This window comes from Gossypium hirsutum, chromosome D08 (genome assembly GCF_007990345.1).
Source record: "Gossypium hirsutum isolate 1008001.06 chromosome D08, Gossypium_hirsutum_v2.1, whole genome shotgun sequence".
Classification (NCBI taxonomy): Eukaryota; Viridiplantae; Streptophyta; class Magnoliopsida; order Malvales; family Malvaceae; genus Gossypium; species Gossypium hirsutum.
Genome location: NC_053444.1, coordinates 29958710 through 30030798, shown reverse-complemented (window position 1 = coordinate 30030798; position 72089 = coordinate 29958710). Strand labels below are relative to the sequence as shown.

Here is a 72089-nt window from a genome sequence, read left to right as displayed (position 1 = left end):
AGACAACTGTTCGGTGGAATAGCTTCCATATTCTTGATCTTCACTTGTCAGCTCATCATCCTCAACATAATTTGGAGTCCTATAAAAACTATTATCTGATAGGAATACAAGTGATTCCCCACCATGAATAATGTCTGCCACCAGGTGGTCACTTCCCATGCAGTTCACCCTATAATTATACCTATCACCACCATATTCTTCTTCCTCCTCCTCCTCTTCCTCGGAAAACTCGTATCCATCATGATCCCTGCAATATTAAGAAAACAATGAACTTTTTCATCAACAAGAAAGGATCGATAAAAAAAGAAAAAGAGGAATTAGGTGTTTATTGAAAGTAGAGCGACCTCTGAATAAGTGGATAACTTCCAATGAAGTAGAAGAACTTGGAAAGCAAAATGGAAGAGCAGTAAAGGAAGAGAAGGAGAAGCAAGGAGGAGCTTGAGAGGTTGTAAAACAACCTAACCACAGCTTCCTTTGAACATTGCATACTTCTCTTCTGCAAATTAAAATCAGCAGCCAACAAATACTCTTACTCAAAAGCAATGCCTTGGGTACTAAACTGCTCACTCTTAGTTTAAAATGTCTAATCTGCCATCCCCTCTTAGTTTTAGCTCATTTTTGTTTTTCAATAATGAACTGCTTTTGGCAGGGCAAATTTGTCATACAAAATTATTAAGGTGGTTAGACGATGAAAGGGATTTGACTAATGTCTACTTTTTTATATTCGAGTTACTGAAGTGACTAAATTAAGGAGTTGATAGCATTAATTTGGTTTTGGTGAGGGAAATGATAAAAATATATTTGGTATTTAAAATAAATTATATCATTCAATAATTAGGTTTTTTACTTAAAAATTTGTTTATGGTAGGATTTGAACTTGTTAATGGGTAGAAATTTAAATTTATTACTCAACCAAAATTTTATTTTATATATTTTAATTTTATTATGCATAATTTATTTACATCCGTCAGTTATATATATTAATAACGTTGTTGATTGAGAATGCGTCATAAATTAACTCGACACCAACTTATGATTGATGACGACATCATGATTAATAATTATTTTAATTTAGTATTCTTAATATGATATATTCATATGTTTAAATCTCGTTTTACTTACAATTTAATTATTTTTTATTTTAATATCGTACATATTTCGTGTGTTATTATTAATTAGCTTCAAACTATACGTTTCATTATTTGTTGTATGTTATTTTGAAATTCAAATATGTGTTGTAGATATATGGTTTCCACACACATACACGTGTGATTGAACTTATTATTTATAATCAGTTTGATAAAAATAATTCAGTCTGATTATATTAAATGCATGTAGCTTCACCTTTTGGTAAGTGATATCATATAATCATTCACATATTTACATCTGCACTTAATAATATATTTAATTTAATATAAAATTACTTTTGATGCACTATCAGAGAGTAATAATATGGCATATTATCATTAAATAAAAATAATAGAAAAATTATAATGTAATACCCCATACCTAACTTAGTCGTCGAGTTTGAGCTATGAAATGTCACATTCATTGTTGGAGCAACTACGATCACATCCGCAAATCCAATAAATTGTTTACGCATGTTATTAAGCTTAATACATAATTACAATACGTTATAAAATTAAATTCGGAACTTGAATGAGATTACGAAAGCTCTTTCGATAAACCGAGATTGGTTGAGGACCATTCAAAACTCTATTAAATAAATGGTTAAGGACTAAATCGAAAAATCTTTCAAAACTCTACTGATACTTTTTAGACAATTCAAAACTAATGTTCTTTTGTGGCAATCTGGTTAACGGAAACGCTATTATTAAGAATCCTTTTAAGAATCGTCGGTAGTATCTCGCTAATCCTAGAAAGCTTCTCACTTTAGTGACATTCTTTGGGGGCTTTTACTCTATAATGGCTGAGATTTTACTTGGATCAACTTGAATACCTTCAGCCAATATCACATGCCCCAGAAATCCCACTTCTTAGAGCCAAAATTCGCATTTGCTAAAATTAGCATACAATTGCTTTTCTTGCATAACCTGAAACACAGTTCTTAGATGCCGATTATGATCTTTTTCGTTCTTTGAATAAATCAAATTATCATTGATAAACACAACCACAAACTGGTCTAAATACGGCTAAAAGATTAAATCCTTAAAGGTGACAAGGGCATTGGTAAGGCCAAATGACATTACTAAAAACTCATAATGTCATAGCGAGTTCGAAAAGCAGTGTTTGACACATCTGACTCTTTAACTCTGAGCTGGTAATACCCCGATCGGAGATCAATCTTTAAAAACAAACTTGCTATTTTGAGTTGGTCGAACAAATTGTAACACCACGAACCCGAGACCGTCACCGGAGTCGAACACGAGTGTTAACAGACTTTAAACCACTTATAAAAAAATTTCCCAGACACTGCCAATCTACGTACTAGTCGCTTTAAAAATCATATCTTGAGTTCGGAAACTCGGAATCCAGTTCCGTAAATTTTCCCTGAAACTAGACTCATATGCCCATCAACATATTTTTTTCTAGAATGTTTGGTTGGGCCAATTAGTACAGTTTATTAGTCAAAGTCTCCCACGTTACAGGGATCGACTACACTGACCTTTGCGCATTACGACTTGAATATCTCCCTGTACAGGCCTTCAATACTGATGTCGTTTGTTTCTATAGAAACTAGACTCAGAGAGGAATCTATACATATATGGCATGAATCCTAATTATCTCTGGTTAATTTATAATGAATTTCCAAAGTCGAAACAGGGAATCCAGAAACCGTTCTGGCCCTGTCTTACGAGACCTGAATATCTCTTAACATACTGTCCATATGATCGTTTCGTTACTTTCCTATGAAAATAGATTCATCAAGGTTAGTTTACATAATTTATTCACTATTTAATTCCATTCCTACCATTTTTAGTGATTTTCCAAATCTACATCACTGCTGCTGTCAGCATCTGCCTTTAAGGTAGACTTTACCTATTTCATAGTTTCCATGATTCAACTAGCCCTTTTAGCATAAATAGCACAATTTATGATAGTGATTAACCATTCCCATGGCCAATCCTTGTTAAGCATATCCACACCTCTCAATAACCATATCCATAACAAATGATTATAACATTATACTCAAACATATATAAGCCATTTTCGCATGGCTATCCAAAATTATACAAGTCCAAAGGGTCCATGACCCACAACAAAAAGGGTAGTCCTATACATGCCATTTCGAAGTTCAACCAAAATTGTACCAAAGGGGGGGGGCTTTGATAGTGTGGGCGACTTCGACTTCGACTTCAAAATCCCGAGTCCGATAGCTGGAGAACCAAAATCTATAAAACAGAGAATCAAGGAGACGGAGTAAGCAATTTTATGCTTAGTAAGTTTTGAGCAAGGGATTCCAGCACAACAAAAGTATAGCATTCATGTAGCTAAACGGATAATTTCATATGCACAATTTTTCAATATCATACTTACTTCACATTACCAACCTTTATTCATACACAAAGATCAACTTAGCCAAAGGCCGGTAGCTCATTTATCAACTGAGCGAATACTTATTTGTAAGGGCTCAACTAATTCAAAGCACATACGAAACATACCTTAATGTTGGGATGTTTCAAGCGTATTAACTGAAATTTTTACAGCAAGATCATTCATTCCCAAATCACGTACCTTCGGAATTTAACCGGATATAGCTACTCGTTCAAATGCCTTCGGGACATAGCCGGTTATAGTAACTCGCACAAATGCCTTCGGGACTTAACCCGGATTTAGTAACTCGCACAAATGCCTTCGGGACTTAACCCGGATTTAGTAACTCGCACAAATGCCTTCGGGACTTAACCCGGATTTAGTAACTCGCACAAATGCCTTTGGGACTTAACCCGGATTTAGTAACTCGCACAAATGCCTTCGGATCTTAGTCCAGATTTAGTAACTCGTACAAATGCCTTCGGATCTTAGTCCGGATATGGTCACCTAGCACAAAGCCTTCGGGACTTAGCCCGGACATCATTCAAATAACCATGCACATTTAACAATAAATCATGACACATTCGTATTTCGTTTTTGTTAGCAAAACTCAAGCACAAGACACTTATCATTCTTGCAATTTTGGCTCAATAGCCACACACAAAGAGCATGATTTTGATTTGCTTAAAACATGATCTAATCAAATCATAATTTAAGCTGTTTTACTCAAGAACTTACCTCGGATGTTGTCGAACGATTCCGATAGCTATTCGACCACTTTTTCCTTCCCTTTATCGGATTTAGTTCCCCTTTGCTCTTGAGCTTAATTAAACAAATAAATTGATTTAATCATTTGAGCATCGAAAAGAGGAACACAAGGCACTTAGCCCATATTTATACATTAGACATTAAAGTCACATATGTACGGAATCATGAATCAAACTCAACATTTTGGCTAATTTTCCCCCTTGGCCGAATTTTCTAAGCCAAGACAAAAGCATCAATATGCTTGCCTCTGACCGAATACATGCAACACCAATCTCCTTCCTATGGCCGAATATGCATGTCTATGTTGGGGCCGATTGCAACACTTAATACATTCTACAAGTATGGTCACTTGTATTGGCTAAACACCATTTTGTTTCAAGTTCAAAACTTGGCTAATACACACATATATACACTAGTAAAGCATCCTCTCCCTTTCCATCAATTTAACACATGCATTACTCATTAATATACAAAAATTATATTCGGCCTTAGCACACAACTTGCTAGCCGATTCTTCTCCATCTAGCAACCAATGCACATATGTGCTCACTCAAAAATGCTAAAAAGAAGATTCAAGAATCATCAATCCACCATCACATGCATCATTAACAAGCTTCATATTTAGCATGCAATGGCATTAATACAAAATCCACCTAGGCCGAATATCATCCCCATGACATAGCAAAGATTTGAACCATGTGCTAAATAGAACTCAAGCTAGCAACTAAAAAAAACATGCATGAATCTCATGGCACAACCTCAAACATACCTTGATCTAGATACCAGTATGGCCAAACCTCCTCCTAATCCTCTTCCAAACCAAACATGAAGCAAGAACTCCTTCCTCATTCCTTAGAATTTTCGGCCAAAAGAAGATGAAAAAGGATGAACAAAATTTTTCTTTTCTTTTCTTTTCTTTAACTCACGGCAAAAGGGGGGGGAAACAACCACACACTTTTTTTTTTGTTTTCATCATATTCCCTTTCATTATTTAATGCCCATGCTCCTTATTTTATCATACTTCCCATGAAACACTAACTCGACATGTTTATGACATGTTCTTGCCCATCACACTTGGTCTACCATGCTTGTCATGGCCGGCCACTACTAATAGAGGGGGGAAATTGACATGCAAGTCCCCCATTTTTCAACATGCACTAATAGGTCCTTATGCTTTGACCTATCACATTTCAAAATTTTCTCACATAAGTCCTATTTACTAAAACTCACATGCAATCGACTAAATCGAAGCTTGAAATTTTCACACATTCATAATTACATATTCTAGACAATAAATATCACATTCGAACATTTCGGTGACTCGGTTTAGCGGTCCCGAAACCACTTCCCGACTAGGGTCAATTTTGGGCTGTCACAACTCTCCCCCACTTAAGAAATTTTTGTCCCCGAAAATTTTACCGGTAAATAAGTTTGGGTATCGTTCTTTCATCGAGCTCTCGGTTTCCCAAGTAGCTTCCTCGATCCCGTGTTTGAGCCATAACACCTTTACTAGCGGAACCCTTTTGTTTCGCAACTCCTTCACTTCACGAGCTAAGATACGCATCGGTTCTTCTTCATAACTCATATCGGCTTGAATTTCAACCTCTGATGGGCTAATTATGTGCGATGGATCAAATCTATAGCGTCGAAGCATCGAAACATGAAAGACATCGTGAATCTTTTCAAGTTCAGGGGGCAAAATCAATCTATACGCAACCGGACCAACTCGTTCGGAGATTTCGTACGGCTCAATGAATCTCGGGCTCAACTTGCCCTTACAGCCAAATCTGAGTACCTTTTTCCAAGGCGAAACTTTAAGAAACACTTTATCTCCCACCTGATATTCAATGTCTTTTCGTTTCAAATCTGCATACGATTTTTGACGATCTGTGGCTGCCTTCAGACTTTCACGGATTACCTTTACTTTCTGTTCGGCATCTTTAATCAAATCAACTCCGAAAATTTTACTTTCACCGAGCTCGGTCCAAAACAATGGTGTACGGCATTTACGACCGTACAAAGCCTCGCAAGGTGCCATCTTAATACTTGATTGAAAACTATTGTTGTAAGCGAATTCAATCAAAGGTAAATACCGTTCCCATGAACTACTGAACTCGAGGATGCAACATCTCAACATATCCTCAAGTATCTGAATTATCCGCTCGGATTGACCATCGGTTTGGGGGTGAAAAGCAGTGCTAAAATGCAGCTTGGTACCCAAAGCTTCTTGCAATTTCTTCCAAAATCGTGAGGTGAATCTCGGATCTCTATCCGACACGATAGAAATAGGTACCCCGTGTAATCTCACAATCTGAGAAACGTACAATTCAGCTAGTTTATCCAATGAAAAATCCGTACGCACGGGGATAAAGTGAGCCGACTTAGTCAGTCTATCGACAACAACCCAAATCGCATCTTTCTTACTTGCTGACAATGGCAGTCCGGACACAAAGTCCATTGTGACTCGATCCCATTTCCACTCAGGTATCATGATCGGCTGAAGTAATCCTGAAGGCACTTGATGTTCTGCTTTCACTTGTTGACATATTAAACATCTCGAAACAAAGTCGGAGATGTCTCGTTTCATACCATGCCACCAAAACCGACGTTTCAAATCGTTGTACATTTTCGTACTCCCCGGGTGAATTGACATTCGGCTACAATGGGCTTCGTTCAGAATCATCGAAATGAGTTCCGAATTCCTTGGAACACACAAACGACTTCTGAACCTCAAACAATCATCATCAATTTGAAACTCCGATTCCTTGTTCGGAACACACTCAGCCCGTTTTGCAACCAATTCATCATCAACTTTCTGGGCTTCACGAATTTGATGAATCAATAATGGTTTGGCTTTTAATTCAGCTACTAACACATTGTCGGGTAGAACAGACAAGTGCACATTCATCGCTCGTAAAGCAAACAATTATTTTCGGCTTAAGGCGTCCGCAACCACATTAGCCTTTCCCGGGTGGTAATCAATGACAAGCTCGTAATCTTTCAACAACTCAAGCCAACGTCTTTGTCGCAGATTTAAGTCTCTTTGAGTCATCAAATATTTGAGACTTTTGTGATCCGAAAATACATGGCACTTTTCACCAAATAAGTAATGTCGCCATATTTTTAAAGCAAATACGATGGCAGCTAGTTCAAGATCATGGGTCGGATAATTTTTCTCATGTGGCTTTAATTGTCTCGACGCATAGGCCACCACTCGACCTTCTTGCATCAATACGCAACCCAACCCAAGTAGGGATGCGTCACTATAAATGACAAACTCTTTGCCTGATTCGGGTTGCACTAAAATTGGAGCTCCAGTCAAATAAGTTTTCAGTTGATCGAAACTTTTCTGACATTTCTCCGTCCATTCGAACTTAACATCCTTTTGAAGTAGCTTCGTCATTGGTGTGGCTATCATCGAGAAACCTTTTACAAATCGTCGGTAATAACCGGCGAGCCCCAGGAAGCTCCGAACTTCGGTAATATTTCTTGGAGGCTTCCAGTTAAGTATGGCTGAAATTTTGCTCGGGTCAACTCGAATGCCCGATGCGGATACCACGTGACCCAAGAAGCTAACCTCTCTTAACCAGAACTCACACTTACTGAACTTAGCATATAACTGCTTATCCCGCAAAATTTGCAACACTAATCTCAGGAGCTCAGCATGTTCGGTCTCATCTCTTGAATAGACCAAGATGTCATCAATGAACACAACTACGAACCGATCCAAATATGGTCTGAAGATCTGATTCATCAAATCCATAAATACCGCAGGGGCATTAGTGAGTCCAAACGGCATCACTAAGAATTCGTAGTGACCATATCTCGTTCTGAAGGCAGTTTTGGGTATGTCCGAATCTCGAATTCGCAACTGATAATAGCCCGATCTCAAATCTATTTTTGAGAACACTGAGGCTCCTTTTAGTTGATCAAACAAATCATGAATACGCGGTAACGGATATTTATTCTTTATCGTCACTTTATTCAGTTGACGATAGTCAATGCACAACCTCATGGTTCCGTCCTTCTTTTTCACGAACAATACTGGTGCACCCCAAGGTGAGAAACTTGGTCGAACGAAACCTCTATCCGTCAATTCTTGCAACTGAGCTTTCAACTCTTTTAACTCGGTTGGTGCCATACGATACGGAGCTATCGAAATCGGCGTAGTCCCAGGTACAAGCTCAATACCAAACTCTATCTCCCGAACAGGTGGTAAACCCGGTAATTCTTCAGGAAAAACATCCGAGTATTCACAAACCACCGGCACAGATTCGGGTTTCTTTTCTAATTCTTTGTCATCAAGTACATACGCAAGGTATGCTTCGCACCCTTTTCTTACATATTTCTGGGCCAACATTGAGGATATTACAGCTGGCAACCCCTTTAAGTCCGTAGACTCAACTCGGATTATCTCGTTATTTGCGCACCTCAAATCAATAGTCTTGCTTTTGCAGTTCACAACTGCATCATGCGCGGTCAACCAATCCAAACCAAGAATAACATCAAATTCATCAAACGGCAAAAGCATCAAGTCCGCCGGAAAACAGGAACCTCGAATTACTATGGGACATTTCTTACACACTTTGTCGACAAGCACGTAACGACCCAAGGGATTTGACACCCGAATTACGAACTCAGTAGACTCAATAGGTAAAGTCTTACTGGATGCTAAGGTTTCACATATGTAAGAATGAGTAGAACCGGGGTCAATCAAAGCAATTACATTAGTATCAAAGAGAGTAAAAGTACCGGTAATAACATCAGGCGAAGAAGCATCCTCGCGGGCACGTATAGCATAAGCTCTAGCAGGCGCACGAGCCTCGGATCTGGTCGTAGCATCTCTAGATCCTCTCTGACCACCGCTAGCATTGCCCGTATTTCTAGATGGTCTACCTCGAGCAGTGGTAGCACCCGGTTTCCCACTCTGATTTACATTCTGTTCAGACAACCTCGGGCAATCTTTAATGAAGTGGTCAACTGATCCGCACTTGTAACAGGAGCGGTCAGGGAATCTACAACTCCCCGAATGCCATTTACCGCAATATCGACATTCCGTTCTATCTCGACGTTCATTCCCAACACTGGCGACCGAAGTGCCTCGTGTACCCACAGGGGGTCGATCACGATCTCGTCTAAAAAGGCCCGAAGTGCCTCTAGACCGGCCCACATCATCTCGAAATTTCTTCGATGCCTGTTGAAGAGACTTTCCCGAGGATCTTTTACGAAACTCTCCAGTTCCCACATCAACTTTTTGTTTTTCTTTTCTAAGCTCTTCGGCTTTACAAGCTCGCTCGACAAGTACTACGAACTCTCGTATTTCAAGAATGCCAACGAACATTTTTATATCTTCATTCAGCCCATCCTCGAAGCGTTTACACATGATAGTCTCGGACGAAACTCATTCCCGAGCGTATCTACTAAGTCTAACAAATTTTCGCTCGTAATCAGTAACTGACATAGAACCTTACTTAAGCTCAAGAAATTCCTTCCGTTTTTGATCAACAAATCTCTGACTGATATACTTTTTTCGAAACTCAGTTTGGAAAAACTCCCAAGTTACTTGCTCTCGGGGCACAACAGAAGTCAGAGTACTTCACCAATAGTAGGCAGAATCGCGTAGCAAGGAGATAGTACACTTTAGGCATTCATCGGGTGTACAAGATAGCTCATCGAGTACCCGGATAGTGTTGTCCAACCAAAATTCAGCTTGCTCGGCATCGTCGCTATCCGTAGCTTTAAATTCAGTAGCCCCATGTTTTCGGATTCTGTCAACTGGGGGCTTATTTGACCTTATTTGGTCAGTTACCGGAGGTATTGTAGGTGCGGGGGTGGTATTTGTCGGGAATGGAGGTTGTGGAACAGCCGTATTAGTTCGAATGTATTGGTTGAACCAATCATTCATCGCGCTATAGAAAGCTTGTCTAGCTTCATCATTCGGGTTACTAGCATTAGGTTGAGAGTCCGCCGGCGCTGTCCCTTGTGCGGGAGCAGGCGCTACACTCTCAAGATCATCAGCTACCGCTCGGTCAGGATCGGGATCCATTACTATAAATAAACACATTTACAATTGTCAGAAATCACCACACTATCAAATAATCACATAAAATGGCATGTATAGCTAGACCCAACGCATTACGGTAGTCCTAGAATCGACTAAACCGTAGCTTTGATACCAATCAAATGTAACACCCCGAACCCGAGACCGTCACCGGAGTCGAACACGAGGTGTTAACAGACTTTAAACCACTTATAAAAAAATTTCCCAGACATTGCCAATCTGCGTACTAGTTGCTTTAAAAATCATATCTTGAGTTCAGAAACTCGGAATCCAGTTCTGTAAATTTTTCCTGAAACTAGACTAATATGCCCATCTACATATTTTTTTCTAGAATTTTTGGTTGGGCCAATTAGTACAGTTTATTAGTCAAAGTCTCCCATGTTACAGGGATCGACTACACTGACCTTTGCGCATTATGACTTGAATATCTCCCTGTACAGGGCTTCAATACTGATGTCGTTTGTTTCTATAGAAACTAGACTCAGAGTGAAATCTATACATATATGGCATGACTCCTAATTATCTCTGGTTAATTTATAATGAATTTCCAAATTCGAAACAGGGAATCCAGAAACCGTTCTGGCCCTGTCTTACGAGAACCTGAATATCTCTTAACATACTGTCCATATGATCGTTTCGTTACTTTCCTATGAAAATAGATTCATCAAGGTTCGTTTACATAATTTATTCACTATTTAATTTCATTCCTACTATTTTTAGTGATTTTCCAAATCTACATCACTGCTGCTGTCAGCATCTGCCTTTAAGGTAGACTTTACCTATTTCATAGTTTCCATGATTCAACTAGCCCTTTTAGCATAAATAGCACAATTTATGATAGTGATTAACCATTCCCATGGCCAATCCTTGTTAAGCATATCCACACCTCTCAATAACCATATCCATAACAAATGATTATAACATTATACTCAAACATATATAAGCCATTTTCGCATGACTATCCAAAATTATACAAGTCCAAAGGGTCCATGACCCACAACAAAAAGGGTAGTCCTATACATGCCATTTCGAAGTTCAACCAAAATTGTACCAAAGGGGGGGGGCTTTGATAGTGTGGGCGACTTCGACTTCAAAATCCCGAGTCCGATAGCTGGAGAACCAAAATCTATAAAACAGAGAATCAAGGAGACGGAGTAAGCAATTTTATGCATAGTAAGTTTTGAGCAAGGGATTCCAACACAACAAAAGTATAGCATTCATGTAGCTAAACGGATAATTTCATATGCACAATTTTTCAATATCATACTTACTTCACATTACCAACCCTTTTATTCATACACAAAGATCAACTTAGCCAAAGGCCGGTAGCTCATTTATCAACTGAGCGAATACTTATTTGTAAGGGCTCAACTAATTCAAAGCACATACGAAACATACCTTAATGTTGGGATGTTTCAAGCGTATTAACTGAAATTTTTACAGCAAGATCATTCATTCCCAAATCACGTACCTTCGGAATTTAACCGGATATAGCTACTCGTTCAAATGCCTTCGGGACATAGCCCGGTTATAGTAACTCGCACAAATGCCTTCGGGACTTAACCCGGATTTAGTAACTCGCACAAATGCCTTCGGGACTTAACCCGGATTTAGTAACTCGCACAAATGCCTTCGGGACTTAACCCGGATTTAGTAACTCGCACAAATGCCTTCGGATCTTAGTCCGGATTTAGTAACTCGTACAAATGCCTTCAGATCTTAGTCCGGATATGGTCACCTAGCACAAAGCCTTCGGGACTTAGCCCGGACATCATTCAAATAACCATGCACATTTAACAATAAATCATGGCACATTCGTATTTCGTTTTCGTTAGCAAAACTCAAACATAAGACACTTATCATTCTTGCAATTTCGGCTCAATAGCCACACACAAAGAGCATGATTTTGATTTGCTTAAAACATGATCTAATCAAATCATAATTTAAGCTGTTTTACTCAAGAACTTACCTCGGATGTTGTCGAACGATTCCGATAGCTATTCGACCACTTTTTCCTTCCCTTTATCGGATTTAGTTCCCCTTTGCTCTTGAGCTTAATTAAACAAATAAATTGATTTAATCATTTGAGCATCGAAAAGAGGAACACAAGGCACTTAGCCCATATTTATACATTAGACATTAAAGTCACATATGTACGGAATCATGAATCAAACTCAACATTTTGGCTAATTTTCCCCCTTGGCCGAATTTTCTAAGCCAAGACAAAAGCATCAATATGCTTGCCTCTGACCGAATACATGCAACACCAATCTCCTTCCTATGGCCGAATATGCATGTCTATGTTGGGGCCGATTGCAACACTTAATACATTCTACAAGTATGGTCACTTGTATTGACTAAACACCATTTTGTTTCAAGTTCAAAACTTGGCTAATACACACATATATACACTAGTAAAGCATCCTCTCCCTTTCCATCAATTTAACACATGCATTACTCATTAATATACAAAAATTATATTCGGCCTTAGCACACAACTTGCTAGCCGATTCTTCTCCATCTAGCAACCAATGCACATATGTGCTCACTCAAAAATGCTAAAAAGAAGATTCAAGAATCATTAATCCACCATCACATGCATCATTAACAAGCTTCATATTTAGCATGCAATGGCATTAATACAAAATCCACCTAGGCCGAATATCATCCCCATGACATAGCAAAGATTTGAACCATGGGCTAAATAGAACTCAAGCTAGCAACTAAAAAAAACATGCATGAATCTCATGGCACAACCTCAAACATACCTTGATCTAGATACAAGTATGGCCAAACCTCCTCCTAATCCTCTTCCAAACCAAACATGAAGCAAGAACTCCTTCCTCCTTCCTTAGAATTTTCGGCCAAAAGAAGATGAAAAAGGATGAACAAAATTTTTCTTTTCTTTTCTTTTCTTTAACTCATGGCAAAAGGGGGGGGGGAACAACCACACACTTTTTTTGTTTTCATCATATTCCCTTTCATTATTTAATGCCCATGCTCCTTATTTTATCATACTTCCCATGAAACACTAACTCAACATGTTTATGACATGTTCTTGCCCATCACACTTGGTCTACCATGCTTGTCATGGCCGGCCACTACTAATAGAGGGGGGAAATTGACATGCAAGTCCCCCCTTTTTCAACATGCACTAATAGGTCCTTATGCTTTGACCTATCACATTTCAAAATTTTCTCACATAAGTCCTATTTACTAAAACTCACATGCAATCGACTAAATCGAAGCTTGAAATTTTCACACATTCATAATTACATATTCTAGACAATAAATATCACATTCGAACATTTCGGTGACTCGGTTTAGCGGTCCCGAAACCACTTTTCGACTAGGGTCAATTTTGGGCTGTCACACAAATTATCAATTCGGGGAAGGGGATATTTGTTCTTTATCATTACCTTATTCAATTGCTAGTAATCAATACACAATCTCAAGGTTCCGTACTTTTTCTTTATAAATAGAACCGAAGCTCCCCATGTAGATACACTCAACCTGATAAATGCTCAATTTAGAAGTTCTAGCAACTAAGCTTTTAACTTTTTAAATTCAACTAGAGTGGTTCTATACGACGTAATAAAAATCGACGCAGTTTTGGGTGCTGCCTCGATATCAAATTCAACCTCCCTTTTAGGTGGCAAGCCTGGCAACACATTGGGAAATACATCTAAGAATTATTGAACTGTAGGAACTTGATCTAATTCGAACCCCGATATTTAGGAATCCATGATATAGGCTAAATATGGCTCATATCCTTTTCTAATCAATTCCCAAGCTAACATTGTAGTAATTATATTGGTTGGGCATTTTGATATACCAACTTCTACATTTATCATCTCATTATTCACATATTTAAGTGAGATTCTTTTCTGCTTACTATTGACCATAACATTATGGTGAGTCAACTAGTCCATACAGAGGATTACATTGAATTCATCAAACAAAAATAGAATCAGATTGACCAAAAATTTACGACCCTGGATTTTCAGTTGACAATTTTTACAAAATTTATTGATGATGACACTCTGGCCTAACGGGTTGGTTACTCGTACATCAAACTCTGTCATTTTTACTAGCATATTTCTCTCCACTACTAATGATGTGCAAGTGTATGAATGAGTCAATCCAAGGTCAACCAATGCATGCACAAATATATCAAACAAAGAAAATGTACCAACAATAACATCAAGAGTAACAACCTCCTCTCTAGCCCGGATAGCATAAGCTCTGGAAAGCACATAAGCCTTAGATCTCAGTGATGTATCCCTAGCTCCTTGGTTGCCACAAACATGCTTTTTTTTTCAACTTACACTCCCTCGAATGGCCTTTTCAACAATGCTCACAAACTGGTCTACTCACATTCCTTACACTACCCGTACTAGTTACTAACGTAGCTTGAGGTCATAGATTACTAGGCCTTGGTACTTCTCTCATCGAGATCCCTATAGGAATGGAGGAATAACTTCAAAAATTCCTCATATTTTTTGCTAGAGATGTCAGGAATGATTTGGCCATACTGCGCTTACCTAAATCCTAGTTCTTAGACTTATCTTGCTTCTTTTCATTCCGCATAACATCCATTTTCTGAGCTTGTTTAGATAAAAAAAATCCTTTCAACTCCAGAGCTCCTACCAACATATGAATATTTTCATTCAATCCCCACTCAAAACAAGTACACATCTCTTCTTTGGTAGACTTAAGCTCTCTAGCATATTTACTCAGACAAACATATTCCTTTTCATATTCCGCCACTGCTATCTCTCCCTATTTTAGCTCCATGAATTCCATTTCTTCTTTTTTAAATACAATCGACTAATATATTTCTTTTTTAAACTCAGTTTTAAAGAACTTCTATTTCACTCGATCTTTCAGGGTGATGGATATCAAAGTCATCCACCACTGATACACTTCTTCTTATAGTAGGGATATGACACATCTCATGTTATCCTCCAAGGTGCACACCAGCTTGTCGAGGACCCTCTAGGTATTTTCCAACCAATACTCGGCTCTTTTTAGGTTATTGTCTTTCTTGCCTTTATACTTTTTTGCCTCGCACTTGCGGAGTTTTTTAACCGAATGATGAACTACGTGTCACTCTTGGTTTTCATTAAAATCCCAAAGATAAGAGAGAGTCAGGAGTTAATTGAATAAAATAGTAAGTCGGCAGACTCTTCTAAAAAACTTGGAAATTTTTGTGGCTAATTGGAAATTAGTTGAGTTTCAATTCGGGTTTAGTTAAATGGGACCGATTGGTTCCTTAGTGGGAGACAAAATGATTGTCGATGAATTTCTTATTTGGAGCTTTGATGACCATGCAAGGTGTTAGAGTATACCTAAAGACCAATCATGAGATGATTGTAATAACATACTTATTTTACCTCATTTATTAATATAAGACATTGCCATTATTATTTCAGTTTCTTTTCTATGTATATAAATAAATTGTTTTATAATAATGTCCTGAGAATAATATGATTATTCTTAAAAGGTCCTTAGTCGAGTATTATTGTGGGCTTGGACAACAATAATGCATTAAGATAAACGTGTAGTTTATTGATGACAAAGTGTTGTCATTGACATGGGATGTCAAAATCAATATATGAGTACGTGTTAGAGAGTAACATATTAGACTGACCCGCTATGAGTATGTTTATTAGATTATTATGTAATAGTCACAACATTACTCATAGTGATTACTACGTATACGATCCTCAAACTTGAGATCATCATTATCCCAACATCGTGAGTCGTATACTTTGAAATAGCCAAATGTGCACCATAACTGATTGTTCTAAAAAGGCTGATGTTGGATATACCACAATCTATGTAGTAGGATATGGTTTATCAATATAGGATTTGTCCTTCATACATAATGAGAGCAATATCTTAGGCCATTTGATTGAGTGAGACTAGAAATACATGGCCATACTTGAATAAGTTGGTATAAGATATCATAATTATTTGTTTATCATAGTCTACTCAGGATATCAAAAAGCATTAGATGGACTATGTGTGACACCCCTAATTTGACCCTTGTCGGAAAGCGGTTTCGGGACCGCTAAACCGAGTAACCAAATTATTTAAACATGATATTTATTGTCTAAAATAAATGTGTGAAAATTTTAAGCTTCGATTTAGTAAATTTCATGTGAATTTAGTCAATAGGGCTTATGTGTGACATTTTTGAAATGTGATAGATCAAAACATAAGGACCTATTAGTGCATGTTGAAAAAGGGGGGACTTGCATGTCAATTTTCCCCCCATCTAGTAGTGGCCGGCCATGACATTAGGACGGACAAAGGGTGATGGGCAAAACATGTCATAGACATGTTGTGTTGGTGCATCATGTGAGGAAACAATGAAATAAAGAGCATGGGCAATAAAATATTAGTGTTAGTAGGATGAGAAAAAAAAAAAAGGATATGTGTGATTGTCCCCCCTTGCAGTGAGTTGAAGGAAAGAAAAACAAAAAAAAAAGTGTTCATCCTTTGGTTCATCCTTGGCCGAAAATTTTAAGGAGGAAGGAAGAAGAAAGATTGAAGAGGTTCGGCCATGCATGTAACTAGGCTAAGGTATGTTTGATGATGTTCCATGAGATGCATGCATGTTTTAGTTGTTAGCTTGAGTTCTACCTAGCCCATGGTCTAAATCTTGCTATGTGATGGAAATGACACTCGGCCATGGATGCATCATTCTTGCTTGGTGTTGATGTTGTGTTGGTGAGATATCAAGTTATTTTTGTGACCAAGTTGAGATTTGAATTTTTGGAATGAGTAAGGTTTTCGGTTATGTTGTTTTGTATGAGTAATGGATTGTTGAGTTCATGCTATTATGAATAAAATTGATTAAGAGAGGCTTGAGATAATTAAATATGCATGTTGGTGGTAAGATGAGCATTCGGTTTTTATCATGGAAGCATAGGAAGCTTGTTAAAGTTGAATTTTAGAAAAGTTAAATGTGTGTGTGCTTGTGCTAGTGCCGAATGTGCCTAGGGTGATTTAGCATTGAGTTTGGTGTTATATGAATTGAGTTTTATGGTTTTGGATTTTTAAGTGCTGTTAAATACTTTGAATAATATATATATGTGGCTTTGAAATGTGAAACTCGGCCAAGTGGTTATAAGCATGATTTTAGAGATTCAATGATATTCGGCCGATTTGAATAATTCATGGCACCCCAAGCAAATTATTTTTAGATGTTAATAAATATTGAAATTATTTAAAAGCATATTACCGAATGTGATTTTAGTCAATGATTCGGTTATGAGTGCTGATTTGTTTTATAATTAGCCGAATGTGTATATGTATACTATGAGGTGGTTTAGCTTAAAGAAAATTAAGGTGCTCGGAAGGTGATTGTCGTGGATAGTTTAAGTAATGAAATTTAATTTCTGTTATGTAAAGTGATGACATTGCTGTTTGCAAATTTGAAGTTAAAAATTGTTGATTGAGCATCAAGAGCTTATGGAAACAAAGTCGGATCGTGGAAAAAGGGAAATTGGTCGAATAGTCGGAATTGACGTACATTAGCGATCGAGGTAAGTTTTAAGTATTAAAGCCTATAATGTGATTGAGTATGATATGTTAAGCACATATTAAAAGAATCATAACTCTATTGTAAATTTTTTATGCATATAGCCTAATGGCTATTATGAAGTATAGGTAAGTTATTGATATGATATGTTGCCAAATGGATATGATATTATGAAGTGCTAAAAGGATATGTCAGAAGAGTAAAATTGTGATAAACCTGCTCAGGACAGCAGCAGTAACATGAATTTAGAAAATCACCATAAATTGTTGGAGTTGAATGGGAGGCTGAATAAATTATGAAATTAAAGCTTAATGAGTCTAGTTTCTTATAAAAGAAACTGTGTAAGAAAATTTATTTCCGATAATGAGATATTTAAAGTTGTGTGAGACAGTGCAGAATGACACTGTAATCCTCTATTCCGTTTTTAGAAAATCATTATAAATTGTAAAAAAATGGTTATAAGATAAAATTTATATGCTTAGACTCCTTAATGAGTCTAGTTTCAAATGAAATCAAATACAACACATTTTGAATTCTGTAAAATGAGAAATTTGATTCGTAGTGAAGAGTGGTCAGATTAGTCAAACAGTGAAACAGGGGAAACTTTAAGAAAAATCTGGTATTGATTGGCCAAACCTAAAATTCTTGAAATTTTATGGATGGAAGATATACGAGTCTATATTCAAGAAAAATTAACGGAAAGTGATTTGGAGTTTTGTGGCTCCAGTTATAAATAATTTAGTGACTATTGCTCAGGAAAAACAGCTTGTGCTGAATTTGAGATTGTGTTGTAAACCTTGATAAACTTGTTTTAGTTGCTCATAAGCTATTGATTAAACCCATACGTGAATTCTAAATTGTGATATTGGAAAATGATAAATGTAGATTCAGCTAAGACAGTATGTATACGTGAAAGTATATGTGGTATGTGAAGTATATTTGGATAATTGTGATGTGAATACATGAAAATCTATATTTTGATTTAGGATTCTATGTGATGGATGTGAACATGCATATATGAGATAAGGCCTAATGGCCGATGTGATGAATGTGAAAGTGTATATACATGTGATAAGGCCTAATGGCCGATGTGATGAATGTGAAAGTGTATATATGTGATAAGGCCTAATGGCCGATGTGATGAATGTGAAAGTGTATATATGTGACAGGGCCGAGTGGCCAACGTGATGGATGTGAAAGTGTATAAATGTGATAAGTCCCGAAGGGCATTTGTGTCAGTACTATATCCGGGTTAAAACCCCGCAGGCTTTATGCGAGAATATTATTACTGATTAATGTCCGTAAGCTTCGTGCTCGTACTATATCCGAGCTCTAAAGACCCGATGACTACGTGTGGGGATTTTGTCCGGGTAAGACCCGATGACTACGTGTGGGGATTTTGTCCGGGTAAGACCCGATGACTACGTGTGGGGATTTTGTCCGGGTAAGACCCGATAACTTCGTGTGGAGATTATGTCCGGGTAAGACTTCGTAATAAGAATTGCTTATAAATATATTCAATGCGAAAGGTTAAACAGGTATGTACTCCAAGTTTATATGTGAGCTTGATTTGCACTAAATCATAAGGTAGTTATGTGATGCATACGAGAGCAATCTATGAGACTATTCCTATGATTATGTGACATCGGATCAGTGTGAGAGGTCATGTGAAATCATACGATATATCTATGTCACATGAGCTCACTTTTATGTGAAAGTTTATCTGCCTATTGTATATGATGAGATGTGCATATTCGGTAAAGGGATGGTATGCCCGAAGGAAGAGTGAAATAAAAATACGAACAACTATGTTATAATTTGATTGTTATCTGTTGACACTGCTTAAAACTTACTAAGCATTGTAATGCTTACTCCGTTTACTCTGTTTCCTCTGTTTTATAGATCTCATTGCGAAGCTACAGGCTCGGGGATCGTCAGCAACTAGTCACACTATCACTATCCACTGTTTGGTACTGCTATGTTTTTGATTATCTTATGGCATGTATAAAATAGACTAGTGGCGAAAGAATATTTTGGTTAATGTATATAGCCATGCGAAAATGGCTTATATATGTTTGAGCATAATGTTATAATCATTTGGTATGGAATGGTTAATCACTATCATAATTTGTGCTATTTATGCTAAAAGGGCTAGTTGAATCATGGAAACTATGAAATAGGTAAAGTCTACCTTAAAGGCAGATGCTGGCAGCAGCAGTGATGTAGATTTGGAAAATCACTAAAAATAGTAGGACTGGAATTAAATAATGAATAAATTATTTAAACGAACCTTGATGAATCTATTTTCATAGGAAAGTAACGAAACGATCATATGGAGAGTATGTTAAGAGATATTCAGGTTCTCGTGAGACAGGGCCAGAACGGTTTCTGGATTTCCTGTTCCGAATTTGGAAATTCATTATAAATTAACCAGAGATAATTAGGAGTCATGCCATATATGTATAGATTCCTCTCTGAGTCTAGTTTCTATAGAAACAAACGGCATCAGTATTGAAGCTCTGTGCAGGGAGATATCCAAGTCGTAATGCGCAAAGGTCAGTGTAGTCGATCCCTGTAACATGGGAGATTTTGACTAATAAACTGTACTAATTGGCCCAACCAAAAATTCTAGAAAAAAATATGTAGATGGGTATATGAGTCTAGTTTCAGGGAAAAATTACGAAACTGATTTTCGAGTTGTGAAACTCAAGATATGATTTTTAAGGTGACAGTGTCGTAGTTAGCCAACTGCCTGGAAAATTTTAAAATGGACTACGATAGTAAGCGAATTTAGTCTGTGAACCCCTCGTGTCCGACTCCGGCAACGGTCTCGGGTACGGGGTGTTACAATTTTATTGGTATCAGAGCTACGGTTTAGTCGATTCTAGGACTAACGTAGCACGCGTGAGTCTATTTATACATGCCATAAAGTGATAAAATGATAGTGTGATGATTTTTGGCTATTAAAATGTGTTTGCTGTATTGTAATGAATCTTGATCCCGATCGAGCTGTAGCAAGCTTCTGACTATGAGAATTTGCAATATAACTTCATTTAGATATGCCTAAATTATTAAGTTGATCAGGTACGTATCATGTACTCGTATTTGAATTTCGATTTGGATTGAATTATAAGGGTATAAGTGATGCAATTTTGAAGGAGTGCTATGACTATAAATGTGATTCTTGTATGTGGCTATGGAACTGGAAGTTGAATGGTCGATAAGCATGTTGTGATTGTATTCAAGTAATGTAAATGATATACTAATGTGTATTGCTATATGTGTATATGTATGTAGAGACGAAATTGTCGAATGTAAAAAGGCAGTGAAGCGTATAGAGTGGTTGGTTTTCAGCACTAAGTGTGCGGGCAATAAGTGTTCACGGTTGTGAGATTGGCACTAAGTGTGCGGGCTTGAAATGCATGGCACTAAGTGTGCGAGTTTAAAGTACATGGCACTAAGTGTGCGTGGTTGATTATTAAGCACTATGTGTGCGAACCCACTATATATATATATTTTCTATCAATTATTTATATTAAGGGTGCGACCTTACCAAGTCGATTTCGGACAGCGGAAAGGGGTAAGTTCTTGAGTAATAGAGCTTAAATTATGATTTGATTAGATCATGTTTTAAGCAAATCAAAATCATGCTCTTTGTGTGTGGCTATTGAGCCGAAATTGCAAGAATGATAAGTGTCTTGTGTTTGAGTTTTGCTAATGAAAATGAAATACGAATGTGTCATGAGTTATTGTTAAATGTGCATGGTTATTCGAATGATGTCCGGGCTAAGTCCCGAAGGCTTTGTGCTAAGTGACCATATCCGGACTAAGATCCGAAGGCATTGGTGCGAGTTACTAAATCCGGGCTAAGTCCCGAAGAGCATTCATGCTAGCGATGTATCCGGGCTAAGTCCCGAAGAGCATTCGTGCTAGTGATATATCCGTGCTAAATCCCGAAGAGCAATCATGCTGGTGACGTGTATTCGGGCCTTCGTGCCGGTAATTTGAGCAAAGTTTAAGTATTCATTACTATACGAATTCAAATTTAAATGAGATGATATGTTTAAAAGTGTACATACATGATGTTTATAGATTTGGTTAAGTCATATCAATGTGTATTAACGAATGAATAAGAGCACTATGTATGTGAATAATTAGAGGCATTGTGTGTGTGCAAATTCCTTTAATCGAGCACTATGAGTGCGAGATCGGTCAGTGGGCACTAAGTGTGTGAAGTGGAATTCATGTAAGACCTCGTTTGGGACGAAGGCATTGATTTGAGATAGTGTGTAAGACCATGTCTGGGACATGGCATCGGCTCGATATGTGAGAATATGTAAGACCATATCTAGGATATGGCATTGTAAGAGCTATATGTGCTATTGCTGAATGGACACTATTTTGTTAATCTTGTTCAAGAAATTATTTTGATTAAGTTTCGACATTCGAAAGTTTGAAAGAATTTTTGATGAATGTTGATAATTTTGGATATACGAGTTATGCGCTAGAATAAATCTCATGCCAGTGTATTATATTAGGCTTTATGCCTATTCGACTGTATACGGGTAACGTTAACTATGATTGAATGTGCTAAATGAACTAAATGTTCAGGTACGTGGAAGTTGACTTTACTTTTGGAAATGAGTTAAGTTGAATATTGAGATGTGATAAAGTTATAAAGGATATTTATTGGGATGTTTGAGTATATGTGTATTTTCGGTTAGGTTACAGCTTATTCATGAATGAAAATGTGGGTTGATGATGTGAATTATACATGTTAATATGTGCTTAATATGAGTTTGAAATGCATTTGTGAATTAAGTTAAGTGATTATTGCTTATGAAATCAAGAAAATGATTTTATAGATCGATGCGAAATCAATAATGAATTACAATTTCCATCGATGAGCTAATGTTTATATGAATATAATTCAATAAGAGGACGTTATCCTAAACTATGCATCGGTGGAAATTTTCGGGGACGAAAATCCCTAAAGGGGGGGAGAGTTGTGACACCCCTAATTTGACCCTAGTCGGAAAGCGGTTTCGGGACCGCTAAACCGAGTAACCAAATTATTTGAACATGATATTTATTGTCTAAAATAAATGTGTGAAAATTTTAAGCTTCGATTTAGTAAATTTCATGTGAATTTAGTCAATAGGGCTTATGTGTGACATTTTTGAAATGTGATAGATCAAAACATAAGGACCTATTAGTGCATGTTGAAAAAGGGGGGACTTGCATGTCAATTTTCCCCCCATCTAGTAGTGGCCGGCCATTACATTAGGACGGACAAAGGGTGATGGGCAAAACATGTCATAGACATGTTGTGTTGGTGCATCATGGGAGGAAACAATGAAATAAAGAGCATGGGCAATAAAATATTAGTGTTAGTAGGATGAGAAACAAAAAAAAAAAAGAAAGGATATGTGTGATTGTCCCCCCTTGCAGTGAGTTGAAGGAAAGAAAAACAAAAAAAAAAGTGTTCATCCTTTGGTTCATCCTTGGCCGAAAATTTTAAGGAGGAAGGAAGAAGAAAGATTGAAGAGGTTCGGCCATGCATGTAACTAGGCTAAGGTATGTTTGATGATGTTCCATGAGATGCATGCATGTTTTAGTTGTTAGCTTGAGTTCTACCTAGCCCATGGTCTAAATCTTGCTATGTGATGGAAATGACACTCGGCCATGGATGCATCATTCTTGCTTGGTGTTGATGTTGTGTTGGTGAGATATCAAGTTATTTTTGTGACCAAGTTGAGATTTGAATTTTTGGAATGAGTAAGGTTTTCGGTTATGTTGTTTTGTATGAGTAATGGATTGTTGAGTTCATGCTATTATGAATAAAATTGATTAAGAGAGGCTTGAGATAATTAAATATGCATGTTGGTGGTAAGATGAGCATTCGGTTTTTATCATGGAAGCATAGGAAGCTTGTTAAAGTTGAATTTTAGAAAAGTTAAATGTGTGTGTGCTTGTGCTAGTGCCGAATGTGCCTAGGGTGATTTAGCATTGAGTTTGGTGTTATATGAATTGAGTTTTATGGTTTTGGATTTTTAAGTGCTGTTAAATACTTTGAATAATATATATATGTGGCTTTGAAATGTGAAACTCGGCCAAGTGGTTATAAGCATGATTTTAGAGATTCAATGATATTCGGCCGATTTGAATAATTCATGGCACCCCAAGCAAATTATTTTTAGATGTTAATAAATATTGAAATTATTTAAAAGCATATTACCGAATGTGATTTTAGTCAATGATTCGGTTATGAGTGCTGATTTGTTTTATAATTAGCCGAATGTGTATATGTATACTATGAGGTGGTTTAGCTTAAAGAAAATTAAGGTGCTCGGAAGGTGATTGTCGTGGATAGTTTAAGTAATGAAATTTAATTTCTGTTATGTAAAGTGATGACATTGCTGTTTGCAAATTTGAAGTTAAAAATTGTTGATTGAGCATCAAGAGCTTATGGAAACAAAGTCGGATCGTGGAAAAAGGGAAATTGGTCGAATAGTCGGAATTGACGTACATTAGCGATCGAGGTAAGTTTTAAGTATTAAAGCCTATAATGTGATTGAGTATGATATGTTAAGCACATATTAAAAGAATCATAACTCTATTGTAAATTTTTTATGCATATAGCCTAATGGCTATTATGAAGTATAGGTAAGTTATTGATATGATATGTTGCCAAATGGATATGATATTATGAAGTGCTAAAAGGATATGTCAGAAGAGTAAAATTGTGATAAACCTGCTCAGGACAGCAGCAGTAACATGAATTTAGAAAATCACCATAAATTGTTGGAGTTGAATGGGAGGCTGAATAAATTATGAAATTAAAGCTTAATGAGTCTAGTTTCTTATAAAAGAAACTGTGTAAGAAAATTTATTTCCGATAATGAGATATTTAAAGTTGTGTGAGACAGTGCAGAATGACACTGTAATCCTCTATTCCGTTTTTAGAAAATCATTATAAATTGTAAAAAAATGGTTATAAGATAAAATTTATATTCTTAGACTCCTTAATGAGTCTAGTTTCAAATGAAATCAAATACAACACATTTTGAATTCTGTAAAATGAGAAATTTGATTCGTAGTGAAGAGTGGTCAGATTAGTCAAACAGTGAAACAGGGGAAACTTTAAGAAAAATCTGGTATTGATTGGCCAAACCTAAAATTCTTGAAATTTTATGGATGGAAGATATACGAGTCTATATTCAGGAAAAATTAACGGAAAGTGATTTGGAGTTTTGTGGCTCCAGTTATAAATAATTTAGTGACTATTGCTCAGGAAAAACAGCTTGTGCTGAATTTGAGATTGTGTTGTAAACCTTGATAAACTTGTTTTAGTTGCTCATAAGCTATTGATTAAACCCATACGTGAATTCTAAATTGTGATATTGGAAAATGATAGATGTAGATTCAGCCAAGACAGTATGTATACGTGAAAGTATATGTGGTATGTGAAGTATATTTGGATAATTGTGATGTGAATACATGAAAATCTATATTTTGATTTAGGATTCTATGTGATGGATGTGAACATGCATATATGAGATAAGGCCTAATGGCCGATGTGATGAATGTGAAAGTGTATATACATGTGATAAGGCCTAATGGCCGATGTGATGAATGTGAAAGTGTATATATGTGATAAGGCCTAATGGCCGATGTGATGAATGTGAAAGTGTATATATGTGACAGGGCCGAGTGGCCAACGTGATGGATGTGAAAGTGTATAAATGTGATAAGTCCCGAAGGGCATTTGTGTCAGTACTATATCCGGGTTAAAACCCCGCAGGCTTTATGCGAGAATATTATCACTGATTAATGTCCGTAAGCTTCGTGCTCGTACTATATCCGAGCTCTAAAGACCCGATGACTACGTGTGGGGATTTTGTCCGGGTAAGACCCGATGACTACGTGTGGGGATTTTGTCCGGGTAAGACCCGATAACTTCGTGTGGAGATTATGTCCGGGTAAGACTTCGTAATAAGAATTGCTTATAAATATATTCAATGCGAAAGGTTAAACAGGTATGTACTCCAAGTTTATATGTGAGCTTGATTTGCACTAAATCATAAGGTAGTTATGTGATGCATACGAGAGCAATCTATGAGACTATTCCTATGATTATGTGACATCGGATCAGTGTGAGAGGTCATGTGAAATCATACGATATATCTATGTCACATGAGCTCACTTTTATGTGAAATTTTATCTGCCTATTGTATATGATGAGATGTGCATATTCGGTAAAGGGATGGTATGCCCGAAGGAAGAGTGAAATAAAAATACGAACAATATGTTATAATTTGATTGTTATCTGTTGACACTGCTTAAAACTTACTAAGCATTGTAATGCTTACTCCGTTTACTCTGTTTCCTCTGTTTTATAGATCTCATTGCGAAGCTACAGGCTCGGGGATCGTCAGCAACTAGTCACACTATCACTATCCACTGTTTGGTACTGCTATGTTTTTGATTATCTTATGGCATGTATAAAATAGACTAGTGGCGAAAGAATATTTTGGTTAATGTATATAGCCATGCGAAAATGGCTTATATATGTTTGAGCATAATGTTATAATCATTTGGTATGGAATGGTTAATCACTATCATAATTTGTGCTATTTATGCTAAAAGGGCTAGTTGAATCATGGAAACTATGAAATAGGTAAAGTCTACCTTATAGGCAGATGCTGGCAGCAGCAGTGATGTAAATTTGGAAAATCACTAAAAATAGTAGGATTGGAATTAAATAATGAATAAATTATGTAAACGAACCTTGATGAATCTATTTTCATAGGAAAGTAACGAAATGATCATATGGACAGTATGTTAAGTGATATTCAGGTTCTCGTGAGACAGGGCCAGAACGGTTTCTGGATTCCCTGTTCCGAATTTGGAAATTCATTATAAATTAACCAGAGATAATTAGGAGTCATACCATATATTTATAGATTCATCTCTGAGTCTAGTTTCTATAGAAACAAACGGCATCAGTATTGAAGCTCTGTGCAGGGAGATATCCAAGTCGTAATGCGCAAAGGTCAGTGTAGTCGATCCCTGTAACATGGGAGACTTTGACTAATAAACTGTACTAATTGGCCCGACCAAAAATTCTAGAAAAAAATATGTATATGGGCATATGAGTCTAGTTTCAGGGAAAAATTACGAAACTGATTTTCGAGTTGTGAAACTCAAGATATGATTTTTAAGGTGACAGTGTCACAGTTAGCCAACTGCCTGGAAAATTTTAAAATGGACTGCGATAGTAAGCGAATTTAGTCTGTGAACCCCTCGTGTCCGACTCCGGCAACGGTCTCGGGTACGGGGTGTTACACTATGCAAGTGTGACTATTCCATGACTTGTGTCCATTCTAGATATAAAGGACAAAATGATTTAATACATGAATGGTTAATCACAGAGAGGTTATATCAAATCATGACTTCTTGCAACTTAGGTAGAAATGATGCATTGTTAGATGTCAGTCATTGTTTGTAATATTAGAATCGCTTTAGTATTGCTGCTAACATTACAAGAACCTATAGGGTCACACTCTATGGTTGAAATGAACAGAATCCAAACATAATTGATATTGTTTTTAACTGCCACATGAATTAAATTAATTATAGAATTAATTTAATTGGGTCGTTAAATATCGAACGAATTATATGTACAAGTATGTTGTACACATAATAAGAACATGGTTAAATTAATATATATATGTGAATTTGATTCGTATAAAATTTAACTAAACATAATTTATCGAAATCCCTGTTATAATTATTGTAATTATAATTTACGATTGAATATTATTATAATTATTGTAATTGTAATTTTTCAATCAAACATTATTATAATTATGGTAATTATAATTATTATATTAAGTTAATTATTATAATGAATTTTGATTCATATTAAAATATCAACTATTCCAGAATTAGGAAATATAGAGTTTTTAAGAAAACGTAATATACCAAAAAAATAAAAAGAGTGAGGTCTAACAGTCGTTATATAGTGAATTCTCTCTGAAAATTTTAAGAGAGTTTTTGCTGTTTGTTGTCACACCGGGTGGATTACATAGAGGCCAAAACTTTTTGTAGCGGCTTGGAATCGACATACAATTGCGTAATCAGTTTCACAACAATTATCTTTGATTTTCCAAACGATTAAAGGTAATCATTCATATCCTTCTAACTCTGATTCGTTCCTCGCACGTGAATCCCTAGATGTGACCTCTAGATTTAATTTTTCTGTTACGCCATGGGGTGTACCAATGTTCAAACACAAGGAGGGTTATATATATGCGTGTGAGAAGCCTTATTCAAGGAGGAAAATTCTTCTTCAAAATGCATATCTATTTTCCTCCCATCTGTATTGTCTTCTTCGATTGCTCTAAGCCCACTTTCACTCGTTTTTGTTCATCGCCCCCCTTTGTTCGACTATACACTACCATTACTGCCACCATTACTATCACCCATTATTATTTCGCTACCTTCCATTCTTCTCATTTTTCTTCTTCCCCTCTCTTGTTGCAACTCTCATTTCCTCTTCCTTTCTTTTGCCACCATCGCACCACTGTCGCATCGTCACTTTGTCGCCACCATGCTGTCGCCATGTCGCCACCACACCACCATCATCATTATTATTTTTTTCTCCCTTTTTTCTTCTTTTGGTTGTAACAAAATTCATATTATTATCCTTTCTTTTTCATTTTGAAAATTTATATATATCTACTCTATTCTTGATCTTCTATAGCTGTTACTCCTTCATCAACTCAAGATCTCTATTGAGTCTCTCATTTCGAACTATTTCGGTAAAGAGTAAGTTGATTAAATTTAGAATATATATTATCTTTTCGGTTCTATTAAGACAACACTAATACATGTGTATTCCTTTATCTAAGGTTCAAATCCGATTAGCTCGTCCTATCATTGATTACTAGACTAATCACATCCTCAATCCTGATTTTTGACATAGCGTAAGTGGTTGAATCTAGTTCTATACAATTGTCCTAATCGACTCTATTTTAGTGGTTAAATCAAAACTAACATAGAGAGACTTTGTGTGTCTTGTTTGTTTAAAGTTCTTATCTTGGCGAAATTTGACCAAACCTGCACCATAGGAGTATTGAGGATCGAGGTTTGTAATTTGGATTTGCAATTGAAGGTGTGGGTTGTAACCAATTAAAGACTGTGAATGTTCTATCCATAAATAATATGTGTATATTTAATAATAATATCCATATAAACTCCTACCGTATTTATGATTAATTGATTGCATAAGTATTCTTGGTGAAGTGATCAATGAGTAATAAATCCTTTATTAGGATTGGCTAAAAGTAAGTACCTCTGATTTACGTAATACGAACCATGTGTGCAATGATATTAAAAGGTGACATCCCCAATGGTGTTTTGTACGTGGTATAATATGCCCACAAAGCTTCATCCAATCTTGTAAACCAATCCCTACGAGTAGGATTCACCACTTTTTCAATTTTTTTTAATTTCTCTGTTAGAAATTTTAGATTGTCCCTTTGTTTGGGGTTGATATGTTGTGACAATATTATGTTTCACCCCATATCGATGCAAAGCATTAGCTACCAACTTGCAGTCAAAATGAGACCCTTCATCACTAATAATGGCTCTAGGTGTACCAAATCTTGTAAAAATGTTAGTGTAAAAATTTCATTACTGACATTGTATCATTAATAGGAAGGGCAATAGCCTCGACCCACATAGAGACAACGTTCACTACTAATAGTATGTACAGTTTTCCCACTAACGGTGAAAATTGACCCATAAAGTCTATTTCCCATACATCAAACAACTCAATTTTTAGTATACTTTGCAATGGCATTTCGTGTCTTTTAGATAGATTTCCCATTCTCTGACAATGGTTGCATGACTGATAGAATTCATAAGCATCCTTGAACAGACTTGGCCAATAAAATCCTAACTGAAGTACTTTGGCAGCAGTTCTCATCCCTCTAAAATTTCCTCCGTACGAAGCTGAATGACAATGCTGCAGAATGTGATGATTTTGTTATCAAGAACACATTTCCTAATTATTTGATCAGCATAATGTTTAAGCAAGAAATGTTCATCCCAATAATAGTGCTTGGCATCATAAAGAAAATTTCATCTTCTTTGACTATTGAGATCGGGTGGCAACACACCACTTACAATAGTTCACTATGTCGGCATACCAAGGTAATGCCGTAGCAACTAACAGATATTCGTCTAGAAATTCTTCTTTAATAAGCGTGTCATGATCACCTTTACTTCCAAATTCTAACCTCGAAAAGTGATCGGCTACTTGATTCTCAGTCCCTTTTTGATCTCTAATTTCCAAGTCAAACTCCTACAGCAAAAGTATCCACCTAATCAACCTTGGCTTAGTATCTTTCTTGCTCATTAGATACTTAACAGCAGAATGATCTATGTAGACTATGACCTTTATACCAACTAGATAAGAACGAAATTTATCAAACACGAACACCACAACTAATAACTCATTTTTCTTAGTGGTGTAATTAAGCTGCGCTTCCGATAAATGTCTACTAACATAATATATTAAACGTAATATTTTGTCTTTCCTTTGCGTTAACATGACTCCCATAGCATAATCACTAGCGTCACACATGAGTTCAAAAGGTAGTGTCTATTCTGGAGCTACTACTATTGGTGCTGATATAAGTTTTTTCTTTAACTCTCCAAAGGCTATCAAACAATTTTCATCAAAATTGAAAGGTCTATATTGCTGCAAGAAAGTGTACAATGGTTTAGATGTCCTTGAAAATCATTTATGAACCTTCTATAAAAACTTGCATGATCTGAAAAATTTCTAATACCCTTGACACCGGTGAGAGGTGATAATTTTTCTATCACTTCACTTTTTGCTCTATCCACTTCAATTCCTCTCTGTGATATCCTATGCCACAGGACAATTCCTTCACGAACCATAAAGTGACATTTTTCCCAATTTAAAACAAGATTCATTTCTTCATGGCAACACAAAACCAGTTCCATATTTTTCAAACAATCCTCAAAATCATTCCCAAACACAAAAAAGTTGTCCATGAAGACTTCAAGAAAAGTTTCCACCATGTCAGAGAATATAACCATAATACAACGTTAAAGCATTGTCGGGGCATTACATAACCCAAATGACATCCGTCTGAATGCCAAAGTACCATATGAACATGTGAAAGTTGTCTTCTCTTGGTCATTGGGAGCTATGGAAATCTGATTATATCTTGAATATCCATCTAAAAAGTAGTATTAAGCTTTTCTCGTTAATCAATCCAACAACATCTGATCTATAAATGGTAAGAGAAAATGGTCCTTCCTAGTTGCCTTGTTAAGCTTGTGGTAATCCATATATATTTTCCATCCCGTGACAATGCGAGTTGGTATGAACTCATTGTTATCATTACTTACCACTGTGACACTTCCTTTCTTGGGTACACATTGTACAGGACTCACCTATGAGCCGTCTAAAATCGGGTAAATAATGCTAGCATCAAGCCACTTAATAATCTCTTTCTTGACAACTTCTTTCATGCTTGGATTCAATCTTCGTTGCTGTTCAATGGAATTGCTAGGGCAATTCCGTTTATATCTACCAGGGTCCATCCCAATGCCTTCTTAAATCGCCGAAGAACTTCTAACAACCTTGCCTCTTGCTCGAATGTCAGCTTCACAAAAATTACTACCGACAAGGTACTATTGTCACCCAAGTAAGCATATTTCAAATGTTGCGGAAAAGGTTTTAACTTCAGTGTAGGGGGTTCCTCCATAGAAGATTTAGGAGGATTAAATAATCGATTTGATAAATCCAATGATTCAAACTTCTTCCCTGGTTTATCCGCTATCTGCCTTGCTTCTATAAATTTATTGAATTTCCCAAAACTTACTATATCACTCTGCTCGAGTGGGTCTTCACTACTGTCGAAATTACTATGGCAAAATCTGGTGAACTCCTCCATTGCTTTTTCTATCGACCCAATGGCATGGCATTCATCATTAGCATTAGCACATTTCAAAGCATTAAATACATTGAAGGTAACCTTCTGATGATTTACCCTCATGGTCATCTCACCTCTCTATACATCAATTAACATCCTGCCAGTAGCATGAAAATGTCTTCCAAAATAATTGGCACATCTTGATTAGCTTAACATTTTAAAATAAGGAAATCAGCAGGAAAGATAAATTTATCTACTCTTACCAGCACATCTTTTCTAGGTTCAATATGTTTTTCAGATGACTCCAGGATCTTTACATGGTTGTTATTCGAGTTAACCTCTTGATAGCACTAGAAAGAACATAGGATTTCCCCCTTACTTATTGGTTAAATTGGTCCCATTTAGTTATCTTTAGCATACATTTTAGCATTTTCAGCTTAGTAAATTGCATTTTACAACTCAGTGAATCCTAGCCTATTTTATCATTAATTTTGCTATCTTATTGCATTAATGTCGCTGCATGAGTTAATCCCAGATTGCGCCCAGAATTGTCGCCGCACTTGATAGCTGTCCGAATAAGAACCAAAACTACGTGAGCTGTCCAGTCTAGTATAACCAACCTGTACATATAAGGACAGAATAATTTTAAGGAAAGGACACCTATACTATTAGAGGAGGACATAAAAGGTGGACGTGAGAAGAAAAATGGGAGTTTTTTTTCTCCATCATCATCTTCATCATCCTACCTTGAAGCTTGCGGCATGGTAGCTTAAGCCGCTCATAGATAAGCCAACGTGAAAATTGGATGCAGACTAGCTCTTGACAAGGAGATCTAAGTGCGGGACAAGAGGGAATAGAGAGATTCAGTCGAGTTGTCTAGGAATAGAATTCTCCACTCGATTCTTTCTTATTTCTTTCTAAATGCTAGTGATTACTCTTTGATTTTTTATTGTATGGAAGTACTGATGAATTCTTGGTGAAATGTTATCTTATGTAATCTTACTTTTATTGTTTAATCTTGAGGTTTGAATTTTTTTTAACACGGAAGTGTTATTACAGTCACTAACACTGGAAAGTACAGTAACAGTTTGAGCCAACAAGCATTTCAACGGAAGTTGAGTGAGGATTAAAGGAATTTAGTCCACTTGTTCTTAATAGTACCGTATTGCCATCATTGAAAGGTGAGGTTAATATGCATGTTTAAGTTTCAGATTAAATAGAGGAGTAACACTGGGTAAGATTTACATTGAATTTTATTGCGTCGACAATCACCTACACTTTTATACCTTGTGAGCATTTAGTATTCTGCTGAAGATTCATGTCGGGGATCCCATTTTATCACTATCATATTTTATTTAATTGTTTTCAAGTTATTGCATCGACAACTATCCTTACAATTTATCTTATTTATATCTAGTTATTGCACCGACATTAATAGACAACAGACTACTATCCCTGTGGGATAGATATCCTACAGACTTACATCTGCTACTATACTTGCAACGACAGTGTACCCTTGCACATTATTGCTATGACGTTAAACAGACGATCAAGTTTTTGGTGTCGTTGCTAGTGATCCAACCCAAGTCGCCCGCGTGACAGGCTAGAATACTCACCACCACAATAATCTCCCAGTTATTGTCTCCACAACACTGGATGTAACTCAAGAAGAGAAATTGATCCATATTCTTAAGCAACATAAATGAGCTATTGCTTGGAGTATTGTCGATATTTAAGGTATTAGTCCTTCTTTCTGCATGTACAAGATCAAGTTGGAAGATAAAGACAACCAATCGATTGAACAACAAAGAAGATTAAATGAGAGGATGAAGGAAGTTGTCAAGAAGGAAATCATGAAATGGCTTGACGCTGGAATTATTTACCTGATTTCTAATAGCAATTGGGTAAGTCCAGTACAACACGTACCTAAAAAGAATGGCATCATTGTGGTTCATAGCAATAATGGCCACAAAGAAGGATAACTTCCCGCTTCCTTTCATTGACCAAATGTTGGATTAGCTTGTTGGAAATACCTATTATTGCTTTTTAGATTACTATTCTGGGTACAATCAAATTGCTATTACATCGGAGGATCAGGAGAAAACAACCTTTATTTGCCTCTTTGGTACTTTCTCTTTTCGCCGTATGCCTTTCGGTCTCTAAAACGTACCAGCCACATTTCAAATGTGCATGATGGCAATATTCTCAGATATGATTGAAGACTCTTTAGAGGTATTTATAGATGATTTCTCAGTCTATGGGAATGATTTTGATCATTACGCTGACAATTTAGATAAAGTACTGAAGTGATGTGAGGACACACATCTTGTTCTGAATTGGGCAAAATGTCATTTTATGGCAACCGAAGGTATTTTTTTAGGACACTGCATCTCTAGTTAAGACATTCAAGTAGACAAAGCTAAGGTAAAAATTATTGAGAAATTACCTCCACCAACAAACCTGAGGGGTGTTCGCAGTTTTCTGGGACATGCAGCGTTTTATCGAAGGTTTATTAGAGATTTTTTGAAAATTGGAAAGCCTTTGTGCTCATTGCTGGAACAGAATTCAAAATTCTTCTTTGACGATTCATGTCTGGATGCCTTAATTCAGTAAAAAAAAGCTCGTAAATGCATCCATTGTCTTGCACCCGATTGGTCTCAACCTTTTGAAGTTATGTGTGATGCAAGCGACTTTACCATGGGTGCGGTTCTAGGACAATGAAAGGGAAAAATATTTCACACCATCTATTATGCTAGCAAAACTCTTATAGAGGATCAACTCAATTATACCACCACCGAGAAAGAATTACTGGCTGTAGTCTTAATTACTTGCTGTAGTCTTTGCTTTCGACAAGTTTCGTTCCTATCTTTTCTGTGCAAAGGTTACGGTATTCACTGACCACTCAACGCTGAGATATCTCTTTGCGAAAAAGGATGCCAAACCAAGACTGATATGCTAGATATTATTGTTGTAAGAATTTGACAATGAGATAAAAGACCGTAACAGTTCAGAGAATCAAGTTGTAAACCATCTGTCTCAATTGGAAGTTGGTAGCGAAGACAGAAACATAATTCAATTTGTCGACACATTCCCAGATGAGAAGTTATTTGTTGTAGATGCAACCCCTTGGTATGGGGATTTTGTGAATTATCTAGTGTGTAGAAAACTCCCATTGGGTGTCACAGGCCATAAAAAAGAAAGATTTCTTCGTGATGTAGTGAAGTATCATTGGAACGAGCCATATTTATTCAAGGTATGCAATGCCAACATTATTCGATGTTGTTTTCCAGAAGAGGCGATGCTTTCAATCCTGAAGCATTGTCATGATGCTCCTTGTGGAGGTCATTTCGGTGGTATGAGAACTGCTGCTAAAGTTCTCCAATCAGGATTGTACTGGTCGACTTTATTCAAAGAAGCCTACAATTTTATGAATCGATGCGATATGTGTCAGCGCACCAGTTCTATATCCCGATGAATGAAATGTTGTAGTAGCCAATTATGGAGGTTGAATTATTCAATGTTTGGGGTAAGGATTTTATTGTACCGTTTTCAAGTTCATCTGGAAATCTTTATACATTAGTAGCTGTTAACTATGTCTCGAACTGGGTTGAAGCTGTTGCAGTCCCAAAGGATGATGCAAAGACAATGCTAAAATTTTTGAGATCAGGCATTGATTAGTGATCAGGGTCCACATTTTCATTGCAACCAAGTGGTGACCGCACTAAAAAGATATAGAGTTAATCATAGAATGACTACTACTTATCATCCGTAAACTAATGGACAAGCCGAAGTTTCGAATCGACAAATTAAGAACATTCTTGAGAAGGTTGTAAACCCTTCGAGGAAAGATTGGTCTTTCCAATTGGATGACACTTTATGGGCATTGCGGGTAGCATACAAAACTCCATTGGGGATGTTGCCGTATCAATTGGTTTTTGGAAAAACATGTCATTTGCCAGTTGAACTGGAACACAAAGCAATGTGGGCAATTAAGCAAGTGAACATGGACTATGAAGCGGCTGGAAAGAAAAGATTGTTGGATATCATTAAACTAGAGGAGATTAAGAGAAATGCTTATGAAAAAGTTTCAATTTACAAGGAAAAAACCAAACGATGGCACGACAAGATTATTTTACAGAGATAATTTATCGCAGGTCAACAGGTTTTATTATTCAACTCTTGACTCAAATGGCACCCAAGTAAATTGCGTTCACGTTGGTCTGGACCATTTGAAGTTGTCGACGTATTTCCTCATGGTGCAGTCACAATTCGAGATTTATGTGATGGACACCATTTCAAAGTGAATGGACAATGGCTGAAACACTATTCTGGCAACAATGATCAAAAGCAGGCAGAGACCATTAAATTGGTCGAAAAGTTTTAATTTTTAATTACTACTCCATAATTTTAATTTGTTTTATTTATGTTTTGTTAAAGTTTAATTTTTTGAAATTTTCTCTAAGATTCAAGTGATTTTTTTTCTTTTTTTTTGCTTTCGTGTGTTTGCCTTTATTCGTTGAATATTATGGCAGTATTGGGGGTTCGTGTGTATTTGTGAATTGTGGCTATTCTCCTTTTGCTATAGGGGAGTTTGCTCGGCGGCGTATGGTGCCCGTGGTTTGACGTGAAAGGTCTCTGTCAAAGACAGTCATTGGATAGTGGTTTTCTTGAAGGGTTTCTTCTTGTTGATGGTGAACTTTGTCTGTTTCTTTACTCTCTTTCTATGTTTCTTGCATTTCTATGACGTCAGTGAATGATCCTGTAAACGTTTCATCATGCATTGTTTTGATTATATTAATGAAAACCCTATTAAGGGGCCCACGGTGGCCATAAATAATTTTTTCGATTTGACCTTTTCACGTTATCTACATGAAATTAAGGTCCTTCCAATAGCTTTTTTTTATTCTTTATAACGTATATCTGCATGCATGGTGGTATTTGTATATTACACGATAAGCCTTTCTTTGGGCTAAACTTAACCTGACATTTTCGTTTCCTTCTTTGAAGGAGTAGCTTCTTCCTTCTTACATTTTTTAGTGGATTGTTATTCTTTTCTCAACTACTAGTTTTTGGTACGCTTTGGAAGATTATTACCTTGCGTTTTTCTTGTACTTGTGTTAATAGTTTTTTTTGCTTTATTGTTCATTTCTTTCCTTCATTATTGTGTTTCATTTTCTGTGATTTCTTTTTATTTTTCTTATGTTTTTTCATTTTCATCTGCTTCTTGGTTTTTGTTTTTTCTGTTTTTCTTTCGTATTCATTAGGTTGTCCTTTGGGACCTGGCTCCAAGTTTGTGCTGTAACACCCTTTAACCCTAAACCCTCGCCAGAATAGGATTACGGAGCATCACCGAATATATCGGATAACTTATAACTAGTTCACAAATAAAAAACAGATATAGCATACTTGTATCAAATATGTCATATTAGTTCCATTTCATACTTATAACCAATTTAAACATCATTCTACAACCACAATCACAAAACTCTTATATTTAACCTATACATCACTTAGGTACATGCCACGTTATCAAAAGAAATGTACATCACTAAAATTTCTCTGAGGTTGAGATTGCTCTGGATGCTGGATCAAACACTGGTTTTCTACTAACCTGCGCACGGAAACAACCGTACGCTGAGTATGGAAATACTCAGTGCTTTTACCATAATTCAAATTTATAACATTTATCGATAAATTATATACATTCAATTTATACCTACAATTATTCATTAATTATCTCATACTATAAATCAACTTGATCATTAATAAAAATAAGCAATATTTCAATCTTATATTTAATTGTATTCATACCTTATTTCACTATCTAAATTTTATTGGATTTTTAAACATCTCATTCTAGTAACTCATTCCAATTCATACAAATTCAATCAATTTATCAACTCATTCATTATCATTTCTATTTATATTCAATTTATACTTTAAATCTTTTAATAATCAAATTAAACATTTAGACCAATATGTTTCAATAATAATAACAAATTTTATAAAATTGTATTCAAATTAACTCATACACTATTTCTTAATTCAATTTATACCATTAATCTTTCAATAAAGATTTAATACATTAAATCAACTTGTTTCAACAACAATAATAATAACTATCTTTTAATTCGATTCGTTCATTTATAATCAATTTACACTTATAATCTTTTAACACTCAATTTATACATTAAATCCATAAATAAATTTCAATAACTTGTATTCAATTAAATTCACATATTATTTCACCATTTCGAATCATATTATTTTCACTTCTCATTTCTCAACAATAGCTATTTCAATTTGCTTTTCTTCACTTAGATTTTTACATCTTCTCATACTACCAAAACCATTTCATGAACTATATCATTATCTATTTCTTGAACCCATGGTTCATACATTTCATTTCCATATCTCAATTTAATATCTTATTTCAATTCATATTCAAGATCATTCAATAAAATTTATATTATCAAAATTATTCATTTACCCCTATTAACTTGACTCGGACTTTGGCAGATACACGGATCCAACCAAACACACCAGAATGGCACCCAGTGCCTCATCGGATAGTTCGAAGCAATAGTTGACACCCAGTGTCTCATCGGCAAAGCCGAAGAAAGTTGGTACCCAGTACCTCATCGAATCTATCCGAAGAAATATAGTGACATCCAGTGTCTCATCGACTCGAGGTCGAAGTATCCCTGAACTCTTCCAATCCTATGGCATGCCAACTATATCCGACTCAGCCCGACTAGTTAATAGGGTATTCAAATCATTTTTCTATTTCAAATTCACTTTCGATTCAATCACAATTCATTTCAAATTCACTTTTCACTTTCTAATCAATATACAATTAAATACCAATACATTTTTCTACTTTCAAATCAATGTACCATCAAATGCTCATATATATTCATACTTCATTTCAATTTCATTCAATTCAAAATTTCTCATGTTCACAATTCAAATCAATTTCTCAATCCAATATGCATTTCAATACCACATTAATTCTTTTAATTCAAATCATATCACTAGTAATTTCCATTCAATTCACATATAATTCAATATCATTTAATTCAATATCGATATTCACCTTATTTTTATTTACTAAACATATTATTCAAAATTCAACAATTGCTATTAATGAATTCAATACCAATATGTATTTTTCATTCAATTCAATCATGATACTTACCTCAATTTGCTTATCATGTATATTAATTTAAAATTTAACAATTAATAATTAAATTCGAATTATGGTAATACTAACCGAAATTTTCTCGAATCACTCATTGTCCACCTTCTCCTTTCCTTTCTCGGACAATGACTCTTGCACGACATTAGCTATGTAATTAAACAATTAAAAATCATTAATACAAAATTTCATCAAAATATTTCCATTTATACCTAAATTTACTTAAATTCTAATTTAATCCCTTATCAATACTAATTTTATTTTCCCAATCTAACTTCATATTCTCTCTAAATTCTTACTATAAACTCATTTTAACTCTTCAATTTCACCATAAACCCCTAATTTCAAAATTTTCTCAATTTAGTCCCTACTATTCAAAACTTATGTTTTATTTTACAAATCAACCCTTTACTAACTTCTAACTTGAAATTCAATCAATTTAACCCCTAATTCATCAATTAATTCAACATAACTCATGTCTAAAAATCTACTATCTTTCAAAATTTCAACACATACTTAATAGTATTTTGTTCTAGTTTCATAAAAACTCAAAAATTGCAAGAAAAGGGGTTAAATTGACTTACCAAATTAACTTTGAACCTAGAAACCCCAAATTTTCCTTCTTTTCTTCCTTTTTATTTTTTTTTCCTTTCTCCCCTGTTTTCGTTTTGCTATTCTGTTTCTATTCTCTTTTTCTATCTTTTATTCTTTTTTATATATATATAATATATAATAATATAATATTATAATATTATAATAATATAATTAATATAATACTTATTTATTAAGTAATAATTATAATATATATTAACTAAAATATCTCAGATATTTCTTTCGTTATGCCACCTCAATTTAGGCTGATGGCATAATTTCCTATTCAGTCCTTTTAACTTTTCTTTAATCTATAATTAAATTTTTATCTCTATTGCAATTTAATCCTTTTTCATAATTAACTTCAATTTAGACAAATTCATTTAATTAAAACCTAATTAACTACACAACTAACTTCGTAAATATTTATGATAAATATTTATGAGTCCAATTTACCGAAATGGAGTCTCAGGAATATATTTTTTTTCAATTTTATCCTTTTTAATCAATTAACCATCGGGACATTAAAATTTCTTAACGAAACTTTAATACTACCCTAATGACACTCCGTAAATATTTATAAAAATATTTACGGCTCAGTTTATAATATCGAGGTCTCGATACCTCGTTTTCAACCCAATTTATCTAATAATTTCTTTTAAATCACAAAATTCACTAATTTTAGAAATATTTCTAAAATCACGCTTAACTTATAATTATTAATTAATAAATTTTCTAAATTTTTCATCGGATTTAGTGATATCAAATCACTGTTCTGACACTACTGAAAATTGAACTGTTACATGTGGCCTTTCTTGAATTTTCTCTCAAGGCGTTCTCATTGTTGTCTACTTGCTGGCCTGTGAGGGAGTGGATCCGAACTGCGACAAGGTTTTACAATGGCTGATGACATAAATACGATGCTCGAAAGATTGAATTTTTTGGAAGAAGAGTTTGTCTAGGTCATTAGCACCAATGCCGAAAACAATTTCCAAGGGTTCAAAACATGGGCGGTGAGTAAAATAATGGTGAAGGAGAAATCGAATAGGGAGGCGATGTATAGGGTTTTCAAGTCATTATGGTTCACAAAAGAGGAGGTAAATTTTGTAGCCCTGAACGATGGGGCAATAATTGTAAAGTTTAGATGCCTGGAAGATAGAAGCAGAATTCTCAACTTCATGCCCTGGCTGCTTGACAATTGCTTATTCGCTATGATGCCTTTCATTAAGGGTAAAGACATAGACACATATGAGTTCAACATGTCTCTTTTCTGGCTAAGGGTTTACAACATACCCTTGGAATACATGGATTGTCAAACTGCGCTGGGTTTTGGAAATGCTATAGGTGAGTTGGTGGTGATTGACTGAGAGGATAGAAATGGGGGCTGGACCAGATTCTTAAGGCTAAAAATAAAAATCAATGTCTCAAACCCTTTGCGTAGGATTGTGAAGCTAGTGGAAAGAGATGCGATTGAAATAATACGTGTGCTTAAGTATGAGAGGTTACCAGCTTTTTGCTACTCTTGTGGATTAATTGGACATACTACAACAAAGTGCAAAAACAAAGATGGAGCTTCTGAGTCAAACGTATTAAATCTCCAATATAGAAGCTGGATGAGGGCTAATACAGTGGTTCTGAATCAAGACAGGGGCATATGGTGAAATAGAGTTGAAATAGTGTCAACAAAAACTCTATCGAATGAGGACAAAGAGGAGAGCAAAACAGACACAAGGGACAATAGTGGGCAACTCCTACAGCAAGAAAAATAAAAGGGATATGAAGAGGACTCAATATCTAATTCTCCAATGGAAATAAGAAATCATAAATCTATGCGTGATGGACTGGGACGTTTTAAAAGCAAAAGAAAGAGACAAAGGGGTCTAAATGGAGATCACACAGATGAGAGCCCATCCAAAATAGTGATGAGAAGACTGTTGGATAATGTTTCACCATGCAAGGCGGCGGCTGGCGACCAGCCCCGCCAAGAGCAATGAAGACCCTTTGCTAGAATTGTCGTGGGATTGGAAGCCATGCGACAGTTCGTGAATGAAAGTAACTCCTCATTGTTAATGACCCTGATATAATTTTCCTTTATGAAACAAAAACTCATGCTAATAAATTTTCTTCTATTCGTAGTAAGTGCAAGATGGATGGGTGTTTGACTATTAACGCTAATGGGAAAAGCGGGGGCCTCGTTATGATATGGAAGGAAGGCACTGAGGTCAAAATAATAAACTATTCTAGCAACCATATTGACTCTTTGATTCACCTGGAGAATGACAACCCCATCCGCTTCATGGGTTTCTATGGAAAAGTCGATCCTAATAAAAGACATAGTTCGTGGAATATGCTAAGGAGGGTTGGCAAGTCTGTTAAGGAAAAGTGGATCATTCGGGGAGATTTCAATGCGATTCTTGAAAATGCAAAAAAAGAGGGGGTAGGAGGAAGCCAAATGCCCTTATGAAGGATTTTCGTGAGGTTGTAGATGAGCTTTCGATGGTTGACTTGAAAACGAACAATAGGTGGTTTACTTGGGTCAATAACAGGGAGGGTACAACAATGGCCAAGGAGAGACTTGATCATTTTTTGATGTCTTCAAATGGTGTTGCTAGCTTTCTATTTATGGAGACCAAGGTGATCTGCCAGTCCACTTCTAACCATGCTGCTATAGTTTTAGATACTGAGGGTCATAAGCCTAGAGATGGGATAAGAGACCCTAGACTAAATTTTAGATATGATGTCTGCTGGGATAAAGAGTATGAAGCAAACAAAAATTATTAAGGATGCTTGGCAGAAGGGCTCTACAGATATTATGGGAAAGATTGAGAAGGTGGGTAAAGATCTTGGAGCGTGACAATATAACAAGTATAAAAAAATGCGCAATTAGATTGGTGCTTTATAGGAAAATATTAATAAAATCATTGACAGACAAGGAAGTACGTACGAGGGTAATAGACTTAGGGCTATGAGATTAAAACTTGGAAATCTTTTGGATAAAGAGGAGAAGTATTGGGCACAACGTTCGAGGGTCAACTTTCACACCAGGTGTGGCCATTACTTCTGGTAAATCCTCAATTCCTTCTTCTGAGGAATTATTGGCTTCTCCAATTGATTCTGAATCATAAGGATTTGCTGATCTTTTTGATTCCCCTGAAGAAGATACTGAATCATCTTTTTCTGTAACTGGGGTTGTTTCTGATTCATGTCTTTCGCCTACAGATATCTTTGGTAGTATCTTCTGGCTGTAATCCTTTAAAAACCCTGTTAAGGGATTAGAAGGATTTTTCTCATTTTGTACCATGAGAGACTTTGACATTAGCTTTGGTGGTGGAGATGTTGGTGGTGAAGAGAATTGGCTTTCTTCATCTTCCTATTTCTCCACTGGTCTTTTGCCTTTAGCCTTTTCTCTTTTTCTTTTTTCTTTTGCAGCTTTTCTTTTTTCTTCCTCCTTTTGTGCCTTGATCTGTTGACACAATTCATAGACTGTGGCCTTCTTCTTTGGCTCTGGTGGAGGAAAAATGATTGGCTGTGTTCCTCCTTGTCGAGGACTATCTGTCTGTCTTATGGATGGGAAAAGCTCAATTCCATTTTTCTCCGGTTGTCGCGGTGGCAGGTTCCCGTTTTCTTTCAGATACTTTATGTGTTCTTTAAGGTTCTGGATTTCCTTTTCTCTTTGTGCCAGATGAGAAAATAAATCATGTCCTGGGGCTGCTGGCTCATGAGCAACTTCCTTAAGCCTTTTTTTGAAAAATCTTTATAAGATTCTTGATCATTTCTAAATTTTCGTCTGTCGTTTTCTCGATCTTTGAGACTTTGTTATCAATCTGACATAAAAAAAACTAATGATAGAAAATCTAGAATTACAGGCTCTGATACTAATGAAGGCAATTACGGTAATAGGTTTACTGTATTTGCTCATATATATTAAATATATACTGTATTTAATATTAATTATTTAAACGTGCTTGATCATTTCTAATAGGTTTACTGTAATATGAATTTACTCAAATCATAATATATGATACTATAAAATGAAATTTTAAATAATTAATATTAAATATATTTTAATTTAAATATATGATTTAATAAAATTTAAAATAATTATAACTAATAAATTATATTTTATGAATTTGTATAATTTAAAATAATAATTATTACATATAATTTAATAATAATATAAAATTTCATAAAATTCTTAATAATAAATTTTCTTATATGAATTTATACAATTTAAAATAATTAATATTAAATATAATTTAATAGTGATATATAATTTCATGAAATTGTTAATAATAAAATGTTCTTATATGAATTTACTAAAATCAATATATAACTTGAACATAATTAACTTATATTAAGAAAAGGTTAGATGAAAATGAAATTGTACATTATAATCCATATGTTATATAGTTTTACAACATCAAAAAGTTTGAACATTGATATTTAATGGTAAGAAAGAAATCTTCTAACCCATTCCAATCGGGCAACTGAAGGTAAACTAAAGAAAACGATCATTTGAGTTGGATGGTTGGGAATTTTACTCAATGCATCATACCGCTAATCGTCGGTTAAACCTTCAATTGACCATAAGGCTGAATATAAGTTTGAAGCTCTCTCTTCCATATTTTGATGTTCTTCTGACCGCTGCTGAACTACCACCTCGGAGGCAATACTCCTACTGATTTGCTCGCCAACGGCCTGGATTTTGTCCCCCAACAAAGTGGCAGCTTCATTAAATGAAGAAAACACATTATCACGAGCATGCTGCATCTTCTTTCTCTTGTTTGAAGATGAGGAACCCCCTTGGTCTCGATCTCCTCGCAGATCCGTACCAGATACATCCATGTCGTCTAAAAAGACGTCAGCTTCGCAGTCATAGAATGTGTTCCTCTCTTCATTCATATCTGAAGTTCGTACATCATCAGCATGTATTTCTTCAAGAACATCAGCAGCTGTTTGAGCATCTCTCCCAGTTGCTCGATCTCTTGCGTATATGGTAGTAAGCTGGTCATAGTAAGGGAAAGTACGAAATCTGAATTGGGCGGCTTCTTTGTGACTCTAAAAAAATGAGGAAATCATATTAGTCGTAAGTTTGGTAAAAATAATATAATAAAGACTTGAAATAATCTTACCTTTAAATATGACTCCCAAACCGCATCTTCGGCAACAACGAGCTGCCTATGCTCTTCCCAACCAAAACCGCTATTGTTTTGGCCATTAAGCATGTCGTAGACGATTGACCACTCCCTTTTAAGTAACCTAATCCTTGATTCAATATTAGGTTTCGCCTTCAACATTGCATTTGGTAAAACCGTTTGTAGCATTCTTTCTAACTCGTTCAAATAACCGGCTTTGAACCCGGTATCAGCATTAAATGTTCCAACATTGTGCAGGTCCACCATCCAGGAAACTAATGCTGCATCTTCCTCGGGAACCCATTTTCTCTTGCCTGCTCGTGAAGCTTGAGAAGAATCATTTGATTCTGGAACACCTGACATAATGATCTTAAGAACAAAAAAAAATAAATTATATTAATTACTATTTGAACATCATGATTCAAAAGGTCAACAATTTATAAAATCTAAGGAATTAAGTTGAATATCATGAATCAAAAGCTCCATACCACAAAAAATTGAAAATTATAACACATGCTGAATTAGAAGAAATTTTATTATAATTCAACAAGTTTAGTACAATACAAAAATCAATACAAAAGTTTCACAAACTAATTTCTAGATGCTTGCCATTCATCGAACATTTGGTTGGCTAGTTCCATCCTCCAAGTAGCCCAAGCATCGGATGGATGAATATTTGTGATATTCGGTTCATCGTCATCCACCACATTAATTGTAGGTAATCCTTCTCCCACCTCCACTTCAATGGGATCAATACTCATATGGGTTCGAATAAAATTATGGAGCAAACAACATCAATAATAATTCTATTGTGCACCCTTACAGGATAGAACGATGGACTCCTAAGTATTCCCCATCTAAGTTTTAATAAGCCAAAGCATCTTTCAATAACATTACGTGCTGAGGCATGTTTCATATTAAAAAACTCTTGCGGTGAACTTGGCTGATAACCTTGACGCCACTCGTTCAAATGATATCGCTGTCCTCTAAATGGTGCAAGAAATCCCTCACAGTTTGTGTATCTAGCATCAACTAGATAATAACAACCTATAAAATAATTATTTTTAAAAAAATGATTAATTCAACACACAAAGTTTGATCTTAATGCTACGAATTCAAAGTCCTCTAACTATACACTTTACCATGAGGAACTTTTAATCCATGTCTTCTACTAATGGCATCTCGAAGAACCCGTCCATCCGCAACTGAACCTTCCCAACCAGGAAGAACATAAACAAATTGCATCTCAGGTGTACAAACACCTAGCATATTTGTTGCTATGTCACCTTTTCGCGTTCGATATCTAGGTTTATCAACTGTTGGAACCCTAATCTTGATGTGGGTTCCATCAAGAGCACCTAAGCAATTCTATATCACATGATATAAAACCTTGAGTTAGAATACTAATTTAAATCTAAATCAAGTTAATGTTGTTGAAGCTATATATAAAACTCAGTCTAATACCTTAAACCATTTCCACCTTGTGTCAGAAGAATCGGCTGTAATTGGCTCCGGTTTTTTAAATAACAAATCTTGCAAGCGTATGACAGCATTTAAAACACTATGAAATGCTCTGCTAACTGTTTCCCCGGACCTTCTAAAGTGATGCTTGATAACTCGATTTTTCAGGTGATGGGAGATGATATGTAAAAACATTGCTACTTACTCGTCAACAAGCATGAACCTTGTCGACTTCAATCCCCCTATCGATTCTAACATCTCACATAGTTTAAAAAAGGCAGCTCTATTCATCCTAACTTGTTCAATACAGGTCTCGTCACTAGCATATACAAGCCTCTTCACATAATCCTGTTTTGCATAAAAATCTACGGTATAGGACCTAATCCTTGGTCTATGTAAGCTAAGGATGGCACCCATTCTAAATAAGAACCAAATCGCGATTCTATAGATTTCCAACCATATTGTCACAGCAACACTAATTCTTTTACGCCTCACAGTTTGTGCAATTAAAGGCAGACGAGCCATTACTGCAACAATTTAAATTTAGAACACACTATCAAAGAATTGAATTTGCAATTACACATTATAAAAAAAAACAGCACAAATTTAGAACACACGAAGAAAAAAAAATATAACTTTAAACTAATTCATAGTTAATATTAAAATCTTTTTCACCGGCTTGTACTTATTCCATTTAATTCAAAGGCTTCACACTCATGTATCCACAAGAAATTAACTTGGTTTTTCTTATTTGTTGTAGCTCACATTCATGTTACATGTATTAAAAGGAAATCATATTATGAATGAGAAAAGCTTTATGTATGATGTAATCAACTTAAAATTTAAGATAGAATTAGGTAATAAATTTCAGCCTAATTAATCTTTTATAATTTAGACAACATTATTTTCATTATATGGAAAAAAACATATTAACCATAATATTAAAATGATATACAAGATTTGTTTTATAATTAAGATAACCTTATTTCTATTATAGGGGAAAAGTCATGTTTTGAATCAATTAACATTTGTTTTAAATAACATGTATTGTGTGCATAAAATCTTAATTATAACAATTTAAATTTTATTTTAATAAAACTTATATTAAAATTTAATATATTATGTATAATTGACGTAAATATATTGATTAGTTAATTAAAATCACCCAAATTAATTGACCTAAAATGATATCGTATAAATATATTGATTAGTTACTTAAAGCATGTTCAATGTTTGAACATTATAGTTTGGACATTTAAATTTAAATTTAAATACAATTTCGTATAATGAAATTTAAGATCTAATAAAGCATGTTTGATACGGGGTTGCGCGCGGACCAAGATCGAGTTGCCAAGTCACGAGAAACTCCTACGAAAACCCTAAACAATTAGATCTGAAACGAAACAGAAAAATTAAAAGATTAGAACTTTGAATTTCCAGATCTGAAATAAAATCCCCAAATCAGCAAAGAATCAAATTGAGAATAGAAATAAGTGTTAAGGTTCTTGAAACCCTCAAGGAGATTGTGATTCTGCCCAATTGAACACCAAGATAGTTTTTCCCAAATTTCGACAATCTAATTTCACCCAAAAAGAGTATGGAAAAACCCTAGAAATTGGGGATTTTTGGGCTGACTCCTTAAGATAGAAAAAGGCTGAAAACACAATAAGAACAGAAAATAGATTAGATAATGATTCAGCACAAGTAGAAATAAAGAAAGAATTGACAGTAAGAAATTGAAAGATAAGTCCTAAGAAGCCTTGAAATCTCGAAAGATCTCACAACTCCCTTCAAACGGCTCTAATCTCCCCTCCAAAGAATATCAATGGCAAGAAGAAGGTTGAAGATGGCTCCCACAATTAAAAAGATTGTTAAAACAACTTCTAAAGAAAACTCAAGAGAAAATCCTTGAAGAACTCAAAGAAAATTCTGCTCTCAACAAATCTGAAATTTTAATAATAATGATAAGTGTTTAACAAGGTGGATAGCCATGCCTTTAAATAGGCCTTATAACTAGTCCTAATCTAATTAGAAAACTAAAATAAAAAAAACTCCTAATTATTTTAATATGGAAATTCGGTCAAAGGTCATTTTATCTGGGACTCTTGGACTGAATATTGACATAAAAATTTAAACTAAGTAAATAAATAAATAAATAAATAAAAATAAAAATAAAACTTTACAACTTGGGCCACTTTGACAATTTGGCCTGATTTTCAACTAAGTATGGATGGATTTCTTGATTGGGCTGGGAATTTGCTTATTGGGCCTCGCCTTCAAGAATTTGGGCTTTTGTGACTCATATCATTCCCCCCTTCCTCAAAAAGATTCGTCCTCGAATCTGAAAAATCAAATGAACTCGACTTTCCTCTATCGAACGGGACTAATGGCAATTGAGTCCACTGAGAAGAATAGCCATGAGATAGTAAATAGTAACGGAAATAAGCTTGTAGTCCAATCATAAGCATAATAGAACAGGTATAACGCATGTGAATGGACAGATTCAGATTACCATGCAAACAATCTAATTTACTCACCACTGCCTCGTCAAATATTTGAAACAAAGATGGACATGTTTTAAGGCATTCAGTCGTCTCATATTGTTCCCACAAACCATGAATAAATTGCGAGTAATAAATCAAATGGTAAACATAATCGTCACAAGTAGGTATTTGAAAAGATTCACATGGTTCACAGAGTTGCATAATCATACCATGCATTAATCGACGGTCTATAGATTCACTCACACATGCATTATCAAAAACAAGAATCTTTTTATCAACCATCAAAACAGATAGATCATCAATAAATAAAATAGGACAGTCAAGCACGTTTCGATCTAAGTGTTCATCAACACGATCTTTATCACTATCCGAGGAGTACAAAAGTGTTTCAAAGGTTTCAAGCATCTTACCTCGATAAGCAGAAGAATAAGGGTCGATTTTACCTTTTTCATTTAAAACAAACCTTCGCTCATCGGGGGCATAGTGTAGTCGAATCTCCGTTGTTGAGTTAACCTTTGTCAAATGGAACTCAAACTTCATGTACAACCACATAAACTGTTTAAGGCACGAATATGAATTGAAAACAAATTTGGAAAATTTCGTTACTTTATTCTCCAAAACAGATTTGGACAAATTCAAGGATTTTACACAAGGTAAATCAAGAGAATAACAAATCACGCTTCTTTTCGTAATGACTTTATCAACCACAATCGAAGAGTAACAATTAATCGGATCAAAATGAGGGGATCTTTTAAGAACTAAGTCACCAAAAGTTTTATCAATAGTTTTCAAATCTGCACTGGACTCGGTTTCTAAAATTTCCTTACCTCGCTTACCTTCGGGATCATGTAGTGTGATTTCATCTTTGCCTAAGTTGATCGTATGAAAGCGTCTTTCATTTGAGAGGTATTGAAGTTGAAAGTTATCTTTCGATCTTTCGGGAACCTGAAAAGTAGCAACACAAGAAAAATTCATATCTTGGTTAGTGGAAACATTCCTCACTACCCTTTCCACGTCTTTTTCTTTTGTTTCTTTTTCTAATTCATTTTCTCTTCTTTCTTCAATTTCTTTTTCACTCTCAATCTCTTTTTGCTCTTTTTCATTCTCTTTTTCTTTTTCCTCACTTGTTTTAACAGAATTTTTCAGTTTGATTTGGTCCTCATGGACTTTTTCCGGAGTGAGCGGCACTAAGGTGAGTTTCTTTCCTTGATGCTTGAAAGAATACCTATTGGTACGACCATCGTGAGTGACTTTTCGATCCAGTTGCCATGGTTCTCCTAGCAACAAACGGCAGGCTTGAAGAGGCATTACGTCGCACACAACTTCGTCTTGATACTTACCGATAGAAAAGGAGATGTGCACTTGTTGAGTGACCCTAAATTGGCCTTCGTTGCTAAGCCCTTGTAGTTGATAAGGTTGTGGATGCTTGGTAGTGGTTAAGCAAAGCTTTTCCACCATCGTCGTGCTGGCTATGTTTGAGCAACTTTCACCATCAATAATAACTCTACAAAGCTTACCTTGTACATGGCAGCGAGTATGAAAGAGATGTTCTCGTTGCTGCTCGCTCTTTGGTTTTGCCAAAGATGATTGTCCACGATCATGAAAATCATCATCCATTCTAGGGACACGTTGAGGGCTGCACCTATGGGGCTGGTTATCCCTATCTTCCTTAATTGGATCTCGATATTGATGTTTTTGATTTACTCGTACCTCATTCAAAGTAGTATTCAATGCTTGAAGTGTAGCATTTATTTGTGTGATTGCAGCAGTATGTCCGTCTAACTGTTGTTGGACTTTCATAAGTGCATCATTATTATCACCTTTAGACATCTTCAAAACTGTAAAAAATAAACACTCAACACTCAAAAATAAAAGTTAGCAAACCTCACCATTAATCACTCAAAAAGAAAAATCAAATTCTCAATGAAGTCGAATTCAATCTTGTGAGTTCTTTATCAGAGTTTATATCAACCAATTAGAGAGTGTGAACCAAACTACCAAAGAATCCTAATTTGCACTAGGATGCCAAAAACTGACGAGACACCAAGTGATTCGTGTTGCACCGAGGAAGGATTATGCACACGTTTAAATCCTACTAACACAAGAAACAAGAAGGTGTTAGATATTGTAAAAGGAGATTAAAAAGCAAACAAATGAAAACCTACAGCTAAGAATCAATAAAAATTGCTGAAAACAGAAAACCCGAAAAACTGCGGAGTAACTTGACAACTTCGTTTGAGGTGTTCCCGATCTCCAAAAATCACGAAATTAAATCTGGAGTGTCCTTATATATTGAATTTTCGATCTGGAAATTTTGGGCACCAAATTCAACCCGCTGAATCTGTTTTTAAATTTTTATTGAATTTCGTATTTTTTGATTTTTTTGACTGATTTTTTTGCGGGAATAATTTTTTTATATTCAAGCACAGTGCCAAAAACATGTATGTAAAATTTCAGATCAATAGGACAACGTTTACCCACTCAAATGAATTTTTTTTGAACAATTTTTCTGGGTAAAACTGTTGTTTATGCTTTAAAAAATAGAGATCAGTTTAGAAATCAACCAAGAACACCCAAAACGCCCAAAATCTGATACCAAATGATACGGGGTTGCGCGCGGACCAAGATCGAGTTGCCAAGTCACGAGAAACTCCTACGAAAACCCTAAACAATTAGATCTGAAACGAAACAGAAAAATTAAAAGATTAGAACTTTGAATTTCCAGATCTGAAATAAAATCCCCAAATCAGCAAAGAATCAAATTGAGAATAGAAATAAGTGTTAGGGTTCTTGAAACCCTCAAGGAGATTGTGATTCTGCCCAATTGAACACCAAGATAGTTTTTCCCAAATTTCGACAATCTAATTTCACCCAAAAAGAGTATGGAAAAACCCTAGAAATTGGGGATTTTTGGGCTGACTCCTTAAGATAGAAAAAGGTTGAAAACACAATAAGAACAGAAAATAGATTAGATAATGATTCAGCACAAGTAGAAATAAAGAAAGAATTGACAGTAAGAAATTGAAAGATAAGTCCTAAGAAGCCTTGAAATCTCGAAAGATTTCACAACTCCCTTCAAACGGCTCTAATCTTTCCTCCAAAGAATATCAATGGCAAGAAGAAGGTTGAAGATGGCTCCCATAATCAAAAAGATTGTTAAAACAACTTCTAAAGAAAACTCAAGAGAAAATCCTTGAAGAACTCAAAGAAAATTCTGCTCTCAACAAATCTGAAATTTTAATAATAATGATAAGTGTTTAACAAGGTGGATAGCCATGCCTTTAAATAGGCCTTATAACTAGTCCTAATCTAATTAGAAAACTAAAATAAAAAAACTCCTAATTATTTTAATATGGAAATTCGGTCAAAGGTCATTTTATCTGGGACTCTTGGACTGAATATTGACATAAAAATTTAAACTAAGTAAATAAATAAATAAATAAATAAAAATAAAAATAAAACTTTACAACTTGGGCCACTTTGACAATTTGGCCTGATTTTCAACTAAGTATGGATGGATTTCTTGATTGGGCTGGGAATTTGCTTATTGGGCCTCGCCTTCAAGAATTTGGGCTTTTGTGACTCGTATCAATGTTCTAAGTTTGATCATTGATTAAATTTTTAATTTATGATTAGTTTAGTTAAGGTTTTCTAATTTCAAAATAAATAAAATGAAGATTGAAGATTTAAGTTTAATAAACTTTTATACCATTTTAAATGGTAATTTCATTTTGTAAAAAAATATATAACTTTAATCTCATTTACATGTACAAATTTATTATTAACAGTATTGTATTTACATGTACAAATAACTGTGATTTGAAGCCCATTATTTGTAGGCATAATGCTATTTAAAAACATATAACCTAATTTAAATTCAAAAAAGAACAATAAAATTATGCAGCAATAACCATAACCATAAAAAAAAGGCTTTAATGAGCATTACAAACATACAAAAAACAGAAGCTGCTACAGAAGCTGCTACAGCAATAACCAAAACCATATTCATTTGGGAAACAACAGAAGCTGCTACAGCAATACAGACATGGAATCAGGGAAAACATACAAGCAAAACCATGAATACCAACGGAAAACTAACCTGTAATGAGCAAATCAGGGACGACTGCGATGTGGAAGAGTTGGAACAAAGAACCTGTAATGGGAAAACTGCTCGGATCAACCTTTTTAAAAAAATAATAATAATTATGCTATAGCTAAATGATGTATATCAAAGCACATCACAACCATACACCAATCATCATCCATGAGCCATATCAAACCTCTCACTATTCCCTCAAAAAACATAAACACCAAATCCCAAGAGTACAACACACAGAACACTCAACAAGCAATCCATCAATTAACAACTTTCAAATTTAATTGTAGCAGTATAATTTAAAAGCAAAGCAGCAATTAAGAACGCAAAAAAAGTTATAAACCAGCAAGTGTCCTCTTTTCATTACAATCTGCCTAAGCTTAAACCCTTTTTCTTTTGTTTTTCAATAATGCTAGAAGCAGTCATGGCACATCCATAAAACCAACCATATTAAGTAAATTCAGTGCCTAACATCATACATGTAGTAAGTTGCAATCAGTTAATACATAACAAACCACTGGCCTCTATTTCTCCTTCAATTCATCCCCATTAGCAAACAACACAATCCAGTCATATGTATCATCAGAAAATCATAGGCATGCACTCAATTTCTTAATTTTATGAAGCAAATAATGCAAAGGCAAAGACCGTTCGAACAAAGAGCTTGTTGGACAAATGATGAAACTTGAGATCATAAATAACAAAAATGGAATACGGAAAAAACCAAGCCCCTATACTGTACAGAAAAAGAAAAGCAAAATCTGCAAACAATTTCCTGTTTATTCTTTCTCCAACTCATACCAAAGATCAATAAAAAATGGAAAGGGAGTGTCTTTTGTAAGTTTTCTTATAAATATTCATGTGAGTCCGCAAGGCAAAAAATATATATTATTCATATTTATATGAATTTTGAAAATTTTATACATGGTGTTGATTTGATTGACTTTGATTACCTATTGACAGAATATTTCTAGCAATGAAATTGATTGATATTAAGAATGCTTCACACTTTAATGTGAGCACATAAATCCTCACATAAACCGCTTCACAGAATATTTCCAGCAATGAAATTGATTGAGATTAAGATTAATGTTTTGGGTTCAACGAGACAGCTAACTAGCTACCTATCGTTCAAAATACCTATATATTATATCAACTCTTAATTTGATCTAGCTATGAAATATATAACCTAATTTTCAGCTCTTCCCCTTCTTTTTACTCGTTGCCAACCAAGCTAGTTGTTAATTTGGAGCAGCTATAATTTAAAGAAAAAATGAAAATGAATGGAAACAAGAACTTTTAAGTGCTTCTACGCGCATGCATTGCATGGACTACTGATGATGAAACTAACCAATTTTCTTATATGATTGTTCTTGGTTATCGATCCACTCAAGCAGATAAATTCAAGCATCTCTGTTTTAGTTGTGCATCCATATACACAATAATCTGGATGAAATAAGCAACAATGAATAAAATAAAATAGCAATTTCAACAGAAATTAATCGGTCACAACCCCGTACCAACAATCCAACAGTAAATACTTCCAAGCAAAATCAATCATTAAGAGCTCTAAATTGAACTATCCCAAGCATAATTATCAACACGGCAACTAGAACATGGGCGCTCAATGCCTTGCTAACACAACCAAGGTCTCATTCCCTTCTAAAACAGAAACTACTGCTACCAAAAAGGCTTAAAAACAACAACGCAACCAGCTTCACATGATGTAGTCTAATAGAGTTCCCAATACTACCCCAGAGTCAGTAGTTCGAAATTTACACAAGATTTCCCTTGCATAACATCATCAAATTAATGCCAAAGCCAGAGAGGATTCATGATTTGATATTATATACATGGAAAGCATAACCAATACATAAATAACTTGTAGGAACTAAAATAGGTGACGATTAGGCTTAAAAAAGTAAAGAGAAAAGCATGCAGAGGGGTTATTTACAATTGGGAAAAACATTGGCAGATTAATTTAGGTCAGAATTGGCAGATTAATTTAGGTCAGAATTTAAAACTCACCCGATATTGGATCCTACGTGATGACCCGAAAAACGCTTCACTCTTTCTTCAATGGATTAAGCTAGAATTTCCAATTTTGTGAATATATTGAAGAGAAAAAGAGAGGGTTTTGGTGTGCGGAGCAGATAGTGTTGGGAGGAAATGGGGAAGGGAAATTTGATGCCGAGACGAGAAGAAACGATGACGACAGATTAATCAACGGAATCAGTGGGAAATGGGAGGAGAAAATGATTAGGACGGAAGAGGAGAGGGTCGGGTAGGGAGGGAGGGTAAAACAGAGAGATGGGGAGGGAGGCCGGGCGTAATGGCTAATACAACGATTTGGGAACGGATTGTAAAACACGGGAATTTGGGGATTAGGGGCGTAATGTAATACGCGCGTAATGGCTAATACAGCGAACCAAATACCGGATTAGGGGCGTAATGTAATACGCGCGTAATCGGGGCGTAATGGATTGGGTAATACGATGAACCAAACACGTTGTAATGATAGAAAATCTGGAATTACAGGCTCTGATACCAATGAAGGCAATTACGGTAATAGGTTTACTGTATTTGCTCATATATATAGAAACTGGAATGTGAGGAGCTATAATCTCTGTGGAGGCAATATCTTGAGGGATGTCGGAGAGGGTGTAACAACTCCTTGATGGCTGTATCATCAATGATGAATCTGATGAGGAGAATTCTGAGTCTTCTGAATCACTGGATGCAAAGCTTTGAATAGCACATATTGACTGATCATTTGGCTCGTCATCAATAGAAAATAAAGACTCTATATCATCTTCATCAGTTATTTTGATTCCCGATCTTTGCTGGATTTGTCTGATCATCTTTGCTCCTTTCTTGTTCTTTGGACAGTCTTTCGCAAAGTGACCTTTTTTGTTGCAGATGTAGCATCTTGTGGATTTGGCTTTCTTGGAGAACTTCTTCTTTTTCTTGAGATATCTCCATCTGAATTTCTTTTGAGATTTCAGTTTTCTGGCTCCTTTTTCTCTTCTGAAGTGCTTTTTCTTCTTTGTTGGACAATAACATGACTTGTATTCTTTGCCGTATTTAATTTTAAGATGCGAGTCTGTACAGGCTTTGTCTATCCTTCTATCACCATGAAGATAATCCTTGAAGACTTTTCTTCTGTTGCAAATGTCTTCAAGAGCAATAAATGTCTCTTGCTGGATTTCTCCCATGGTCAAATTGAGGATATTTTTATTTTACCTGTAGAGGTTCTGATTAATCGCAACTTGAATAGGATCTGGAAGAGATGCAACAACAGCTTAATTCAAACTTGGTTCTGATCCAAGAGCATAGTGAAGCTTCATCATAGCATAAAAATGCTTAGACAAATCTTTTTTCTGATAGGAACAACATTTCCTTTTAAAGAATTCTCGCCTTTTGAGTGTCAGCAGATCATCAGGATTACCAATAAAATAACTATGGATAATCCTTATGGCTTGAGAAAAATCTGTTAACACCAAAAATTGTAATTGATCCGCTTGAGTAACTGAGTTCCACCAATCTTTCAACATTCCTGTGAATCTTGAAACAAATTCAGACAGGATGTTATACTGGCTTTCTTCTGTTAGCCTTCTCGTGTCAAGCCATGCATGGAACTCTTATAATCTTTCAGGCCCTTTGTTGATTGGAATATCATCCAATGTGAAGATCGTCTTTGTTGTAGAGACATGCGGTGCTGATCTTGCATTTGATGGTTCTCCAGCTTCAGTCATCTCTTCATCTAATGGTTCTTCAACTTTCACACCAGGTGTGGCCATTACTTCTGGCAAATCCTCAATTCCTTCTTCTGAGGAATTATTGGCTTCTCCAATTGATTCTGAATCATAAGGATTTGATGATATTTCTGATTCCCCTGAAGAAGATACTGAATCATCTTCTTCTGTAACTGGGTTGTTTCTGATTCATGTCGTTCGGCTACAGATATCTTTGGTAGTATCTACTGGCTGTAATCCTTTAAAAACCCTATTAAGGGATTAGAAGGATTTTTCTCATTTTGTACCATGAGAGACTTTGACATTAGCTTTGGTGGTGGAGATGTTGGTGGTGAAGAGAATTGGCTTTCTTCATCTTCCTGTTTCTCCACTGGTCTTTTGCTCCTAGACTTTTCTCTTTTTCTTTTTTCTTCTGCAGTTTTTCTTTTTTATTCCTCCTTTTATGCCTTGATCTGTTGACACAATTCATAGACTGTGGCCTTCTTCTTTGGCTTTGGTGGAGGAAAAATGATTGGCTGTGTTCCTCCTTGTCGAGGACTATCTGTCTGTCTTATGGATGGGAAAAGCTCAATTCCATTTTTCTCCGGTTGTCGCGGTGGCAGCTTCCCGTTTTCTTTCAGATACTTTATCTGTTCTTTAAGGTTCTGGATTTCCTTTTCTCTTTGTGCCAGATGAGAAAATAAATCTTGTCTTGGGGCTGCTGGCTCATGAGCAACTTCCTTAAGCCTTTTTTGAAAAATCTTTATAAGATTCTTGATCATTTCTAAATTTTCGTCCGTCGTTTTCTCGATCTTTGAGACTTTGTTATCAATCTGACATAAAAAAAACTAATGATAGAAAATCTGGAATTACAGGCTCTGATACCAATGAAGGCAATTACGGTAATAGGTTTACTGTATTTGCTCATATATATAGAAACTGGAATGTGAGGAGCTATAATCTCTGTGGAGGCAATATCTTGAGGGATGTCGGAGAGGGTGTAACAACTCCTTGATGGCTGTATCATCAATGATGAATCTGATGAGGAGAATTCTGAGTCTTCCGAATCACTGGATGCAAAGCTTTGAATAGCACATATTGACTGATCATTTGGCTTGTCATCAATAGAAAATAAAGACTCTATATCATCTTCATCAGTTATTTTGATTCCCGATCTTTGCTGGATTTGTCTGATCATCTTTGCTCCTTTCTTTTTCTTTGGACAGTCTTTCGCAAAGTGACCTTTTTTGTTGCAGATGTAGCATCTTGTGGATTTGGCTTTCTTGGAGAACTTCTTCTTTTTCTTGAGATATCTCCATCTGAATTTCTTTTGAGATTTCAGTTTTCTGGCTCCTTTTTCTCTTCTGAAGTGCTTCTTCTTCTTTGTTGGACAATAACATGACTTGTCTTCTTTACCGCATTTAATTTTAAGATGCGAGTCTGTACAGGCTTTGTCTATCCTTCTATCACCATGAAGATAATCCTTGAAGACTTTTCTTCTGTTGCAAATGTCTTCAAGAGCAATAAACGTCTCTTGCTAGATTTCTCCCATGGTCAAATTGAGGATATTTTTATTTTGCCTGTAGAGGTTCTGATTAATCGCAACTTGAATAGGATCTGGAAGAGATGCAACAACAGCTTGCTTCAAACTTGGTTCTGATCCAAGAGCATAGTGAAGCTTTATCATAGCATAAAAATGCTTAGACAAATCTTTTTTCTGATAGGAGCAACATTTCCTTTTAAAGAATTCTCGCCTTTTGAGTGTCAGCAGATCATCAGGATTACCAATAAAATAACTATGGATAATCCTTATGGCTTGAGAAAAATCTGTTAACACCAAAAATTGTAATTGATCCGCTTGAGTAACTGAGTTCCACCAATCTTTCAACATTCCTGTGAATCTTGAAACAAATTCAGACAGGATGTTATACTGGCTTTCTTCTGTTAGCCTTCTCGTGTCAAGCCATGCATGGACCTCTTGTAATCTTTCAGGCCCTTTGTTGATTGGAATATCATCCAATGTGAAGACCGTCTTTGTTGTAGAGACATGCGGTGCTGATCTTGCATTTGATGGTTCTCCAGCTTCAGTCATCTCTTCATCTGATGGTTCTTCAACTTTCACACCAGGTGTGGCCATTACTTCTGGCAAATCCTCAATTCCTTCTTCTGAGGAATTATTGGTTTCTCCAATTGATTCTGAATCATAAGGATTTGCTGATCTTTCTGATTCCCCTGAAGAAGATACTGAATCATCTTCTTCTGTAACTGGGGTTGTTTCTGATTCATGTCGTTCGGCTACAGATATCTTTGGTAGTATCTTCTGGCTGTAATCCTTTAAAAACCCTGTTAAGGGATTAGAAGGATTTTTCTCATTTTGTACCATGAGAGACTTTGACATTAGCTTTGGTGGTGAAGATGTTGGTGGTGAAGAGAATTGGCTTTCTTCATCTTCCTGTTTCTCCACTGGTCTTTTGCCTCTAGCCTTTTCTCTTTTTTTTTCTTCTGCAGCTTTTCTTTTTTCTTCCTCCTTTTGTGCCTTGATCTGTTGACATAATTCATAGACTGTGGGCTTCTTCTTTGGCTCTGGTGGAGGAAAAATGATTGGCTGTGTTCCTCCTTGTCGAGGACTATCTGTCTGTCTTATGGATGGGAAAAGCTCAATTCTATTTTTCGCCGGTTGTCGTGGTGGCAGCTTCCCGTTTTCTTTCAGATACTTTATCTGTTCTTTAAGGTTATGGATTTCCTTTTCTCTTTGTGCCAGATGAGAAAATAAATCTTGTCCTGGGGCTGCTGGCTCATGAGCAACTTCCTTAAGCCTTTTTTGAAAAATCTTTATAAGATTCTTGATCATTTCTGAATTTTCGTCTGTCGTTTTCTCGATCTTTGAGACTTTGTTATCAATCTGATAGATTTTGTGATCAATCTTTTTGATTGCAGCATTCTGGGCTACAGCATTTTTTGATTGCCAATTCAGGGTGGCTTCTGCTGCTGCTATCTTGATTTGTTTTCCTTTCGCATCCGTCTGGAGTTTTGAAGAGGTTTTTGGCACATGAAGATATTCATTTTTTGTGAATTCTTCAAGCGGAGGAAATTCTTGATCATAAGAAGAAGTTGCTGTGTACATATGGACTTCTGAAGATGCCTGAACGGGGACTGGAACTTTTATCTCTTGTTCTTGGCTGCATGTCATAAACTGGCTATTTTTCTGGACCCATTTGTTGATTTGTTTGTAACATGGTTGCTTTAGAGGCTTAGCTAACCATTTTTGATCAGGGTCTACTTTTGGAGGAGATGGTGGAGATGTTTGAGATAGATTTTGGACTTTAGGGGATTGTGGTCTTTTCGAAGAACAGTCCACAAGGTAAACGAATTTACCATTATCTTCCCCTAATGGACCAATATCTGGATCTCCATTCATCCATCTTTCATAAAAGCTTGACTGTGTTGATTTTTTACCAAACTTCTTTTTCCTGGTGCGTCTGATATCTTCATCAAGTTCTTCAAAGACATCATCTCTGCACCCTTGATAGGAACAATTGATATCCCATGGACAATGTCCTAAGGGATCCTTGAAATAATATAAAGGTCTTCCATCAGCCTGAAAACTCTGGATTAACTCTGCTTCCGGTCCTAGTACTGTTTCTTCAAGGGCTACAGGCTGTAACATCATCTGTGTTGTAAAGACAGGAGGAGTTGGAAGTTGTTTTAGATGACTATGATCAAATCTAATCTCGCTGGTTCCATCAGCCTTGGTGATAATCTGGCTTTTGGTAGATTTAATTGGTTGGTTATGTTGATGGATCTGCTCGTAATTTGTTACCCATTTTTCTAGAAGAAGCTTCAAAAGTTCTTGTTTGGGTATCTGTTTTGGCACATGGATACAGTGAGGTTCTTCTCTTGTGTTGACAGAGATTAAGAGAGAATCATCAGATCCTTGATTGGCGAGTTTAAAAGCATGATCTTGAACTCTGTACACTATTTGGTAGTGTAGAGTTGCTGTGACTGCAGATTCAACCATTTCAGCGCTAACGATCTGAATTTGTACCTTCAGGGCATCCATCAGATTGGGGTCTTGTAAAGACATGGTGAAATTTGGGAACAAAGTTACCATTGCCATTCCCGAGCTTAGTGTTGCTTCAACAGTTCCAATACAAGCATCTTGATAACGCTTGTATCTGGAATCCAAAAGGGCTATCCTTGAAACAACAGGTTTCCTTGAAGTTTCATGATAATTAAGCGCCAAACGAACTGCTCCAAAATGGATATGGGAATATCCATGTTAACACCATTCTTGAGGAAAATGAGATGGGATTTCCAACGTAACAAACTACTCTTCTTGTCCTCCATAAATAAGATGTTTTTTTCAAATTTAGAGGATTGGACATATTCTTTGACGGCTTTTCTTCTGGTAGTAATAAGAGACTTAATACTTTTTATGGGAGAAAAAGAGGGTTTTTGATATGTAGAATATGGATTTACAAGAGGAAGATTAGTAGCTTGTACTTTCTCTTCTTCAGTGAAATATTCTACTTCATAAAGAGAGGAAGTCTTTCTAGCAGAGTGAGAACGAAATGGGGTTTCAACAATTGTACTTTCATGTGAGGGCCACAAATAGAAAGAAAAAAAACATAGCTAGATTAAAAGACATGAATGACTATTGGAGAGAAAACACAATGGATATCTGCAAGGCAGCCAGTGAGTATTTTCAAAATTTATTCAAGTCAAATTTAAATACTAATGTTGTGTTAAATCTTGACTATATTGAGAATTGCATTTCAGAGGAGGTAAATGGCAGACTGCTGCAGGAGTTTACGGAAAACGAAATTAATGAAGCTTTCAGTCAAATGGAACCAAGGAAAGCCTTAGGAATTGATGGATTGCCGAGAAATTTTTACAAAGAAAACTGGGATGTGGTGGGGGATGATATTATTAATTTGCGCCATGAGGTTCTTAGGGGTGTTAGAAATGTGGATAGTTTAAATGAAACAATTATTGTTCTTATTCCTAAAATTAAAGTGCCAATGGATATGACTAATTTTTGCCCAATCAGTCTTTGTAGGGTGGTGTACAAAATTGTTGCCAAAGTGCTCGCAGATCGTTTGAAAGAAACCCTCCTGTTGTGAATCGGCCAAAACCAGAGCACCTTTGTTCCGGAGAGAATGATCCACGATAATATTTTGATTGCCCATGAATTGGTCCATTACCTCCTAAGTTCAAAGAATGGGCACAACAAAGGATTTGTAATTACGCTCGATATGAGCAAAGAATATGATCGGGTGTAGTGGATTTTTATTGAAGAGGTTATGAAGAAGATGGGCTACACCGATGAATGGGTGTCTAAAATTATAAGTTGCGTTCGCTTAGTCTGTTATGTTGTTAATGCAACTCCACCCTCTCTAAAACGATCATGCAGGAAATGGGTCTCAGACAGGGGATCCTCTCTCTCTTTACCTCTTTTTTTTTACATGGATGCATTTTCAAAATTGTTAATTCATGCTCAGAATAATAATATGCTTAAGGGAATCCGAGCTAGCATAAATGGTCCGCGTATAAATCACCTCGTTTTTGCCGATGACGCACTCCTTTTTATCCGTAATAGAAAAAGGGTGTAGAGGAAATTGTAAATATTATTACAGATTTTACTTGTGATTCGAGCCAAAAGATTAATAAGGACAAATCATGATTATGTTTAGCCCGAAAACCCCTTTGACCCAAATACAGCTGTTTAGTTCTATGCTCGGAATGCGTATGGCTGAAAATCTAGATAGTTACCAAGGGTTACTGTTAGCCGTTAGTAGAAAAAAGTCATTAGCTTTTACTAACATCATTAATCGGTGCATTGGCAGGATAAACAGTTGGTCAAAACGTCTGCTATCTTTCGAAGGAAAAGAGGTGTTCATTAAAGCTATTATTCAGTCTATACCAACTTACGTGTTCTCGGTTTTTCTTGCCCCTAAAGGTATTATTGAGGATCTTCACTCAAAAATGGGTCGTCTATGGTGGACGAATAATGAAAAGACTCGTGTTGGGCTATGATGGCCTGGGATTAGTTGTGTTTTCCAAAGGGGATCGAAGGCATTGGCTTTCGAGATATGCATATGTTTAATTTGGCTTTATTGGGTAGACAAGTTTGGAGACTTAAGTGCGAAATATTTCCCTGAAGGGGATGTGTTCCGGCATAAACATTGTGATAAACCGTCTTTTACCTGGGCAAGCATTGCTAAGGCGGTCGATACTTTAAAGGATGGCTTTATGTGGCAAGTGGGCAATGGCAACATGATAGACATTCAGTGGGACCATTGGGGTGTCGAAGACCTTAAAAGTGATTCAGTTTGACGGTCCCTTTTAACAAATAATGAGAAGAAAGTCAAATACCTGTGGGACCACAATTATAGGCGGTGGAAAAAGGAGAGGGTAATTGAGCTTTACGGTAATACGTTGGGGACTGCATTTGCAATTTATCCATTCCTCATAATGAGGTCAAAGACACTAGAACATGGACTCAAAACCCGCATGGCTTCTATACTTCGAAGTCGGCCTATTCTTGGCTGACCCTCAAGAGAATTGCTTTTGGTCCCCATAGATTTTTTTTGGCGAGCCATCTGGAAACTTAAAATGCTCCCCAAGATTAAAATTTTCAGCTGAAGAATCAGTCATAATATTCTGCCCACCTTCGATAACATTTCTCGTATCTGCTAGGGTTTTTCAAAAACCTATCCTAGATGCAATAACAGAGACGAAACGCTGATTCATGCAATGAAAGATTGCCCAAAGGCTCGTGAAATCCTGGTTATTGGAGGCTTAAACAATAGATTTATCGACGGGAACTACAACTGCTGTATTGACTGGTTGGAAGATGTCTTCCATGATCTCAACAACAAGGCGGTGGCTGATTTTTTCACTCTTCTCTGGAATAACTGGAACGACAAAAACAAGATGGTGTTACAGGGCAAGATGGATGCTGCTTTGGTGGTGTGGGAAAGGGCACAAACACTTAGCAAATATTTCAAAATTTTTAATCTGACTGAACCCCCAGTGCTTCCCCCCAACCTTGCGTGCAAGAGCTGGACAAAACCTCCAAATGGTTACGTTAAAGTAAATGTGGACGTTGCTGTTTCGTTTGGTTGCAGTGGGTTCAGAGCAGTTGTAATGGATTATGACGGCTTTGTAATTGGGGGCTGTTATAATAATGTTGAAAATTCCTTTGGACACGATTTGGGCGGAATTGAAAGCCTTGAGTGAAGGTTTAAAATTGGCCCCTCGGTTAAAAGTGGCTAAGCTCATTTTGGAATCTGACAGTGCTATGTTAGTCAATACGGTCAAAAAGAGATAGTAGGATGTCACTATTCTAGGCCAGTGCGTAAAGCAGGAATGCAAAGCCTATAGAAATTTTGAATCAGTCCAAATAAATTGGATTAATCGCAATACTAACAATGCTGCTGATTTACTTTGTAATTTAGCTATTAAGAAGAGAATTAATTTGTATTTCGATATGGATTAATCGTTGGATATTCATAACATTATTATTCATGTAGCAATAAATTGAGGTTGATCTTAGTGTCGTTTCCTATACAAAAAGATATCTTACTATCAGTGCATTTCATAAGTCTATACTACCATTTATAACTCATCAGAATTTAGAGAAATTCAGATTCCACTATTGGATCAAAACTCACTTAGTTGTTTGATCCTTCTGAGAGAGCACAATTTCTATTGGACACAACTCTTCCCGCCAGCCTTATATCTCTCCACAAAACAACATGCCTCTCCATCTTCCTCTTTCGCCCACTATAAATCCCCTTCCACTGTACCGACCGTAACGCATTCAAGCAACCATTTTTATTTCTTCTCTCTTCTAAAAATCATATCTTTTTACCTTTAAATCGTTCTCCCTCAATAAAAGATGGCCAAAAAAAGAAGCTCGATCAAGAAATCCACCAAATCTGCTAGAGAACATGCGTCCTCTGCTACCACAGTTTGTGAATCGAAATCCCCCAAGCCAGTGAAGACAAAGGAGCTAATAATCTTTTTGAATAAAGCGGCAAGGGAACGATTTCCAATAATATACTGAAGTAAAACTTCCATCCCGAGTAGGGTATTTTCCTTTTGCCACAACAAGACTTAGGTAAGCAAGTCTCCAAAACCATCTCGAAGTTAAAATGGTAAACCTTTTGCACCCATCCTGGCAGCTACTCTCCTTCACTGGTACGTGAGTTTTATGCTAATCTCTATGATCATGAGTTAGAGTTTATTTTTGTTCGAGAAGGTTTAATACCATAAGACACTGTAACAATCAACGAGCTGTACAGCACCAAGGTCGATGTCGACGAACACTTCTAGTTCATGGATGACATCACAAATGAAAAATGAGACCTGTTGGTGAGAGACTTATGGTCGAGGGAGCAGTGTGGACGGGTTCCCATCAAAAGAATTACACGATGCACCGCTGCTTCTTAACGCTGCAAGGTAAAATTTTGTTTCATTTTGTCAACTGCAGGCTAAAGCCCTCCACTCATAGCACCACAATCACCCTAGACAGAATGTGTCTGATACATTCTACTGTTAAGGGTAGAAAAATTAAGGTAGGCACAATCTTCACCAAGAAATAGCTGACTACGCCGCAAGGTAGACTGGAATCTTGGTGTTCCCATCACTGGTGATGTTATTGTGCCAGCAAAGAGAAATTGTGCCCCATACTGGTGTGGAAGTCTTGGAAAATAAGGGCCCAATCAATGAAGCCTCTGTAGAAAGAATGACTCAAGGCAAGGACACACTGGTACTGAAGGAGGCAGAGACCTGTAAGGCAAGAAGGGGCAAAGCCAAAGCTGATAGAAAAGGAACAAACTTCAATGCAAAGACATCATTATGGCACAAACTGAATGATGTCAAAAAAATGGTAAATTCCATCAAGAACAGGTAGATTAGGCTTGTCGCTATAGTAAAAGGTATGGAGAAATCCCAGAATTTGTTTTATGCTTATACCAGAGCCAGGAACAGTTCTATTGTAGCCACATTAGGCAAACTAAGCCCATCTTAACTATTGGAATTCCCTGTGTTTCCACCAATCATTTGCAATTATGACCCCTCTTCCTCAAATGACGACTTAGAAGATTGAGATAGACTGGTGGCATCCCCACTTATTGTGCAGGTCCCTGATACTGAGAAAGGAGAGGAATCCAAGGACATTGAAGAATGTTTGCGAAAGATTGATAGCTTATTTGAGGATGATATTTTTCCTGATCAAGAAGACACTGTTGTTGAGAAGGAAGTTGCTGCTGTAGAAGAGGAAGTTCTTGCTGAAGAAGAAGAAGTTGCTGAAAATGAGAAAAAAGAAGAAGAAAAAGATTCTGTTGAGAAGATTGTCACTGCAGCCGAGCCTGTAAGTGCAAATATTGATAATCTGAAGTGAACTGGAGTGAGACCGACAGAAGTTGCTGAGGTAGCCAGTGAGGAGCAATGTAATTAATTAGCAATAGTGGTCTACACTGGACCACTCCAAGTGGCCTCTCCTATACAAACAGTAGCCGATGATGCTGAAGCAGAGCCAGACACTGAGGAGCAATTCAAAGATCATGCAAAGCCCAAATAAAAGGAAACGAAGCGCTCTAATGATAAAAAATGAAATAAGAAGGATAAGAAAAAAAGGAGGAAAAAGAAACACCATGCAGCCACATCGACGGCTGCGAATAACTAAGTTAGTTTATTTTAAGCTTTATTTATAATATTCATGCATTGCGTGTAGCTGTAGGTTTTATTTTGATAAATATATATTGTCATTACATTTTTATTGTCATTACATTTTCATGTCAGTGCATTGGGGACAATGCAAACTTTAAGTTTGGGGCAATGCACATGGGGCTTGGAAATGCACCCATATTTCAAAATTCTTTTTTTTTTTCAGAAATGAAGCATGCAAGGTTTAATTATAGTTAATAAAAATTATTCAAAACTTTTGTTACATTCGATGCTTAATTCTTGAATTAGGTAAATTGTCAATGAATGAGTTCGATAAATTTGATTTAGGTTGCATTAGTAATGGATGACTGCCATCATTCCTTAAATCTTGAATGAATCTACCTTTTACAGCTGCTTATATATGTATATATAGTTATAAATTAGAGACACTCCAAACTGGGTGTAATATGGAATGTTAAAAAGGAAACACTCCAACACAAGATTAGAAAAATCAATCTGGCCAAAGGTTGTCGTTGCATGAGCGTGTGTAGGTGCAGTTACGTACTCCCTGGGGGTTCATTGCACCCCATCATTACTTCTCAAGAAGAAGGGTACAATAATGCAATGATATCCAGTATTTCGAAAAAAAAGAAAAAAATGTATATATATACTTAGTATTGTACAATAAATGCTGTAATGGTAGATAGAACTTAATGTATAAAACATGATGCTAGCTTTGATGAAGTTGCAACCTTATTCATTCATGCTTATGAATTTTCGATGTAATATTCTTTCATTTGAATGTGATTCTTCCATTAGGAAATTGGAGGGTTCAAGTTACGAGAATGATTAATTGCTTTAGTTAAATTTTTGTAGTCTTACTAGTTTCTATTTTACTTGAAGACAAGTAAAAATTTAAGTTTGGGGGTGTGATAGCACTAGAAAGAACATAGGTTTTCCCCATTCCTTATTGGTTAAATTGCTCCCATTTATTTATCCTTAGCATACATTTTATAACCCAGTGAATCCTAGCCTATTTTATCCTTAATTTTGCTATCTTATTGCATTAAATGCATGAGTTAATCCTAGATTGCGTCTAGAATTGTCACCGCAACTGATAGCTATCCAGGTAAGAACCAAAACTATGTGAGCTATCCAGTCTGGTATAACTAACCTGTATGTACAAGGACAGAATAATTCTGAGGAAATGACACTTGTACTATCGGAAAAGGACATAAAAGGTGGACGTGAGAAGAAAAAGGGGATTTGTTTTCTCTCTCCATCATTATCTTCATCATCCTACCTTGAAGCTTGCAGTCATGGCAGCTTAAGCTTCTTATGGGTGAGCCAACGGGAAAATTTGATGCAGACTGGCTCCTGACGAGGAGATCTAAGTGTGATAAAAGAGGGAATAGAGAGATTCAGTCGAGTTGTCTAGGAATAGAATTCTCCACTCGATTCTTTCTTATTTCTTTATAAATGCTGGTGATTACTCTCTGATTTCTGATTGTATGGAAGTATTGGTGAATTCTTGGCGAAATGTTGTCTTATTTAATCTTGCTTTTATTGTTTAATCTTGGGGTTTGAATTTTTTTTAACACGGAAGTGTTAATGCAGTCACTGACACTGGAAAGTGCAGTGACAGTTTGATCCAACAAGCATTTAAACGAAAGTTGAGTGAGGATTAGAGGAATTTATTCCACTTGTTCTTAATAGTGTCGTATTGCCATCATCAGAAGGTGAGGTTAATATGCATGTTTAAGTCTCAGATTAAATAAAGGAGTAACACTGGGTAAGATTTACATTGAATTTTATTGCCTCGACAATCACGTACACTTTTATACCTTGTGAGCATTTAGTAGTCTGTTGAAGATTTATGTTGGGGATCCCAGTTTATCACTATAATATTTTATTTTATTTTTTTCAGGTTATTGCATCGACAACTATCCTCACAATTTATCTTATTTATATCTAGTATTGTACCAACATTAATAGACAAAAGACTACCATCCCTGTGGGATCGATATCTGACAGACTCACATCTATCTACTATACTTGCATCGACAGTGTACGCTTGCACATTATTGCTCTGACGTTAAACAGACGATCACCTCTCCTATCGTAGCATCTTAAGCAATGTCATCAAGCTGAGTTCCGCTTCTAAGAGTGATGGTCTTGCACTATTCCTTCCCTTATGATCTCGAATTCTCGGTATCATTTGGCAACACTCTTTATGGTCTCGAATTCAAAGCATTCACTATTTACCCTACTTGATTCCCAAGAGCTCAGAGAGGTGAACCTGACTCTGAATTACGGCATCATTCTTGGCCATATATTCCTTTAATAAGGCTTCAATAGATGATGACGATGATGATTATGATGATGAATTTGATGCCTAAACCTATTGGGCATTTTGCCTCGGCATAGGATGATTATAACCAGGTGGTGCACTGTTAGCATTCTGTCTTCCAGCATTGTTAAAATTCCCCATACCTTGATTATTCCATCTAAAGTTCATATGTTGTTTCCACCCTGGATTATACGTCTTGGAATAGGGGTTATTATTTTGGTTGAAATTATCCATGTAACACACGGATTCTGGGTTTGATGGATATTCATCAAACACATGGTCTTCACCACAATAAACACACGAAAGCTTGGCTGATTTAATCTCTTTAATTGTAGTGGGCTTCTTCATTTTTTTGATCATATTAGCCATAGAAGATACTTGGGCTGTTAACGAAGTGATTGCATCTAGCTCTATGGTACCAACAGCTCTTTTACCCGTCCCAACTCTTGTGGTAGGTTATTGATTATCATTATTGGCAATCTTCTTCAGAATTTCATATGCTTCATTATAAGATTTATCTAGTAGAGTACATTGGCAGAAGCATCAATTACCATCCTTGTATGTGCATTCAACCCATTATAGAATATCTTTATCTAAGTCCAGTGTCGAAATCTATGCATCTAACATTTTTGAATTAAGTCTTTAAATCGTTCCCAAGCTTCATATAGTGTTTCATCCTCCGATTTTCGAAAATATATGATGTCATTTCTAAGCTTGGCATTCATATTTAAGGGATTATACCGTAGCAAAAATCTCTGGCAAAGATCATTCCATGATGCCACTGTTCCTGACAACAAAGCATTTAGCCATGCTCTTGCACAATCTCTTAAAGAATATGGAAATAGTTTAAGCTGCAAAGCGTCTTCAGGAACTCCCTATTGTCTAAACGAGTCACAGACCTCTAGAAAAAGTCTTAAATACAGTCTTGGATCTTTAGTGGGTAATCCACTGAACTATCCTACTGTTTGTAACATCTAAAACATTACCGATTTCAGCTCAAACTGTTAAGCCTGTATTTGTGGTCTACCTACCCCTGGATTCAGGTCATCCAAAATTAGCACAACATGCTCTCAGATTGGTCTATCTCGATCATCCATCACCCTACGAACATGAGGATTAGCGTCCCAACCATTCAGATTATCATTCAAACCAGGTGTCACTCGATGAATAGGAGGATTAATATCTTGATCATTCGAATTATAATTGAGACCAGGATCATTCCCATTCCTAACCATTTTTTGCAGTTATTTTCGCATTCTTCGTAAAGTTCTTTCGATCTCTAGGTCAAAAGGAAAGTCTTTGATAGCAGGAATGCCTCTTCTCATGTACTGATGGCAATCCTATGGAAATTAAATTAAACTAAGCTAAAAACTGATAGAATTAAGTAAAATAACGAAACCAAATCTCACCAAATTGTTCATACCTGAAAACAATGCCAAAAACCTATCGTGTGTGAAATAGTATGCTAATTGTTCAAGTATACATGTCGAATCAAGTAATAAAGTGAGAAGTGGGATCGTCTCCACAAGGATTGGATTAGGTATAAAAGTGGTGAAATTATTATAATGAATTATGATTAATGTTATGGTAAAACCAAGTTAAGTACACATTGGTAAATTAAAGTAGTAAAGATGTATGCAAAATATATATTGACTAATACTGAAAAATGCTAAGGCAAAGCAAGAGTAAAAATGAAATGGAAATTAAGATAATAATTACATAAATAATCTACGAGCGAATAAATAAACAACTAAGAATGCTATGGCAAAGATACTACGACAAAGGATTAAGGGTCGACGATGTTGATTTGAAAGGTTGGGATTACTAAGAATCTGCCCTTACTTTTAGAAATACCTCAGCAAAATTGTTCTCAGCCTACTGCTCAAAAAAGACCTAAAGTGACCTGCTTCTTTCGAGAGTTAGATCTCAAGTTACTTGGCTTGTATCTCTAGGCCTTAGCACAGTACCCTACACTGTTTTGCCTTCATTCTATACAAACACTACTCTATGTCTAGAGTCTGCTACAAGTATTCGGTTGAATACCCGCTTGTATCATTCAATTCCAGTCCAACTAATCTAACCTTTTTAGAATTAGATTCAGTTTATGGGCATACTGCACACTCATCTATGTCTAGAAAATGTACGCATACAATTGGGAATTAAAAAAATTAAATGAAATAGTAGATTAAATAAAATATATGCTTCAACCATTAACAAAAATAAAAGTTTCATCATGTAATCCCAATCCTATAAGATTTAGCTCATGGGTTGGAAATTAAAATTAAAATTCATAATAACACCCGACATCATTTTTATCAAATCAATTCACGGGAATACAGATTGAGAAATAATGGAAGAACTTAGAAAGATGGTTGTTGCCAAGTCAGTCAACAATCCAGCAACACAGTGTCCTGTGGTGGCTGAGAGGGATTAGATTCAGTTTCCTCCTATCGTCTCTACTTAGCCGCTACTCTCTATTATTGCCTCTGAATCTCCGCACCCTTTAAGGTTTCCTCCTTTGACTTTTTATAAGTTTTTCTTCCTAGGGTAACTCCAATAACCCACGATATCGTCTCCTTTTTTTTATTTAGATTTTTCTGGTACATGTAAAGTTGAACTGAAATTGGTATTTGTTGAGTGTTAACTCAGTCATCTTCCTGAAATTGCCATGGCATTCATGTTGGCAAATTGTCTTTTACCTCGACAAACCTTCACTCCTTTATTTCTTTCTTCACATGCTACACATTCCAAATCACCAAACAAAATCCTTCCACATACAATTAAACATACCTAACATTTAAACACAGTCCAAGCTCCTAATGCAATGATAAAAATATCAATGAAATGTTCTAAAATGCAACTAAATGTACCAAGTACAAGCAATTAGCTAGGTCTAAATGTATGAAATATAACTATTTTCAAGAGTTATCAAAGGGTACAGTGTCTCTGTTAAGGGACAAGTTCTACTGATGGTGGCAGTTCGTTAAGTGAAGTACGCAAGTTGAACAATTGACTTAGGATTATTTCCAGGATGATATTCAAAAAAATTATGTGGGCACGATATATATGGCGGCCCGTAAGCTAGAGTAAATTAAGCCAAGCAAGGGGACATGACTGTGGTCGAGTACGAGACCGTACTCCTATGTCTTAGCCGTTATGCTCATGGTTTGGTTGTGACTGGGCTGGACAAATGTGTAAGATTCGAGAATGGGCTATGGAATGATATGATGATTCAGGTCATTCCACCTCAGAAGAGGGTTTTTGAGGCTTTGGTTAAGAAAACCAAGATTGTGGAGGAGGTTAAATGTGTGGAGTGTGAGAAGAGAGAAAAGGCTAAGGCTTCGATTAAGAGAGATTTTGGTCCTATTGGCATGCCTTCTCGACCCATAAAATGGGCCAAAGAGGACAAACCTCGATAGAACATTACAATATTTGGTGTCGGAGGTAGGATCCCGAATTGTGCTTATTGTGGTAAGCATCACTTGGGTAA

At 35.9% G+C, this 72089-nt stretch overlaps 1 protein-coding gene, 1 long non-coding RNA gene and 1 other non-coding gene across 3 annotated transcripts in view; 1 reads left to right on the top strand and 2 right to left on the bottom strand.

The window, feature by feature from the left end:
* Positions 1–571, bottom strand: part of LOC107909059 (uncharacterized) — a 3073-nt gene extending 2502 nt beyond the window's left edge. The window contains exons 1-2 of the mRNA XM_016836440.2: positions 345–571; positions 1–247 (exon numbers count right to left, since the gene is read on the bottom strand). The exon at positions 1–247 is cut by the window's left edge and continues 217 nt beyond it. Of these exons, the coding sequence (XP_016691929.1) occupies positions 1–247; positions 345–487 (390 nt within the window). The 5' untranslated portion in view covers positions 488–571. The remainder of the gene's footprint in view (positions 248–344) is intronic.
* Positions 572–44643: 44072 nt separating this feature from the next.
* LOC121220033 (uncharacterized) lies at positions 44644–55262 on the bottom strand. The gene is made up of 3 exons (XR_005917121.1): positions 54869–55262; positions 52844–52897; positions 44644–44702 (listed from the first exon to the last, which is right to left on the bottom strand). It is a non-coding gene; the product is annotated as an uncharacterized lncRNA (long non-coding RNA).
* A 13946-nt stretch (positions 55263–69208) lies between these two features.
* On the top strand, positions 69209–69315 carry LOC121220580 (small nucleolar RNA R71). Its single transcript, XR_005917800.1, has one exon. It is a non-coding gene; the product is annotated as a small nucleolar RNA R71 (small nucleolar RNA).
* The last annotated feature ends 2774 nt before the right edge of the window (positions 69316–72089 follow it).